Below are 66,178 nucleotides of genomic sequence, written 5' to 3' on the forward strand. Positions count from 1 at the left end.
AGGAGCATTTTCTCTAAAAGGGGTGCTGAGACGGGCTGAGAAGAAACCGTGTTTTTCTCTACCAAATACTTCCGTTTTCCGAGGAGCCGAGGGGTGGGGTGAGATCCGAGGGGGCGAGAGCGAGCTGGGCGCGCAGGGCCACGTCGTGGACCCGAGCAGCCAAATCCTGGCTCCGGGGCAGCCGCGGGGCTCCGCCTGGGCCCGGAGGCCGCCGCCGGCCGGGCCTCGCCCCGCGCCTCGGCGACGCTCCGCTCGGCCCGGCGCCGCCCGCAGCCCGAGGCCAGGACCCCGCGCGCGCAAAGTTGGCACGACCCGGGGGGCCGGTTGGCACCCGCAGTAGTCCCTGGCGCTGGCTGAGGGCGGGTGGGGTCCAGCGAGAGAAGAGGGCGCTGGGGAGGGCCTTGGACTGCTTGGCTTTTACTAGGAGCCTTTTGGCCTCGGGAGTTGGGGACCGGAGCTCGAAAAGGAGGTGGTGAGAGCCCTGCTGGGGGCTTTGTTCAGGCTGAGGGTCTGCGGACCTGGCACAAAATGGAGGGGGGGGGGGATGGGGGTGAGCGGTGCTGCAGGGGAGGATTGTCCAGGCTGCTATTGGGTGGGAGAAGCTGGAAACAGACGAACCCCCCTCCCTTCAGCTCAGAGAGCGACCTCCCTGTCAGCCGCAGAGGTCAAGTCCTCCGCGCCATCGCCGCCTCCACGGTCAGGGCCGGTGGCGGCGGCGGCGGCCCCCATGAAGGCGCGGGATGCACAATTGGCCGGCGGCAAGCAGGTTCTGATGGCCTGGGCTCCAGGACTGGGGGCAGGGGTTCTTTCTCTCCATCCCCCCAGCCCTATTGAAAAGTCCCCGCCGCCAGCGGTGGCCCGGGCTATGCCACATGGAGTCCTGGAAGAGCAGGGTCCAGGAGGCTGAGACCGTGAGGCCTCACCCTGGTGAGAGGCAGCAGCGCCTGCAAGGTGGAGAGGCTGAACATGGCTGGATCCCGGGTCCGAGTCCTTATCTTCCGTAGAAACAAGGGACCAGTAAGGCCATCCTGGCCCAGCACAGGATGAGGGAGCAAGGACCCTGCTGGGAGCCTTTTTTGAGGTCCCTGAGTCCAGGCTGGCAACCTCAATGCGTGGCAGGCCTTTGGTGAGACCTCTGATGCCCTTCCTCTTCTGCCTAAAATCTGGGCCAAGAAGTGAGGTGCATTTTGCCAAAGGTAAAAACCCCTGATCTCGGGCCCCAAGACCCCCTCACTGTGTTCTTGAGGGGTGCGAGCCCCTTCCTTCTGTCATGGTCTGCCTGAAGCAGGTCCCCACATCAGGCCCAGCGGTCAGCGGTCAGCACACCATGTAAGTTTGGTCTGCCGCTGAGCTTGTTGCTCCAGGCGAATCAAAGACTTGTCTTTTTTGTCCCCACAGAAAACAGAAAAGCTGGGTTTTCTCTCTAGGGCTGCTTGGTGGAGCAGGGCCTTGAGGGGACACTAGCCACTGGAGAGATGGCCTGTGGACGGGTACCATCGCAGAACGGCCTTGCAGGCCACGTGGTGGAGACTCTTAGGGCAGGGTTGGCCTGGACTGGGGCTCGCCCTTCTCAAGTCTGGAATATGAACCATGAATTGTGGCTGAGTTGAAACAGAGGAGCTGGAGGAGCTGTCTCCTGTGGGCTACGACTGTGGGGACCAAGACTCCAGGGCCTGAGCTGACCTGCTGGTTGGGCCGCCCTCATTTGTCCCCTTTATTGCAGACACAATCGGCTGGGGAAACCCGTTTGAGCCGAAGCTCCAGGGAGAATGGAAGGCACACGCTGAGAACATGGACTTTGCCCTTCAAAACCCCCCCCCCATCCCATTTGTTCCCACTTGGTAGGGGCATATCTCTAATGAGTACACAACAGTAAAAATAATAGTTCTTCTCAAAGAAAGTAGCCCTCTTCCTCCCATCAGTTTGGATCCACTAAACTAAATAATAACCAGATTGTTTGGGTGACTGAGGCTTTTAGTTGAGCCCTATGCCCCACCCCTTAGAGGCCAGGAGAAGGACGTGGACTTCAGATATTTAGGCATCTCTGATGATTGAACCTGTAGGTCAGAACCAACCAAAAGGCCAAGTTCAAGGCATTACCTGTCTCTGTTCTTTTGGGAAGGGGTGAGGAGCTTGTGGACAGGTGAGGTGCCTTGCCAAGCCAAAGGGATAAATTAACCCCAGCCTCCACCTAGCAATGACAGAAAGGAGTCTCCTGATAGTTCATCTCAGCCTCAGGGCCCACCTCAGCGCCGCCTCCGGACAGCACCTGGAAATGATAGATTGGCTCCGATCTGCCAATTAACCAACGGCCCATTTCCCAGGCTCACCAAGGAGGATGAACACACCTCCAGCCAGGATACCTCCCACTGGGAAGGAGAGAGTTCTTGGTAGAGGATTGGCCTCCTCGAACCCCTCCCCCTCCCCCAAAGAATACCATGGCCATTTCCACCCTGGGTCCTCCAGCTGGCTCTTGCCCCTGAGTGCAGTATGGTCACCGGGGTTGAAATAGTCTTCTGTGTAGCTTTCTAGAAAAAGGTGTGACATTTAAGTATAGAGGAAGGCAGAGGCTCAGACCAGCAAGAAGAAGAAAAAAATTGGTGCCGCCCATAAGTGATCCACAGATAAATGACTGCAGGTCTTTGGGAGAGAGTCTCTGTCTGTCAAGTGGGCCTGACTCCTCCCAGGCCGGCTGTCATCCAGGACTGCTGGGTCTAGAAAAGCAGTAGCTGGGTCCTAAGAAGAGAAGGCAGAAGAGCGGGTGAGAAAGGGAGGGAGAGTAAGAGGACGAGGTCGGGCCTTGGAATGGAGTGTTCAGAAGAAGGTGAGAAATCCAGTTCGGATAGATCTCTCTGGAGGAGGCCTGAAATGAGGAAGAATCTGGAACCCAACAATCCCCTTCTCTGTGCTTGAGTATTGGGTGCCCTCCAGTGGCACCTCAGCTCTGCTCAGCCTATGAGAGGCATCAGAAGAGGCAGGAAACTGAAGAAGGCGAAACGGGGCTGGAAAGAGGCAGGGCGGGAGACCGTCGAGCAGTAGGTGCAAAGAGACTGGACTGGCTAGGGTGGGGATGGGGTGAGCGCATCCTGGTATTGGCATTCACACTACGGACTAGGCACAGAGCAGTCAAAGGGTTGCAAGTGCAGGCACTAGGGACTTTGGAGTCTCAGATTTGGGGGACAATGAGTCACTGCTGGTGCCCAAGCCAGTCCCAAGAAAGAAGAAGGCAGCCTAGCAGCAGGGCCGATTGGGGTTGGGAACACCGGAGTGTGGAGGTGTTCCCTGCCCCCAGCTCCGTCCTCCCTGGGAGTGAGCGGGTGTTAAGCCACCTATCAAGTGACAGTCATTTGGGCTCCCGTCCCTAGAATGATTGCTGGAAATACCCCCAGCCCAACAGTCCCAGCGAAAAGGCCTCACATTGTCCCCGTGCGCGCTGACCGCGCCAAGGCTGCCCCATCCCAGGCACCGCCAACAACCGCCCTCCAGCTGCTGCCCAGACGCACCGGCTGCAAGAAGAAGCGGAGGCGGCAGTGCTGGGCAGAGGCACCTGGACACACTTTATTCCGACATCCCGCCTAGGAAGGCGCGCGGAGCGCGGGCGCACGAATTACCCCATCACCGCCAGGGCCAGGGCGCACTCAGCCCGCCCTAGGAGGATCCGGAGGCGCTGCAGAACCCCCAACGACCCCCTCCAACATTAGGCCCAAATCAAACGAGCCTTGGAAAGGCTTGGTCTGCTTTGCTGCGCAAATCTCCTCGTTAGCCATTTCCGCCTGACGAGGTTGGCGCGGGCGCCAGCCTTCTCCTCTCCGGGTGGCCATCTCCAAACGTTGCGCGCGGGGAGCGAACGGGGCCGGCCCTGCGAGGGCTGCCTAGACCTTGAAGTTTGGAAAAACAACAAGAAGAGAAGTTTGGAAAAACAAGAGATTGAAACGGCTCCCTCCCTTCTCCGCAGACACACACGCACCGTCAGTCCGCCGCCACTTCCTGCCTTTGTTTTTCTTCCTCCAAAACATTTTTGGCCTCTTGCATTAGCTGCCGTGGGGCTCCGGGTTGACGATAAAAGGAAATACACGCTGAGGACTGTTTTCTGGAGATGGCTCCGCGCTGTGGAGCTCTTGAAAAAGAACAGCTCATGGGAAACCAGTCTCCAGGGCCAAGGTTACAGCTTTGCCTGGCTCAGCCTCTTCAAGAAATGCAACTCGGACTTGGACTTCCAGGGCGGCCTTAGCCCCTGCTAGGTCTTCCCCGGAGTCGGGTGGGCTCAGCTCTGCTGTGGGGCCTCCTACAAAGCGGAAGAGTCAATTAGGCTTAGAGCAAAGTCCAAACCCCGCAGCTCTGCCTCCCCTGCTTCCCCGAGGTTTGGCCTGATCCTCAGAGCTGCGCCCACCCTCACCCCCCACCCACCCACCACCAAACAGTCACACAGTCATTATGTTCTGGGTAAGAGGGCCAGGAGCTGGGAACAGTGCACAGCATTGGGGATCTGAGAACCCCATCCTGTCCCTGCTGGGGAGCTAAAGCATTCACCACTCCACGCATTTTTCCCTTCTCCTGGCACCAAAGCCTTTGCCCTCATCATCTTCCAGGCAGCGCCCCTACATGCCCCCTTCCAGGCGACAAGTCCCACCCGGCACCCCGCTTCTGTCCAGCCCTTCCAATAGCCCCGCCGGCCACTCGCGGAGCACGTCCCCTGCTCCAGCCTTTCCTGGGAATTCGCCTTTGTCTCCTGCAGGCACCCATGGGCTCCAGACCTGCGGCACCCTCTCGGCTTGGCTCTCAAGGACGCAGGAGGCATTGGTTATGTGGAACAGAGCACAGCCCCACACCGACCTTCCTGTGGGGACCCCTACTCCCTGGTACCAAGGGAAACCGAGCTAATTAGAAGAGGGGCTGCAAGGCAGCTGGGGGCGGCAGCCTGGCGTCCCCGCTGGCGGGCCACCGCAGCCGGTCTGCTCAGGCACAAGCTGAAGTTGACTGCCAAAACTGCTATAAAACCCCCGGTCTGTCTAGCACTGTTTTTGGCTCCCCTAGTCGCCCCCAGGTTCAATTATAGTCTTAAAAGCCCTAATACAAGTGCAAGAATTTGTTTGCCTTCACCCAGGGGCGGGGCAAGCCCCTCAATGGTGGCGCCTTTGTTATGGCACCGTCACTGAAACCCCTCATGCATTCCTTTTGTTCCAGGGTGGGGGTGGGGGTGGCGGGGACTGGGTGGGCTGTTGGGAGAGAGTTTGGGAGAGCCAACATCAAGCCGGAGAATGGCTCTCATACTGCTATTCGAAAACCTCTCCTTCCCCCTCTTCTATGACGCCTCCAAGAAAGAGATACTGTAGAGAAATAAATATTTTTGCCTCGTTGGTCGCGCTGGAAATCAAAGTTTTTTGGTGTGTTTCTTTTTTCTTTCTTTCTTTTTTTCTTCTGCTGTAGGGCAATCCCATTATTGTGATTCCCAGCTTGAAGAGGTCTCAAGCTGCCTCTCCCCAATAACCTTTCTTCCCACCAGACCTTCTCGCTCACCCTGTTACCGCCCTCTGCACAAGCCACCGTGCACAGATATGTCAAGCTCGAGACGAACAAATAATTTTGAGTTCAGTTCTCAGAGATTCAAGGAGCATGAAAGTTCTTGCAGCAAACCCGGAATAAAGAGTCCATTAAACCCATGTGCCTGCGAAGTATGATTTGTGATAAGCTACCCTTGTAAAAGAGGGGAGTAGGAGCCACATAAACATTAAAGCTAATAAATTAGTTTACTCCACTACAGAGTAATTACTCGATATTATTGATATTTACAGCGGACATTCAAATGCAATGTTGAGCCATCATTTGGAGAAAATACATAATGAGAATATTCCTTTTCCAGGGCAATACATGATTAGATTTGTTATTGAGTCAGTTACAGTGAGCTCAGCAATAAATAAATAAATCGATGTTGACACTTAAATACCAAAGATCTTAGAGTTTATACGCTACATCTCCCCAAGATATATAAATACCTTCAGCTATTTCCTGGATGGGGAAAGGGAAAAGGTTATTCTTTTTAATTTTCGACTTTGCTACAGCGACATCCAGCTTCTTCCAAGAACATAGGTGTGGGGAGGCCTCGGGGCGGGCCCCTCCCAGCTCCGGCCATGCCTGGCGAATCTACTTCTTCTTTCGATTCTCCCGAGCATTATTCATTCAACCCTGCAGGATGGTGATCATTTTCCACCATCAATGTTTTTTCTTTCCTCTTCCCAAGAAAACTAGACTCACACTAGCCCCTATGGCCTCGGTCTCCTATCTTTACCTTGAACCTAGCCTTTTCCAGGCGGCCTGTCACCCCAGGTGCTGCGAGTGTGGGGAGCACATCTCTTTCCTTTGCATTGTGTTTCTTCCGTGGGATGAGGAGCCGGAAAGCGCAGAACCTTCTGAGTTTCTGCCCCGCACATCCCCGGCTTTCACGCTTTGCGCGGAAGGAGAGGAGGCATGTTAGTCCTTTCTCAGCCGCTCCCTGGCCCTCGCTCCCTCGTCACTGACCCCACTGTCCCCACAGCCCTGGAGTTCACTCGCAGCCGGGCGGGCCCCCCAAGGTGCAGCCTGCCTAGGAGGAGACCCCTCGGATGTCACCGCCTCTGAAGCAGCTCAGGCTCGCCTCCGCCGCGCGGCTCCCCAGTCCTCAGCTTTAGAAGACCAGGCGGCGGGCAGACCCGAGCGCGGCTGCGCAGCCCCCGCGCCTCGGGCGCTGCCGAGCGACTCGGAACCCCGGCAGGCAGCGAGGAGGAGGGGGCTTCTCCAAGGACAGGGGGTGGGGTGAGGAGGCCGGCCGGGAGGGTGGAGGGGAGGTGGATCCCGGGTAAGACGAAGGCCCTCCGGGACCTGCGGATCCCTGACAAACCGCGAGGGAAGCCGCCCTGGTTGTTGGCGGTTTAGGGACGGAAGGCACTAAAGCGGTTCGGAAGTGACCATGAATGCGAGCGTGTAATCAAGTCACCGTGCAAATCGGGCAAGCCACGAGGCAGGCACATCCACGGCTGCCTCCTGCCCTGGCCCCGAAGGGGGTCCGGCCAGGGTCGGAGGCAGCCGTGGCTCCCAGAGCAAGCCTGTGGGAGGAGGGGGGGGGGGGGACAGCGGAGAAGACGGCGCGAACGGGATCCTCCCCGCGGACTGCTTCCACGAGCACGCACGGGACACGCAGCGACGAGCTCCCGCCCGGCCGCCCCCAGCCCGGGGCACCCCTCACCCGGGGAGAGGCGGCTGGCAGGAGTGGAGCTCTCTCACCGCCCTCGGCGCGCCGGAGGGCCGGGACCGTGCCGCTGAGCGCACTGGGGCGCACCCCAGCCTCGCCGCGCGCGCCGGGAGGCCCCCCAGCCAACATGAGTTACACCGGCGATTACGTGCTTTCGGTGAGAACACCGAGTGACGATCTGTTGCTTCCCCTGAGGTAGCTACAAAGAAAGGAAACCGGGGAGGGAGGGCAGAGGGGTGGGGGGGAAGAAAAAGGAAAGAGAGAGAGAGAGAAAAAAAAAAAAAAAAAAGGCCCGGACTAGCTCGCAGCTTGTCAATTTCAACATCGGGTCACATGACCAGCACCTCCCTGCTAAGGATGGGGATAGATTTCCACGTCAGCTTACGTCTCCAAATTTCTACTTCACGGATCCGCTTCAAAGAGGCAGCTGCAGTGGAGAATCATGTTAAGCTCGGCTACCGCGGAGAGCCCAAGGTAGCCAATGATGGATTTTGATGAGCGTGGTCCCTGCTCCTCTAACATGTATTTGCCAAGTTGTACTTACTACGTCTCCGGTCCAGATTTCTCCAGCCTCCCTTCTTTTCTGCCCCAGACCCCGTCTTCGCGCCCAATGACATACTCCTACTCTTCCAACCTGCCCCAGGTCCAACCCGTGCGCGAGGTGACCTTCCGCGAGTACGCCATTGAGCCCGCCACTAAATGGCACCCCCGCGGCAACCTGGCGCACTGCTACGCCGCCGAGGAGCTCGCGCACAGAGACTGCCTGCAGGCGCCCAGCGCGGCCGGCGTGCCTGGCGACGTGCTGGCCAAGAGCTCGGCCAACGTCTACCACCACCCCACCCCCGCCGTCTCGTCCAATTTCTATAGCACCGTGGGCAGGAACGGCGTCCTGCCGCAGGCTTTCGACCAGTTTTTCGAGACGGCCTACGGCACCACGGAAAACCTCGCCTCCTCCGACTACCCCGGGGACAAGAGCGCCGAGAAGGGGCCCCCGGCGGCCGCGGCGACCTCCGCGGCGGCGGCGGCCGCGGCCACGGGCGCGCCGGCAACTTCAAGTTCGGACGGCGGCGGCGGCGCCGGCGGCGGCTGCCGGGAGGCGGCGGCGGCGGCGGCGGCGGCGGCGGAGGAGAAGGAGCGGCGGCGGCGCCCCGAGAGCAGCAGCAGCCCCGAGTCGTCTTCCGGCCACACTGAGGACAAGGCCGGCGGCCCCAGTACGTATAAAGGCAGGGCCGTGCGCCGTAGGAAAGGGGAGTTGGAAACCTAGCGCAGCGCCGCTGTTAAATTTTTATATGCTGTTTTATAAGCATATAAGGTTTATGAAGGGCCTTTAGGTTTCCCCCAACAAAACTTCGTTATAAAAGGCGGGATCACGTGGCGAGTGCTGAAATTGGCCGTGAAATACCCACCGGCCAGGGCCTGCCTGCGAACAAACACCCTCCCTTTTCCCCCCGCTTCCCCTGCTCCGCGCCCAAGCCCGGCAGCGCGACCCCGCGCGGGGCCAGCGGGGGCTGCGGAGCCGGAGGTGGGCGCCTGTAAATTCCCCCTGCGAGGGCTCCGGGAGCCTTTGATAGCGAGGTAATCCGGAGATTTTTATAAAAACCATGTGTTGCGCCGGCTCTCCAAGGCCGGGCCGGGATTCAAAGGCATCGCTGTTTAACGATGGCGCTGGAAGCGTGTTTCACAGATAAAATAGCCCGCTTAGCTCGAGCAATATATTAACAGAAACAAATTAACCCAAAGTTGGCCTTTTTGTCCAAAGGAAGCCATTTTCCTCCTGCGCGGTGGCAATTACGTGCCGCCTTCTGTCCAACCGCTTGTTACTCACAATGGCTGTTGGGTCTGTCAAAAGCGGGTTTTTCTTTAGGTCTCAGGGAGGTTTACCCAAAAGGGGGTGGGGGGAGCCAGTGGAGCCTGCCCTCCCAAAGCTTGGGGAACCCCTCTTCCCTGCACCCCATCTAAACAAGCAGCCCTGCCCTGGGGGGGGACCAGGATGGCTGTGTGGCCTTGGGCTCTGAGAAGCCCAGGGCAGGGGCTCCCACCGCCTTCTCCTGACCTCGGAAGCCAGGAGGCTGGCCCAGGAGCCAGGAGCCGAGGGCCCGGACTCGGGCTGACAAAGAGCCGGCAGCCGCCCCAGATGTTAATGAGGGGGAGACTGGGGCTGGGGCTGCCTTCAGAGCCTCCTCCCAACCGGCCCCCAGGTGCTGGAAGGTGCAATGTCCTCGGGTGGCTGTTTGTTTAGTCTGGCCCGGCTGGAGGGAGCCGGCAACCCCCACTCGGTTGCTTTGAAAGCGGCCTCCCGGCTCAAACTTGCCTGTTGCTGCGAGGAGCCCTCCGCTCTGCTCTGGAGGCAGCCTCAGCAGCCTCCCTGGGGGCCTATCTAGGGAGCTGGCTTTTATCTGGGGCTGAGCCTCCGCCTGCATCCAGTCCCCAGACCACAGGAGAAGCCTGAGGTAGGGGCCTGGGGAGCCCCTGAAGGGGCTTGGGCAGGGCTTCCAGTCCCTGGGGCCAGCCCCTTTCCTCCTCTCGGGGGGCTCTGGGGTAGGTTGCAGCCCCCACACCTGGCTCACTCCTGCCTCTTCCTCCCTCCACAGGTGGCCAGCGCACCCGAAAAAAGCGCTGCCCCTACACCAAGTACCAGATCCGGGAGCTGGAGCGCGAGTTCTTCTTCAGCGTGTACATCAACAAAGAGAAGCGCCTGCAGCTCTCCCGCATGCTCAACCTCACCGACCGGCAGGTCAAAATCTGGTTTCAGAACAGAAGGATGAAGGAGAAAAAAATTAACAGAGACCGGTTACAGTATTACTCGGCCAACCCACTCCTCTAAGGTTCCCGCCAGCTGGAATCGGGTTGGGGGGCTTCATACACGGGAGATTATATGCAGATTTTGCCCTTGACAAGGTCAAGGCACACCACGCGGTGACTTTGGAAGAGAGGAGGTGTGCAAGAGAGGGGCCACTACAGGGAGATAGCCTCAAAGGAGGCGGCCCGGGACTCTCTTGGGCATCCGTGGTTAAGATCCCTGACAATAATTGGATTCAGAGAATTGTGCATCAACTAGGATGAATGGTTTGGGACCCCTGGTGGTTCATTCTTGGAGACTGCGGGAGCTTCAGGCTGGGTGTGGTCTCCACCAGGGACTGGGCCCCGTGCCAGGCCCCCTGGGGATCGACCCCCACCCCCACCCAGGACCCTCCACTTGGAGCCTGCCCCCCCCCCCCCGCCCCAGAGCCCCTGCCTCAAGAAGCTAGTCCATCTCCAAAACCAGTTCAGCTTGGGGACAGGAGCAGGAGGAAAGGGGAGGGTTCCTAGATGTCCAGAATGGGGCTGCTCTCCAGAGCCAACGTGAAAGGTGACTGGACTAAGATGACTATGAGGTGGGAGAGGGCTGCTGGTCCTTGAGGGGAAACCAAAAAACCTACAATTCCAGGTGGCATCCGTGGCCCTCCACTCCTCCTCGCCGCTCACCGCACTGTCTCAATCCTGAGCTTCTTAGCAGTTGCCTCCTGCAGCCCACCTAGTGTTTCCTGGCCAAGAGGGTCTTGGCCCTGGCCTCTGCCCTGGCAGGCCTAAAGCCTGCTTGCAGAGTATCCTATTCCCCAAGGTGGAAGACATCAGAAAGCAGAGAGGCTGTGCCCAGGCGCTGGCCCCTACATCTCTGCAGGAAATGCCTGTGGAGCGCAGCAGCTTGGCAGAGCTTCTGCCACACTTAACGGAAGCTTGGATTTGCTCAGCAGAGGAGCCCGCCCTGGCCAGCAGTCCTCAGCTATGAGGGGCGCAAGTCCCCCAAAACACCCGGTTCCAGCGCCACACTCTACCCTTCAAGGCCCCGGACCTGAGCTTGGAAGCTTCCAGCAACCTTCCAAGAGCTGAAGAGTGATTTGGGATTATTTTAAAAGATAAATATTATATTATATATATATATTTCCCTGCAGGAACCAAAGCGAATTTTAAAAGATGCAATGTAGAGAGAGAGAAAAGATGATGAAAATATTTAAAGGCTCTATCTGTTTACAGTGTTCCACGGTTAAACTCACTCACTGCTAAGAATATTTGAATGTACGCTTCATACAGGGATGGTGTTCAAAAGACTTGTAAATAAAGAAACCATAACCTATCTTGTTTGAATACTTTTTTTTTTTTTTGCCATTACTTGATTTCCTCCGGGGTGTAAGAGGGGGCAGGAAGGGTGTTGGGAATGGTCTTTTTAATTTCTTGCAATATTTTGAAAGCGTTGGGGGTTTTCTCTGAGGTATTTCTGCCCCACAGTGCCGGGGGACCTCAGCTGAGAAAGCCCGGCCCCAGCCCATTGGGCCTGCCTCCCTGTGCTAGGAAGATGCGTCTGGTGGCTCTGCTTGTACAGGAGTGTTGGCCTGTCCTCTGTTCTCGCCCATCGTGGATGTCGCAGCATGTATACAAGCGACAGGGCACAAGGAAAATAAAGTCTGTGGAAACTTGAGCATCGGGTCCTGGTGTGACATTTCTCTCCTTGCTCACCTTTTACTGCCAAATGTCTACCCTATCACCCGCCCCCCCCCCACACACACACACCAGGAAAGGGGCAAGTTACCAGGCCCCTGAGGGGGTTGGGGGGGGCGACTTAGGATTTAATTCCACTAGAAGCCAGGCTCAGGAAGCCAAGGTGACTGGTCAGGTCCTTTGAGGAAATGGGGTCCCAGGAATAGGGTATCTCAGGACTTGGAATATGGGGTTTCATCCTCTGACTGCCCCAGCCCTGGAGAAAACCTTGGGCCTTACGTGGTCAGTGGATCTGATCCCAGGCTGGGCTCCCTCACCTCGGGACCAGCAGGACTGAAGTGGAACCACTGTAGGGTGCCCTGGGGAACCCTTCAGCAAGAGGGAGAAGGGTCCGGGTACAAAGACAGAGCAGACTCTCGGAGTCTCTAAGGGTGCTTTCTCCCCAGCTCCCAGCTGACATGGCCTTTTCCCTTTGGGGAAAGAAAGATGCCGCTTCTTCTTTGTTTCCTGCCTTTGAACTTCTGCCTTAAAATTGGACATCACCATCACCATAACCTTGAGGGGCAGGGCAGAGAGGCCAGAGCCTTTTGTTGCCACCCCACCCCCACCCCACCCTCTCCTAGCCACCCAGGCAGGGCCAGAGCAGCAGACAGGATCCAATTTGGAGAGGGGCCCCAGGCCCCAGGCCCCAGGCCCCGCTTTGTTTATCTGTTTGTGTGTTTGTCTAACTGGCGCGACTGGGAACCTGGAGCTCAAAGGGGAGTGGGACAGACCCCGGAGATGAATGTCTAGGTTGATAGACAGACACAGAGGTGAACAAGGACTCTCCAGAGGGGCAGGGAGGGGGTGGGCAGGGAAGCCCAAGGTTTAAGGAAAGACTTCCTTTGGGATGGTTAAAGATTAACCAAAGTCTCCCAAGTTGCTAGAGAGAGTCTAGCCAGAAAGACTGTTCGCGGGCGGGTGGCGAGCGGGCGAGGGTTTGATTTCTGAGCCCTATAAAAGCCCATCCTCCGATGGCTGTGACAATGTGGTCGTAAACCCGTCCGGGGCCGGCCAATTTGCATATTTGGAATGCGCCGCTATAAACCCGGCTGGGGTTTTGCAGCAATTTCTGAGATGTAAAAGTGAGATCTCTTTAGCAGCGGGGCTGGGCACATTCTCTCGCTGCTGTCTCTGCCTGGAGCCTGCTTCCCTCTCCCGGCTCGGGTCGGAGTTCGGGCCCGGCGTAGGCGCGCAGCCGCCACGAGATGGCGCACTTCCGATCAATGTCAAAGCCGCCGGGGAGCCGGGAACCCCAGCGCGGTTCTTGGCCTTTGTTCGCTTCTGATACTAAGAGCTGCACGTTACCTTATTTCACTTGTCCCGCTCCCTTTCATCTCCAAAAAGGGGTGCTCACCTGCAAGATGTGGTTGGTGCTGTCACTTGAAGCAACGCGCCTTCTCTAGGCCTCGTGGGCGTTCTTGGCGCGGGGAAGCCAGCTGTCCCTGGGCAGGGATTTCTTCGGAAATGTGTCAAGGTAAGAGGCCACAGGTTTAGCGATTTCTAACGGGCTGGGGCGGGAGTAGGGAGGTGGCCGATGTGTGAGCCGGGCAGGGGAGAGTGGCTGGGTTTGTGCGCCCCGGGGTGACGCGATAGGTGGTCAGCCCACCTACCTCCGCGTAGCTCCCTAAGGTTGGAAAGGGGAGGCCTAAGTGGAAAAGTGGACGATTTCAGCTCCTTGTGCCGCTAAAAACCCAAGGCAATCCTTCCAGTTTGTAAAAGTATTCAGACTGGATCGGCTAGGGAGGGGGCGCATCTAAGAGAAAGAGTCTGGGCTGTGCTGGAATAAGGGGTTTGTGTTGGGGAAAAAGAGATGGCGGGACTGGGAAAAACAGAAAGTTTCTCCTCCAAACAATGAGGTGGTCAGCAACCGTGGTCGCTGGGGCGGGCTTATTCCCTGGGGCAGACGGCGGTGGTCGCTGGTTTCCAACTAGGTGCGGTCTCTAGGTCTGCCTAAGCAGCCAGGGGGGAATCTTTGTTCCCAAAAAGGCCAAGTCAGAAAAGTGGCATTTGATTTTCCAGGCTTCCAGAGAAGTCTATGTCACTTATTTGGACGGTACCGCTATAAACCTGGCTGGGATTCTGCAGCAATTCCTTAGATGTAAAATGGAGATCTTTTGCAAGGATGCGACCATTGTACTGCCAAATGCCTATCTATTTTTAAAAAAGCTGGCGCTGAGGACAAACTAGGGTCAACCATCCCTCCATCAGGGTTGTCATAAAACAATTTCAAAATAATCATTTCACTTACATTTTGGAGGACAGATTCAAATTCCCCCTTTTCCTATGTTTACATCTGTATTCCAATGTGTTTTCATATGGTTTCTTGAGATGGTTATTTTTTTCACAAGCATGCAGTGCATGAGTGAGCGGGTGAATCTTAGAGAAAGTAAGTGCTGCGTGTGTGTGTGTGTGTGTGTGTGTGTGTGTGTGCCTGTGTGTACATATGTATAAATTTTCACCTTCAAAGTCACTAGTCTTTGTTGAGCACAGACTCCCAAAGTCTGCCAGAATAAGGCAGCCAAGCAGTGGGCGCCCACACGGCGCTCGCTGCAGCCTGAGCCATCCCTAAAATCCCAGAGCCGCCTCGAGTTTCAAAGACAGAGGCAGTTCATTGGGGACAAAACTAAGAATATTGCAGTTTAGGATGTGCGTGAAGAGGCCCCAACACTTCCCCTGTCAGGAGAACAGGGCCAGTTCAGTGGTGGGATTTAGAAAGAAAAAAAAAAAGTAAAATGGGTTGTTTTGCACCTGATGGATTCAAAGCAAATACATCAAATACCTCTGGAAATATTACTATTACTAAAGATGATGGGGAAAAGAATGGCACTGCTTATAAAAAATGTCTTCTAATTCTGCAGTAAATGCAGGAATCAGAGCAGTCCCGGAGTTTTTGTTAAAGCGGATATGTGAACGCAGCGTTGATTTTTTCCTCTGCGGGCCAAAGCCCAGCTCTATGGCCGGTCTGAGTCTCAGAAACATTCCGATAAAAACTGTTTACTGCCTACCTGAACCTCAGGAACTAGTACTTTTTAAGGAACTTTTTGTAATGACAGTTTGATTTTCGTGGTGGTTTGCAAGGGCTTTCTGGGGAGGAGGAACCCGCTGTCCGTGAACTGCATCGCCAAAGGGTTTATCCCACCGTCCTGGCTGGCCTTTACTCTGGCCCCACAGCCATGGGGGAGGGGTATGATTACCCAGGTAGAAATAGGCGATGTTTACTCCTAAATAAAACCTGGGCTTTGGCGGGGTTCACATAACTGCACAGGCCTGGTTGAAGCTAGCAGTCGCCAGAGTTTTAGGTCAAAGGCGTCCAGAAGGCGAGGGAGAAATTCAACAGCTGGGAAGGAGGGGGAAAGGAAGAGAGGCAACCGGGCCATGGGAGAGAGGGAGAGAGCGTGTCTTGCAGCCAGCCTTGCTGCAATTGAATCGCTTTTCTTAATCTCTGGAAGGGGGAGAGGGGCACCTGAGGGAAGCCGAGGCGTTCGATAAATGGAATATTCTACTGAGCAAGCTCACACCTCGGTGTTCCAGTCTGGGGAGTAGTCTGGGGAGTGTGGAGGCTTGCGGGCGGTCAGGGATGCTGAGAGCTCCAAACCGACTGAGACGGCTTCACTTGAGCTTCTGCTACGGTGATACTTTCTTGCTCCAACCAGCAGGCCGGTGTGCTCCCAAGCCTACCAGCAGCCACTCCTTGGGCTTTCGGCACTGCAGGCCCAGCGTGGGGTTGGGCAGTGGTCCTAGGTCAGAGAGGGGCTCTCACACGGGTTTACACGCTTAAAAAAAATAAAGCAAGAAACAGCACAAAGGAAACATCCCAATTGGTTTATTACAAGGGGTGGCGTGGAGGAACGATGCTGGAGAAAAACATCCAGCTCTCCCCAAAGATCAGTGAAGGCCCAAGGACCAATGCCATGGTCTGGGAGCCAGGAAGCAGATGCAGCATCAATCTGGCGTCTGTAGCTTGGATCGGCACGTGCACGCTCTTGGATCCCATCCAGCCTAGAAGCCCATTTGGCCACCCTACCGGGCCCTGATCAGACCAGGCCGGAGCTGCTTACAGCAGGCACTGGGCTTGTCTTACCCGTTAGATCATCAGGGGCGCAGAATTCCGGGAGAGTCCTGAAACATTCTGGAGGGCCTTGGCTTTGAGGGGTCTCCGAACCCCTTAAAAATGATGGGTCCAATTGTGGGAATGCACAGACTACCATTTTCCGTAGGTCAAGAGGCAGGGCTTGGCCTTAGTTTTTGCAAAGGGGCCTTAACTTCCAAAAAGGTTAAGAAAGACGGGTTTAGACCATAGTCTTTCACTTTATTTTCTTAGCCGCCCACCTCAAGCATCCTCTCCTACGGCCACGGGCCCTTCCCAACCTGTGGCCTGGGGAATTGCTCTCCGCATCTAGTCTGAAGAGGCACTAAGTCCTGGCCCGCTGGCCTGATGGGGCTCATGTTTTCCCCAAGAAACCCTCTCTCGTTCTTGTGACCTACTTTCCACTTGGCAGAGCTTCCCTGAGAGGCATGAACAGCACTGAGGGGCCAGCGCAAGCGCAGGTAGCCCTCGGCTTTGCGGCGTTTCTCCGCAGCACTGCGGGGCACAGCGTCCTGTCAGCTCCACCCTCCTGGCAAGGCAAGTGGGGCCAGGCCCAGGCCCATGGGAGAAGGGCCTGAGGCGCTCTGACACCATTCCGTGCTCAAGTTCGTTGGCCTGGGGGCTTAGCCAGGTTAGAATTTGCCCTGGTGCGCGCGGGAGAGCGACGTGGAGCGTGAAGGGTAGTTCCTAACCTTCCGCACTTGCTTCTGCCGCAGGGATGCCGCAGCCTCAGGACCCTGTCAGAGGGGGAAGAACCGGCTTTCTCTATCACCTTCTCGCTTTCCTCTCCCTCCGTTCTTCTCGCCTCCTGTCCCTCTCGATTTTTCTTCCTCCATTTCCCTTTCCTCCGTCCCAGATGCCCGGTCCGCAGAGTCAGTAACCTCGGGTAGCAGAGGTGGAAGTGGTTGGAGCGCAGCGCGAGCGCTGGCGCGGCCTCCGGGGCTCTGCGCTCCCAGTAGCTGCTGCCCACAGAGACCGCAAGTGCTTGCATCTCGGGAGCCAGCTCCTGGGCTCTGTCGCCTGCTCTCCCGAGAGCTCTCCCTGGGTCCTCTCCCGCGTCGCTTCCTCCTTGGACTTGGTTTATACTTGGAAGAACAAGGCCACATGCCCGACCAATCACCCGGGATGCAAGGGTCTCCCCGCGGCGCAGAGGCTGCGCGGTTGGCTGCCTGGGCTCTCGGCGAGCAGCAGCCCCCGCCAAGGCCTCTGCAGGGGCTGGAGCTGGTGGGGCGGGCAGGCCTGAGGCATCCTGGAGAGCTGTGGCCCGCAGGCCAGGGGCAAGGCCGCGACCTCCCGGGCTCCACTGGATCCGGCCGGAAAAGGTCGAGTTTCCTGAGACAAGTCTGAGGCCCACACTTGGGGGCTAGCGCCAAGGGCCCGCCGTTTCCAGTTGACTTAGCGCAGGTCCTCGCAGCCAAGGAAGAAGGAGACCTGGGGGTCCGCTGAGCAAAGGGCCCCTCCCCTAAAGGCTCCCATCACTGGGCCAGGAGCCCAGCCCTGCCTCGCAGGGAACAGATCTCCTCACCGTGGGCCTCGTTAAAATGCATATTCTGCGGGAGTGAGGGCTGCTCCAGCCGGGTTTGGAGGGGAGGAGGAAGGAGGGAGGGGACGGAGAGGCAGGAGTGCGGTGACACTGGTTCCCCTTGTACCTAACCTCCGGGAGCAGGCGAATGCCAAGGCTGAAGGGAGAAGGTGAGAATACGGTGTCAGAGGTGTCTGCCGGCCGCCCCTCCTCCAGGCTTCCCCTCCAGGTCCTCACCTCAGGGCAAGCCCGAGACCCTGCCCGAAGCCCAGTGTTCCTTTCACGTCCCTGCAAGGGCTGGGAGCTTGGAGCCTGGCAGGGTGATGGGGCTGGGGGCGCCTGGACCTGGACTCAGAGGAGGGGTGGAGGAGTCCTTCAGGTCGCCAGTTCCTTCCACAACCCCCACTCATGCCAGCCCACCAAGGTCCACCCGGGAGCAAGCTGGGTGTGGGCACCAGAGGCCAGGAGCCCAACTAGATCCACAGACCGGCAGCGGGGAGGACAGGGCCCAGGGCCTTCCCTTTGGGGGGAAATTCTGTGTGGCATGCAAAAATTAAGTGGCAATTGCCAGCTTCCAGTCCGCTCTGGACTTCAGGCACCCTGAGGGTCCTGGCGGCCTAGGACCGGGTCTGCCACTTTGGGGAGACAACTCCAGACCTGAATGGGGAGAGCCTGAGGCCCCGAGAGGACCCCTGAGTGTTCAGAGTGGACGGAGAGCTGGTGGCGAATTCCGAAATAAGGAAGGGGAGCAGCACCCAAGGCGGGCCAGGGTGCACACCACAAACACCCCGCTGGTTAACAGCGCGGGGCGAAGGACCCTTCCAACTCAGCTCCAAAGAGGGTTCACGTCAGGGCAGGGGCTGGGCGAGCCCAAGGGCCAGGTTCCTTCCCCGACCCCGGCCACCTGGGGGCGGCCCCCGCCGCGGCCGGCCTCGGGGCGGAGGTATTGGGAGTGCGTCTCGCGGCCCGTCAATACAGATTACATATTTATATCAATCGCGGGCTCGGAGGGCGCCCTCGGAGAGCGGCCCCAAGCCTACGAAATCAAACTGGGAGTGGTCGCGCGGCAGCTCTGGCTCGGGATTGGCTGCGGGCGCCCGCCGCGGTGCGGGGGGATTGCTAATCGTATTCAGCATGTTTTGCACAAGAAATGTCAGCCAGAAAGGGCTATCTGCTCCCTTCGCCAAATTATCCCACAACAATGTCATGCTCGGAGAGCCCCGCCGCGAACTCTTTTTTGGTCGACTCGCTCATCAGCTCCGGCAGAGTCGAGGCCGGCGGCGGCGGCGGCGGCGGCGGCGGCACGGGGGGCGGCGGCTACTTCGCCCACGGCGGGGTCTACCTGCCGCCGGCCGCCGACCTGCCCTACGGGCTGCAGAGCTGCGGGCTCTTCCCGGCCCTGGGAGGCAAGCGCAATGAGGCGGCGTCGCCGGGCGGCGGCGGCGGCGGCGGGGGCCTGGGTCCCGGCTCGCACGGCTACCCGCCCGCGCCCCTAGACCTGTGGCTGGATGCGCCCCGCTCCTGCCGGATGGAGCCGCCGGAGGGGCCGCCGCCGCCGCCGCAGCCCCAGCCGCCGCCGCCGCCGCCCCCGCCGCCGCAGCCCCAGCCCCCGCCGCAGGCCACGTCGTGCTCCTTCGCGCAGAACATCAAAGAGGAGAGCTCCTACTGCCTCTACGACTCGGCGGACAAATGCCCCAAAGGCTCGGCCGCCGCGGCCGAGCTGGCCCCCTTCCCGCGGGGCCCGCCGCCCGACGGCTGCGCCCTGGGCGCCTCCGGCGGGGTGCCCGTGCCCGGCTACTTCCGCCTCTCCCAGGCCTACGGCACGGCCAAGGGCTACGGCGGCGGCGGCGGCGGCGGCGCGCAGCATCTGGGCGCCGGCCCGTTCCCCGCGCAGCCCCCCGGGCGCGGCTTCGACCCGCCACCTGTGCTGGCCCCCGGCTCGGCGGACGCGGCCCGGAAGGAGCGAGCCCTCGATTCGCCGCCGCCCCCCACGCTGACATGCGGCGGCGGCGGTGGCGGGGGCTCGCAGGGCGACGAGGAGGCGCACGCGTCGTCCTCGGCCGCCGAGGAGCTCTCCCCGGCCCCTTCCGAGAGCAGCAAAGCCTCGCCCGAGAAGGACGCCCTGGGTAAGCAGGGGGCGTCCAGGGCCGCAGCCCGGCGGGCAGACGGGCAGGCCTGCCCCGCGACGGGAAGGAGTGCGCGCAGCAGCCGCCCGGCCTTGGCCTGAGCTGCAGGCGGCCTGACCTTGTGAACTTGCTTTTTAATATTTGGGCGTGGGGACGCAGTAAAAATTCATGTCCAGCTTAGTGCCCCACACCGAGACGTCCTCTGCGCCGGCCTCAGCTCACCCCGACTGGGGGCGAGGATCCCGGCGAGCAGCACCCCTCTGGTGCGTGTCCTCCGTGGGCCGGAGCACCCTCACCCGTGGTCTGGGCCCAGGCCGCGAGGCGCGGCCCACGCGGGGGAGGGGAGGGAGGGAAAGTGGCTCGCCCGCAGATAGCACGGATGTTTGTAAGGCATCCAAAATAAGCAGCCGCCAGCACCAATAAATAAGCCCATTAACCGGCGAAGTTCGAGTTTACGATCCCCCATGCTTTTTTCAAAGTTGCTGCAGGGGCGGGAGTCCTTGTTGCGGGTAGAAGAAAGGCAAACCCGGCCCGAACGCCCGGGGCCCTGAGCTGAGAGGCAGAGAGGGACCTTTTCGCTTTCCCTGGAACTCAGAGTCGCCCAGACTGCACGTCCCTGGCTCCTGGAGAGACGTGAGGGCAGCAGGCCCTTGACCCCAATCCGTTTTTTTTTTTTTTTTTTTTGTGCCTTCCCCAAGTCCCAACTATGTCCGTCTTCCTCTCCTCGCCAGGCCTTGGGCAAGGAGGGGGCTGCAGTTGAGACACAGCTATGCTGCCCACCCCCCTTCCAAGTAAGCACCCTGGACCCCAGGCTAAGGGGCTACAGCAAATGCCTGTATGCCTTGGGGCAAGACGCAAAGAAAAAAATAAGGCATTAAGTTCAAGGTATCCAGGCCTGTCCTCCCAGGTCCTTCGTTCTGCGAGCACCTGGCAGCTTTGTGCTAAAAACAGGTGTTTGGAAAGTAGTGGATGAAAATGTGAATTGGGGGGGGGGTAGGTGTAGATTGGGGGCCCACTGGATTCTGCACGTTCCTTTTGGAGGAACTGCTCTTCCTGGGCAAGCAAGCTAACGGGGAGCGGAGAGGGTACCTCTCTGTGTGTGGCTTAGGGCATCTCTCTTGTGGCAGAGGCGGCCCCAATTCACCCCGGTAGCCAGCCCACCGTGCCTCGATTTAACCTTCTCCTCTTTATTCCCTTTCAATGCCAGGCAACACCAAAGGCGAAAACGCGGCCAACTGGCTGACGGCGAAGAGCGGCCGGAAGAAGCGCTGCCCCTACACCAAGCACCAGACGCTGGAGCTGGAGAAGGAGTTTCTGTTCAACATGTACCTTACGCGAGAGCGGCGCCTGGAGATCAGCCGCAGCGTCCACCTCACGGACAGACAAGTTAAAATCTGGTTTCAGAACCGCAGGATGAAACTGAAGAAAATGAACCGAGAAAACCGGATCCGGGAGCTGACAGCCAACTTTAATTTTTCCTGATGAAGCTCCAGGCAATGCCGTTTCGTTTTTTTGTTTGTTTCCCCCCCTGCTTCCAGAGAGCCATTCTCCTCCCTCCGTCTCCGGCCTCTTCCCAGGAACTCGCACCTGTGCGGGCGCCCCTTCCTCCCTCCCACACGCGCCATCTCGCTGGCCATTACATCAGTGCAGGGCTGGTCGGTTCTGACGTTTTGTTTCTTTGTCTGTTTGCTAGGTGCTGATTTTTTGTTGTTGTTGTTGTTGTGTTCTGGGGGAAAAGCCATATCGCTCTAAAATTCTATGTAGATAAAGATTGTCCTTAAGTGTCAAGTGCGAACTGGGATGGTTTGTCGGCCGGATTACTCCACTGCTCAAAATGGCCCCTGTGCTCCCGGTGGAGCTGGTTTCCTGCGGGGGGCCGGGCCAGCCCAGCCGGAAGGCCCAGGTCCCATTGTAGGCGCTGAGGTGTCTGGCCTGAGGTCAACGGTGCAAGGAGCCACCAGCGGGCTCCCTGGCCTGAAGCACTGGGCTGTGTTTAATCAGGGGATACAGGCCCTAGGTTTCTTTTTTCTTTCTTCCTTTCTTCCTTGGCAAAGAGAAGGGCTTATGGGCATGGGCATACAGGTTGACAAAAGGGCTTGACTTTGGCTGATTGGAACATTGAGGGAGTCAGAAAGATGAAATGTTCCTTCCTCTGTAAGATATCCCAGCTTAAAAAGAAAGAAAGAAAAAAGAAAAAAAAATAAAAGACCAGGATAAGGAAACTCCTCTTCCAGTTTGTGCAAGGTCTTGCATTGTGGGACTAAATTATTTCCCTTTCCTCTGAATTTCCATATCCTCTGGCTGTAGATAAATAATCTGATGTAGTTCTGTTTATACATGTGGATTTAGTGGATTTTTGTCATAAAGTAATCGTTACCACTGGTAACACACGACAAGCACACCACAACTCTCCCTATCTTGTGGAGGTTTGTCCCCCCCCCCCTTTTTTTTTCCTTCCTTTTTTTTTTTTTCTTTCCAAAATTCATGGAAGCCAGGAGGGCTGGGGCAAGCGGAATAGACTAGAGAAGGGAGACATTGTTTGGTTTCCTTAATACTGTGAAGTTACATGCATAAAAGGGTCAAACCTGTAGGTGCAGAAAAAGAAAAAAAAAACTATAAATGCAAATCTGTATAAATGTCTATTATTATGAAAAATTGCCAATCTTGTTTTATGCAAATGCATTCTATCGTTATTATAAATGTTAGTTCTAGCTCTATTTACTTCTAATCTTAAATCAGAATAAATTAATATTGTAATGCTGCTGTGCGTGGAAAAAAAAAGATGATGTTTATGTTCTTATAGAAGAATAAAAGCTGTGGAATGAAGCTTTTTAATTTTACCTCTTTTTTTTTTTACTTCTTATCTTCACCTTCCACTTTATCCCGTCCACCACTTTACAACAGGAGGGCTAGCCCGCGCCCCCTGCAATTACTTTAGGCATCTATTTAAATATTACCTAGACAGTCGTAATTTGTCTGGGCCCTATAGCCCTGGTGCCGTAAGGTTTGTCGGCTTTTGTTCAGTTTTATGACTTGCTAGTATATCTGGATTGTGGCTGTCTTGGACCGGTGGTTTCAGTTGAGAGGGGAGCTTCCTAGACAGAGGAAGCCAGACAGGATTTCTTTCGGGAGCCCCAGGGAGGCTCGCCAAGGCTGGCTGTTTTGTGGGTCCCCTGGTCCTAGATGACCCCCAGTCTAGGAATCCCGGGAGCAGGCTGGGCCCACAGCGCCTCACTAGCGTCCGAGGCAGCGATTAGGTAGACCGCGGCCGGGCTGGGCTGCCTGGACGCCCCCCCTCCCTCTCTCCCCCAGCACAGCCTCCCCCACCTGGTCGCCCTCCGCGGGGCCACGCGTTTCCTGCTCGCGGGAGGTGGGGGGAGGCGACGGCAGGGGGGAGGGGGCGCGGGAGCGCGCGCCCCGGCTGGCTGCCTGGTGGGGAGGGAGAGAGGGGGAGAGCGAGCGGTGGGGAGCGAGCGCGGGAGGCCGAGGCCAGACAGGGAGCCGGGCTCGGGGCTGCCCCTGGCGCTCGGGCGTCTCCCAGGGCTGCCGCCGCTCGGCGCCCGCTTGCTGAGCGGCAAGATTTGGGAAACAGGCGCGCACGCTGCTCGTTCTCTCTTCTCGCTTCCTCCCCTCCTTCTCTTTTCCTCCCTCTCCTTTAACTTACCTCCCTCCCTCTCCAAGGTTTACCTTACAGTGGCCGGTGGCTTCCCCCTCCGTAATGCCTTAGCGGCAGCCCCGGACGCTGGCAGCGGCGGGCGCAGGTTGGCGAGGGGCCGGGCCGGGTGCGATCGCAGGGTTCTCCCTCGGCGGCGGCGGCGGCGGCGGCTGCGGCGGCGGCGGCTGCGGTGGCGGCGGCGGCGGTGGCGGCGGCGGCGGCGGGCGAGCACCAGAACTGGTCGGTGATTTAGGTAGTTTCCTGTTGTTGGGATCCACCTTTCTCTCGACAGCACGACACTGCCTTCATTACTTCAGTTGAAATCGTCTCCAGGTACCTGTGCGCGCGGAGGCCGGGCCGGGCGGGGCATCCAGGCTCCGGGCGTGCCAGGCCCGTGGTGGCAACCTCGGCTTTTCCCGCGCAAGAACCTCGTCCCGGCTTCCCTCTCAGAGCTCTGCCAGGCTGCTGGCCTCACCCCCATCTCCACCTGGCCCCTGCAGGTATGGTCAGGTTAGCGGTGCCTTAGCGGACGCCGGGGGCGTGGTAGGAATTCTGGGCCCGGGGCCATTCAAGGTCAGGGGCGCACACTTCCCTCCCGAGCCTCTCCTGCTCCTGGCCCGCGCCTAGCCAGGGACCCCGCCATTCTCCTGCAAAGCCAGGACAGCATCAGCCCCGATCCAGGGCAGGACATAAGAAAAGATCCCTTTGCCAGTGAAGACTCCGGACAAGCTAGAAGGAACGAGGCAGACAGGGGCTGGGATCCTGGCCTTGTCACTTACCCTTCTCTCTTGTAAGCCGCTTTCCGCTCCCAGGAGTCGCCTTTGACTCTTTTCTTCCTTCTTTCCTTCCTTCCCTCGCTGCTCTTTCTTCTCTGTCTTCTTTTCTTTCCTTCTTCCCTTCTTTCCGTCAATTTGTTTATTTCCTTTGATCTCTCTGTGTCCATTTCCCTCCCTATCTCCATTTCCTCTACTCCCCAGCTCTTCCTTCTGGAGGGACCTAGGGCTGGCTTGGGAAGAGCCAGGGTGGAGGCTGTCTTATTATTATTTTTCCCTCTGTGCACTCAAGTAGAGATCGTGTTCTGACAAAGAAGGGTGCGCTGGGGCGTCTGTCGCGGGCAGTGGATCTGAGCGCAGACACGGCCTCGGTTACGATCACGACCGGATGGCGGCGGCCTTGCGTTCCTCCTCCATCGGTCAGCAACAGCAGCCTGGGAGAGCCGACTGGGGAGCGTTCCCGAGGTTTTTGCAAGGACGCCTTCCGCCAGCTTCACTGGAGGCCTGAGGCTGGGGCCTGGGCTGAGGCTCAGCCAGCCTCTTGGAGGGCACTTTCCCGAAGCTTCCGAGGCTCCGGGGCCGGAACCGCGATAAGGGAGCCCCGCCAGGGCAAAGATAGGCGCCAGTCGCTTCTATCAGGTTCAGAGTCAGGGCAGGTTGGACATGGCATCCTTGTGCAGAAGACTGCTGGGGAAAGGGACCCCAACCGTGTTCCCAATAATAGGGGAAAGGAATTCTAAATTCCTGAACCATTGGAATACAAAGTTGAGTCCGTATTCCAAGTGGTACTGGAAGCCAGTCGGAGGAGTCTCATGTTTACTGGGAGCTAAAAACAACCTCCATCCCTCTCCAGCCCCCCACTGGCACCGCACAGGGGGCCCTCAGGCTGTTTCCGTCCAGCAGGACTGCTCAGCTTAGGGCCCAGGAACGGTTCTCACTGCTTAGCCCTGGGTCCCGGGTCCTGTTATCGGAAAGGCCCACACGGTGTTACCCTCCACCCCTCTCTGTCATTTTCAGGACCTGAGTATTGGATTTGTTTTGGAGGCCAAGGTTTTAGAACTCTGGGCAAAAAGAGACAGTTTGTAACCACTCCCATTTATTCTTTCTTTTTGCACACACAATCCCTTTTCCTTCCAAAATAAAAGCAGACACAAAAACCTGAAGGGTCTCTCCCCAAACCTCTGGGCTGAAGAGGGATACTTTTGGTTTTGGGGTTTCCTCCCACCCCATTTTAGGCACCAGTGAGGATTAGTTAACACTCAAGCCCTGCTAATCACTTAGTAGCTGTCCTATTTGGGGGGCTAAGGCTATTTATAGGACGGCCTTTCTATTTCAAAAATACTATAAATAATTCATCTCTTCTTTGGGTACAAAAAAGTGGAAAAGGCAGCCCGTTTGCAGACAATTACAATTAGGAGCGAAGGTTTCCTCTGGGTTAATTTTCTTAATGAAAATCTCAGAGGTTCCCCAACCTGCGGGACATTTGGGGCACCTTGGGCTGTGGAGGGGATGGGAATAGCGTGGAGGACTTTATAAGGAAAGGACAAATATTAGTGGGGGAGGGAACTGAGGTGGCCAGGACCGCCTGGCCAACGGTAGGATTTTATTGTGTCGGTCACTTCCCTCTTCCTTCCTTCTTCCGGTGGCCAGGGACCCGGTTGGTCTCCCTGTGGCTTTTCAGCTGGGGGAGAGCCTGGCATTTGAGGGTGCCCGCTGCGGGATAGGGTGTATCAGGGTTTGGGGAGGGGTTACTGGGACTGTTGGGGAGGATGAAGGCAAAAAAACAAGAGATGGGAGCAGCCCAGTCCGCCGCCCTCGCGCCAGGGAAGTGGGCTAATGAGAAACACACTCTTGCAGGCACAGTGTTCACACGTGAATTTAATTACCCCGTTTTTAGGAGTCGCTGCTTTCCGTTTGTATTTGGTGGGGTTTTTTTTTTTCTTCCTTCCAATTAACAAAGAGGCTGAGCCGTTTAATGTACCCCTGAAAGGCTCTGAGGGGTGAGAAGCACCCTCCTCAATTGGGTCAAGCTGAGGGATGGGATTAAAGTCAATGCCCCATGCCCCTCCCCGGTTTAATTTCTGGCCCTGGACTTGAGCTGTGGCCGCCTCACGTTGGGTCTTGTAACTCCGATGAGCCGCCTGGCCCGCCGTGGTGTGGGTTAGCCAGGCGGGCCACTAGGGACAGAAGGAAGGAAGGAAAGGATGGAGGGAGGGAGGACGGGAGGGAGGAAGGAAGGAAGGAAGGAAGGATGGAGGGAGGGAGGACGGGAGGGAGGAAGGAAGGAAGGAAGGAAGGAAGGAAGGAAGGAAGGAAGGAAGGAAGGAAGGAAGAAGGAGGAAGGAGGGAAGGGGACCTGAAGGCTTCATACTGGGCCCGGAGGCCAGCCTCTCCAGAGCGGGCCTCCTGGCTTCTGAGCCGCCTGGTCGCTTAGGCCAAATTCGCCTGTTATTGATGGTGCCTCGTAGGGTTTTTATTTTTATTTTTATTTTTTGCAGCTCGGGTTAGGGGAGTGCGACTAGCAGAACTCAGCTTCAGGGCCTCGGAGGTCGGAGCACGGGGCTGGGGCGCCAGCCGTGTCCAAGGGGGAGGGGGGAGATCGTGGAACGCGCGGCCCAACCAGGCCCCCAAACCCTGGGCTCGGCGCTGGCCGGCCGCTCCGTGGCAGGACGCTCGCTGGAGGCTCCGCGGTACATGTGGGAGCTGCCCGGACACCCTGCGATCCGGTCAGGCGGATCCCAGGGCCCTGGAGAGGCTGTGTCCTCGGGGCGGCCCGTCCCTGCCCAGCGCGCCGGGCAGGGGCCGCGGCGGCTCCGTTTGGGAAGGCCACTGCGTTGAATTTGACTTTCTGAAGCCGGCGCCCGGGTAAACTCGCATCTCGGGGGACCGCGGGGGATTATTTACAGGGAGCCCGCCAACCAAACACAACAGTCTAATTTAACCTTTCCAAGTCCTCGTAAATTTTTACAACTGGGAGCCACGGCGAGGTAAACGAATCTGTTGGTCGTTCCCAACTTCCCACCAGCCTGTGTGGCTTCTGAAACAATAACTCCTTATGAAATATAAATATAGATTTAAATACAGTAGAGCGAGAATGCGATTTGGCTGCTTCTTTATGGCTTCAATTATTGTCTAATTTTATGTTAGGGGGCTCTGCCGGCCGCACTCGCGCGCGCGGGACCCGCGTCTTGCTGATGGCGTGATTAATTGTGATATAAAATAGTCCGCTGGAGAAGTGTGTGTGTGTGTGTCTGGCGGTGGCGGTGCGAAGGGGAGGGAGTCCAGAGGCAAGGCCAGATTTGATCTTTTAATCTTCGTTGGCCACAATTAAAACAAACCCGATCGTTGAGCGCCGCGATCCCTTTGCATAAAAACATATGGCTTTTGCTATAAAAATTATGACTGCAAAACACCGGGCCATTAATAGCGTGCGGAGTGATTTACGCGTTATTGTTCTGCCGGGCGGGCACGTGACGCGCGTGGCCAATGGGGGCGCGGGCGCCGGCAACTTATTAGGTGACTGTACTTCCCTCCCCGGTGCCACCAAGTTGTTACATGAAATCTGCAGTTTCATAATTTCCACGGGTCAGGCCGGCCGGCAGGGCGCGGGGCGCGGCGATGGCCACCACGGGGGCCCTGGGCAACTACTATGTGGACTCCTTCCTGCTGGGCGCCGACGCCTCCTCGGACGAGCTGGGCGCGGGACGCTACGCTCCGGGGGCCCTGGGTCAGCCCGCCCGGCAGGCGGCGGCACTGGCCGAGCACCCCGACTTCAGCCCCTGCAGCTTCCAGTCCAAGGCGGCGGTGTTCGGCGCCTCGTGGAACCCGGTGCACGCGGCGGGCGCCAACGCGGTGCCCGCGGTCTATCACCACCACCACCACCACCACCCCTATGTGCACCCCCAGGCGCCCGTGGCGGCGGCGGCGCCGGATGGCAGGTACATGCGCTCCTGGCTGGAGCCCACGCCTGGTGCGCTCTCCTTCGCGGGCTTGCCCTCCAGCCGGCCTTACGGCATTAAACCTGAACCGCTGGCGGCCAGAAGGGGTGACTGCCCCACGCTTGACACTCACACTTTGTCCCTGACTGACTATGCTTGTGGTTCTCCTCCAGTTGATAGAGAAAAACAGCCCAGCGAAGGCGCCTTCTCCGAAAGCAATGCTGAGAATGAGAGCAGCGGAGACAAGCCCCCCATCGATCCCAGTAAGTGTCTCCTCCCTCCAAACGGGCTGCCGCCTCCACGCTGGCCACCCGGATCTGCCAGCCCGCCAGCTTGCTCTGGAGCCCGCCTTTGCACGCCTGGGAGCCTCCTGAGCAGAGGCCCGGAGCCAGAAGTTGCTGTCTGGGATGCCTCGGATGGAGGCCCCAAGTCCACAAGCGCTTTGACAAGCGGCCCGCTGGGCTTGGGGGGGAGGAGGCGGCTGCTGCCGAGAGAGGGGGCGGGGCGGGGGCTGCGGGCAGAGCCCAGACCGGCTCCCCGCTCGCTGCTGCCCCGGACCGGGACCGAGAGACTTCGGGCCGTTCTTCGAAAGCAGCGTCGCAGAGTCTGTTGTGACTAAATGATCCCGGAGCGGGCGGTGGCTGCCTGCCGCGGGGACGCGGGGGACGACGGCCGATTCCCTCCACTTCTGGGCTTCAGCCGGTGGCGGTGTAAATCCTGCCCGAGATGAGGCTGCGTGAGGGTCCCAGGCCAGATTATTCTGAAAAACTGGAGAAGTGATCGACGGCCTTAGGGCGTCTAGGGGCCAAATGCTGTGTAGGCCTGGCCGCCCCCACGGCCCTCCAGGAAGGTCGGACAAGGAGCGGGGAGAGTGGAAGGAAAGGCGGGGAAGGGAGGACACACAGAGTTATTTCGAGGGAGCAAAGAATATTAATCTTGCTACACGAATACAGGGCGGCGTGGTTTCCCCCTGCCTGGCAAGAAGGAGATCCATTTTCAAATCTCACTCATCACACGATGTTGGGAAAGTGGGTGGGGAGAGGAAAGAGCAGGAGCACTGAGGGGGAGAAAGGCCGGCCTCGGAGGGGAGGGGAGCGGAGATTTTACTGCGCGCAATTGTAAGTGACCGTCCCCGCGGCTGTCTGCCAGGGGTCCATTGTGTCCCAGGCTCCGCCGCCTTCCCCAACCAATTCAGCAGCATCCTGCCCGGTGGCCCGAGGCCCCAGGAGATTCCCCAGCCCCCAGCCGAGGTGGGGGGGGGTGTGCTTCTCCTCCTTCTAAATCCCATTTCTCTCCCCCCCCCTCCCCACCCTCCGCAGGCAACCCGGCTGCCAACTGGCTCCACGCTCGCTCCACGCGGAAGAAGCGCTGCCCCTACACGAAACACCAGACGCTGGAGCTGGAGAAGGAGTTTCTGTTCAACATGTACCTCACCCGGGACCGCCGGTACGAGGTGGCCCGACTGCTCAACTTGACGGAAAGGCAGGTCAAGATCTGGTTCCAGAACCGCAGGATGAAAATGAAGAAAATCAACAAGGACCGCGCCAAGGACGAGTGATGCCACTGGAGTTCGTTCGGAAAACAGATGGAGCGAGAGGGCAAGAGAGAGGCCTGCCTTCCCCCTTCTCCCACCCCCGTCCCACCCGAGCCTCCAGCACCCCGCACAAAGCGGCCCAACTCCAGCCCTCAGCCCTCCCCCTGGCAAACCTTTCTCAGGCTGGCTCCTTGGCCTGCCGCTTTCCTGGAGGAGGTATCGTAAGCTTTCCGTTTTCTGTTAAGACGAATAAATACATAAAAAGAAGAGGAAGAAGAAGGGGGCATTAGCGCTGGTGGCTGTGTGTACGCGAGCTTGTATATATTTTATAAAATCTACCTGTTCCTGACTTCAAACAAACAAACAAACAAACAAAAAAAAACTACTACCTTTTTATAATGCACAACTGTTGGCTGCGGGCTGTATAGACGTTAGTCTGTGTAGTTAATTTAATTTTCTCTTTGTTCGGCAGAGCGATCTGCCCAGATACTTGAACACTGTGTTTTATTGTGGTGATTATGTTTTTTTGTGACTCAAACTTCTGTGCTGGGTGAGGAACCCGTTGTGTTTGTGAAAGCTAGAATTCAATTTGAACTCAGGTTGTTTATGAGCGGGAGACATTGCATAGAGTATAGCTCTGTAGTGGAATGTGTCTTCTGTATAACTAGGCTGTTAACCTTTGATTGTAAATTAGCTGTAAGGATTTCTCAGTGAAATAATTTTTTTTTTCTTTAAAGAAAGGGTTCTCTGGGATGCATAGATTCATGGTTTTTCTCCACTTTTGAAATTCAGGCATTTTAGTTTTACATGCTCTGTAGACGTGTCTGGTCCATTGTTTATAATCCACATATGAAAGAAAAAGCACTCAGACCAGCTTGAATATTGTGTTTGCACCAGACAAGCAGGGAGGAAATTCGGAGCTATACGTATGCGCAGAAGGTTACTACCTATGGTTTATGTTTAATTTTAACTGGGGGGAAATGATACTGTAATGGAGCTAATTTTATTGATAATAAATTATGCATTGTGAAACTGCCACTGGGCTACGGTAAATTTGTATTCTTGATGAATCTGGGGTTTCCGTTGGGCTGAACATACACTGTATATTTTGCAATAGTTACCTCGAGGCCTACTGACCAAATTGTTGTGTTGAGATATTTAACTTTTTGCCAAATAAAATATATTGATTATTTTTATTTTATTTTATTTTCGCGGGTCAGCTCTTTACATCTTCTCCTGGGGCAGGAGGGGGGGGGCTTGTTAGTCTCTGGGTGGGGCCCTGCGGGGTGGAAGAGAACAGAACCTCAATTTTGCTCTGCGGGGCTTTGGGGAGCTGGAACCTAAGGCAGGAGCCAGCGGCCGGCCTCAGGGCTCGCACAGGCCGGCTGCTCAGCGGCACCAACATCTGAGTAAAGGAGGAAGGCGGAGGAAAGCTGGGGAGCACGGGGCAGCGAGGGGCCGGGTCCCCCACTTTGTGTCCATTTGCCAGAAGGCCAGGAGGTCTCTGAGGAGCTGGGCTGGCATCTGGGGTATCGCTGGCCAGCACCACTCTTTTGGCGCCCCAAGAATTGCCCAAACCGAGACTGCTGGGCCTTCCCTGGGGGGGGGGGCGGTAAGGCAAGGGGGGGGGGCAGTGGGATCATGAGCTGAGGGCCTGCTTTCTAGAGTCTCCGAGGAGGAAACCGGGAGCCCGATCGCCCCAACAACGTGGCTTCGGGAACAGATGTTTGGGAGCTCACAAGCTCTCGGGGACTGAAGGCCTGCGCCCCGGGCACCCCCACGCCCCGTCGGGCTGGCCCGGGGGATGCTGGGCCTGTTCCGCGCGCCCCTCCCCGAGCACAAGTCCTGGCAGAGGCAGGGCCCAGGCAAGCGAGGAGCCGGAGCGCCATAAAAGAAAATGAGGGCTGTTACTGTTTATGGGGTGTAAAGGGCTGCGGGGGAACCACACGGCCTCGGAGCCCGAGCGCCTTCTAGATGTGACCGGAGAGCGTTCGGCCTCATCTCCCCCTTTTCTTGCCGCCCCCCCCCCCCCCACACACACCCCCTGCGACTTCTGCAAAGGTATCTGGATTCGGACGCGTACAAGGGGAACCAGGGCGCCGGGGATGGGGCGCCCCTCACACCCCCACCCCCACCCCGCCGCCAGGTTGGACGCCCTGTGTTGTTGCAGACAGAAGGGACTTCAAAGAACGGGCACGCAGGGTGCGCCATAAAGGCCGGGTCTGCGGACCGTCTGGAATTCGGCCCTTAATGAGTTTACAACTGTCCAGCCCCAATTAAGATTTTCCACCAAAGCCCTTTCAGTTGTTTGCTCTGTCTGCCGCCGATAAAGCGGTTGCGGAAACAGCTCTCTTTTATGGGCACTGCCCTCTCGGCAGCGCAGATTCCGGACCCACGCAGACCCCCCCAACCCCCCTTCCCCCGGGACCCGGCCTCGCGGGCTCCGGGAGTGGGGCGCCCGGCCCGCGGCGGAGCCGACGAAGTTCAGGCGCGGCGGCGAGGGCTGCAGTGCTCCGCGGCGGCCAGCAGATGGCAGTGTGACTCCACGCAAGAGGCGCCCACGCCGCCATCTCCCGCCGCCGCCGCCCTGGGAAGTTCCTAAGATGTCGACTTGACGCGAGCCTTTCTGGAACGGGAGCCCCAGATCTGAGTGCACAGTGGCGGTGGATTTCCCCGTCCTGCTCCCACCAGGATGGATGCCTCACGGGGAAACAGGCGAGCGCCGCGGCGGGGGCCCAGCCCTGCAGGGCTGCGGCTCCCGGGGGCGCGGGGACCGTCCTGGGGTCACGGTCCCCAGCCCCGGACACGCCTGGGTGCAGCGCGCGCTCGGAGAACCCGGCTGACCGGCGGACAGACACCGGGACTAACGGCCTACAGCCCCCCTGGACCTGGTGACCGCCCCCCCCCCCGCCCGGAGGGTGTGCAGAGGGTGCAACCGTGCCAAAGGTCCTGGGGCCCGGAGACCCCCAGAGGCTGCGCCCTGGTAAAGGCCCCGAGGAGTCAGCACCCGCGGGTGAGCCAGAACCCGGGGACTCGGCTGCCTCGAATACGTGACAATAAAATTAAGCGGCTGGAAATGGGGGGTACAGACATTCTGGGTGAGGTCTCGTGTAGGTCGGGCGGCCGAGTTGCCTGGGAATGGGCATCCTTGGGGACAGGCCAGGCACTGCTTTGGTTATTCCAAAATAAAGGTGATGTTTAAAATAATTCAAATAACATCCTAGCTCCAGAATAAGGCGCTCACGTCGCGAAAGCCGCTCCTGCTTCCTCTCGCCGCTGACTTTCCTGGGCAGTGGAGATACTGAGGCTTCTCTGGCATCCTCTGCTCAGGAGCCAGGAGGAGGGAGGGGACCCCACCAGGCCCATCCTGTCCCCCACCCTGCGGGGAGAACCTGCCCGTCAGGAGCCTTCCAGGAGGCACCCCGAGAGCGAGGATCAGCCCCGGGGGGTGCAAAATGGTTTCCCAGAGAAAACGCAAAAGCAAACAGGACTCTCCGGAGAAGCACCCCAGCCTGTGAACACGGCGCCCGGCGCATTTATTTGGATTGTAATAGTCTCTGCCAAGCCCACAAAACCTTTACAGCCTGCATCTCCGGCTGCACACGCTGTAAAACCAACCGGGGACTGGATTTTGGCTGACATCTCTCGCGGGTGTTTCTCCCTCTCCCGCGTGTGCTCTCTCTCCTTCCTTTTCCTCTGTCTCTGCACACACGTTGGCATTACAGACACACGCCTTCCTTACATTTCATTACATAACTCGGTGTTTCCCGGCAGCTGATTGCGAGGAGGGTTTTATAACTTCCCAAGCGGCAGATGGAAAGGCCGGTTTATGTCGCTACAAATAAATGGCAAAGGAGCAGGTCGGTGGCCACTGCTTCTCCCCCCAGGTCCCGGAGCCCAGGTAGGTGCAGGCCGGGGTATCTCAGGGGCCTCCCAGATGGCCAGGCGGAAGGGACCTCTCTTGCCCTTGGCCTGCCGGTGGCGGCTGGGAAGTGGCTCTCCCAGCTCGGCTGCCCTGCCCAGGACCGGCTTCCCCCGAAGCCGCCCGGAGCAGATCCCCTGGCAGCCCCAGCTCCGGGGCGCTCCTCGGGGATGGACCTGTCCCCCTGCCACGACTGGGGGGCTGCTTACTGGACGGAGAGCCGATGCCCAGGTCGCTCGAGGGGCGCGGATAGAAACCGCGGCCGCAGTTTCTGTAGAGAAGCCGCAGAGTTCTGGCTGGCTCCCTTCGCTGCCCGAGAGCTGGGCTCACATTCTTGGCTGGATCTCAATGTTGAGGACAATCTGCTAACGAGAAGGAGGGGAAACGCAGGTTGCTTGGCACACAGGGACCCAGCCCCCAAGGCGGCCCCGAGGCCCGCGTCTTTATCTCGGGACAGCGGGGCGACGAGAACCCCGCCTCCACGTGCCCACTTGGGCCACCTCGGGGAGCGTTTCTGTGACTGTGGTCACGAATAACCCAGGGCAATGGTGTCTTTTCAGCCAAATATGTAGGAAACCAATGGCTCCAGAACACGCCGGTCCAGAGGCCTCATGGAAAGCCCGGCTCTGCCTGGCCTTTTCGTTTGAAAAGGCTGCCACTGAAGGCCGGAGGGGGAGAGAGAAGCCAGAAACGAAAGGGAGGTCCCAGCACCCGCGGGACTCGGCCCGGTTGGCTGACATGGGTCCAGAGAGGCCGGGGCCTTGCGGGGAAGTATCCGGATCCTCCCTGGCCCAGGCGGAGGGGCAGCGTGTCCTGCCAGGACCGTTTGGACTCGCCCCAGACAAACGCGGGCGGAGATGAGCCTGTGGCGGGGACTTTCCGCGCTCTTGGCCAGGGCTGCGATCCTGCCTGCACCCCCGGATGGCTCCCCGCTCTGTCGGTCGGGTCAGCTCCCTCTGGGCAGGTTCTCCTCGAAACGCCATTGCTGCTTTAGCCAACCCGCGTCTAGACAGACAGCCGGCCGCGGCCGGCCGGGGTCTTTCTCCTTGCATCTTGCTGTGTCACTCGAGGAACAATTTATTGGTCTAACGCAGTCTAATTCCTCCTCTTTGATCTCCTAGCCCCCTTCTTGTTTGTTTCAGCTTCCTTTAACTTTCTGAGGTTTTATTTCCTGCCAGAAATGGATGCTATTTGGAATATTTGTGTGTGTTTTCTTCCCTTCCTGACTTATCCCCAAGCAAGACAGCCAGCATCCTATTCTGCCATAAAGGGTATCCCGGATATTGCCCCCCATGGTCCCTGTACCTCCAGGGAACACCACCCTGACCCCACCTGCACCTACAGCCCCCACCTCCCCACCGGCACCCTGGGTCATCCACTAGGCCAGAGCTGGGGCTCCTTCGCATCAGGGTCTGAACCCTCCGCCGCCTTTTGTGCTCCCAGGACCCCCTGAGAGGGTGTGGTGAACAGGGGCGGCCTGGACCCTCAGAAAGTGATGGGAAGCGCTTTGTACAAGAAGAACCAAACTCTATAATTTAGAGGAGAATTTCCGGGGCAATTCCATTGTGAGGTCGGGTTTATGGTGTGCAATAGAGCTGAGCAGTAAAAGGCGTCCTGACCTGGCGGCCAGGCTCCCAGCTCGGCTTGGGCAGTTTACGAGGCGTTTAGGGGGAAGGCTTCGCCCCATCACCCTCAAAGGAGCGGTGAACGGCAGGGACTTTGGCTGTTCCAACCCTGCCCAGGGGTTGGAGGCTTGGGAAGGTAAGCTCCGAGCGTCCGGGCCTGGATGGGAGGGAGTGACTACTGTGCGCTCCGCTCTCGGTGAGCTGATCTTTGGAAAGGTGAAGCAGGCAGAGCTGGGCGGCCTTTGGGAGGGGTCTCCAAAAGAAAAGGAGACCCAGCGAGGGCTGCAGTCCCCAGGTGCCTGGGCCTCCCTCTCTCCTCCCCAAGCTGGCTCTACAGCATCTATTGCTCCCAGGCACTCAGGCCCATGAGGAGCGGTAGAAGCCCAGGGGTGGCCGCAGGGAAGGGACCCAGAAACCTCAGGGTACAAGTGGTACCCAGAAAGCTGCAGGGCCTGGGGTTCCTCCAAGCTGGGGGAGACTTGGTTCCCCTGCAGCCAGGGAGAATCCAGGGTTGCTGGGGGAGACAAAAGAATGTCCAACCGTTTCTGGGGCTGCCAGAGGTCAGGCAGGTGCCCAAGAGCGAAAGCACAGAGCCTGAGGGGCCAGCAGTGTCCAGGAGGAGGGAAGGGAATCCCACGTTAGTAAATCTGTTGGCAAATGAGGCTCATTAATAGATAAATACTTCACCGCTTCCTTTAGGGCGGATACACAGTGCGCCCTGATTAAGGAAAGGAAGCCGGGAGACCTTGACTTTATTCGAACCACATGGTTCCAGTTTGCAATGGCCTTCTCGCTGCCGCCGTTGGAAACGCCGCTGCGCCGGCCCCGTCTGAATCGGAGGCTAAGCCAGCCCCACTGCCCGCGGGACCTGGGCGGGAGGAGACGCGGGCAAAGAGTCGATTTACCCAACGCAGAGGCTTGCCCCCAGGGCCACTTTGGGGTGCGCGGGGTGCAGAGACCCTCCCTGGGCGGGGTCAGCGGGCAGAGAGGACCCGCAGGCTTGGTCCAGGGTTCGGTCGCGCCCTGTCGGCCCCGCGCAGCCTCTGCAGGCCCGGCGTCCAGGGTGGCGGCGGTCTGAAGGGCCCCGCGGAGCCTGGGGTCCTGTCCCCGCAGGACGCGCCGGGCCGGCCACGCGCGGGCAGACCCGTGGGCGGCTCGCTTGAGCCCTTTCCCCTTCCATTCTAGGCGGCCGCGGGCCCCGCGGAGCAGGACCACCTGTGAGGGCTGCGGAGATTGGCGGAGGCGGTCATGTGGGCGGTCACGTGCTGCGGCGAGCTCCGTCCAAAAGAAAATGGGGTTTGGTGTAAATCTGGGGGTGTAATGTTATCATATATCACGCTACCTCGTAAAACCGACACTGAAAGCTGCCGGACAACAAATCACAGGTCAAAATTATGAGTTCTTCGTATTATGTGAACGCGCTTTTTAGCAAATATACGGCGGGGGCTTCTCTGTTCCAAAATGCCGAGCCTACTTCGTGCTCCTTTGCGCCCAACTCGCAGAGGAGCGGCTACGGGGCGGGCGCCGGCGCCTTCGCGTCCACCGTGCCGGGCTTGTACAATGTCAACAGCCCCCTGTACCAGAGCCCCTTCGCGTCCGGCTACGGCCTGGGCGCCGACGCCTACGGCAACCTGCCCTGCGCCTCCTACGACCAAAACATCCCCGGGCTCTGCGGTGACCTCGCCAAAGGCGCCTGCGACAAGGTGGACGAAGGCGCGCTGCACGGCGCGGCCGAGGCCAATTTCCGCATCTACCCCTGGATGCGGTCTTCAGGTAGGCGCAGCCGCGGGGCGGGCCGCCGGCCGGGCGGCGGGGAGCCGGGAGCGCGGGGCTGGAGCGAGCGGGGCTGGGAGCCTGGCGGCTGCGGGCGGGCGGGCGGGAGGCCCCCTGACTTCTGGCGGCGCTGCCTTTCTGGTTTTAATTAGAGTCGAGGCGCCATAGCGTGGAGAGCCCGTAGCATTGTATGTAAATGAGGCTCATAAAACTTTTTATGGCCCAATTAATGGGTTCAATCCTCGTAAATTTATTTAACTCCATTTGCCTTGGAATTTTAACGTTAAGTTTGTTTGTTCGCCGTTCTCTCTCTTTCTCCCTCCCTCGCCCTTCTCTCCCTCCCTCCTCCTTTTCCTTTCCGCCTGGTTTTTCTTTCTCCAAACCTGGGAGAGCCTAACCCTTCAGGGCCCCTCACCAGCCCCCGTGCCAGGGGCCGTTCAGAGGCTGGGCTGGAGGGCTGGAGCGGGGACAGAGGGTCGGGGTGACCTAGGAAGGTGCCGGAATGGGGGCGCGGGCTGCTAGGGGCGAAGGGGGCCCCTGGAGGGTGGGCTGCCTAGGGTCGCCTACTGGCCTAGCCAGCCAGTCAGGGAAGCGGCCCCACTGGTCTTTGAATGGCCAAAGCGGGGCGTCTCCCACTTGCCCACACTCTATATTTACAATTTCCCTTTGTCAGGGGGAAGCGGGACATTGTGGAAGCCTAGCCGGCTGGAAAGCGCGGTTGTAAAGTTGGGATTCTGCGCCTTCCCTCCTCAGGGAGCTGCCTGCGCGTCTGGCACGGCGATTGGGGTCTTCCCCTCTCCGTCTCGCTCCTCCCCCAGCTCAGAGCGGGGCGCGGGGCAGAGGGGAGCACGCCCTGGGTCCGGGCCCGGGAGGAAGGGCCGAGCTCTGCGCCGGTGGCCTGATGAATGCACTGTCCTGACTCTGGTCCCATCCGCTTGTCTGTCCATGTGTCCGTGTGTCCACACGTCTGCTTGCAGGGCCTGATAGGAAGCGGGGCCGCCAGACCTACACGCGCTACCAGACGCTGGAGCTGGAGAAGGAGTTCCACTTCAACCGCTACCTGACCCGGCGCCGCCGCATCGAGATCGCCCACGCGCTCTGCCTCACCGAGCGCCAGATCAAGATCTGGTTCCAGAACCGCCGCATGAAGTGGAAGAAAGAGCATAAGGACGAAGGGCCGGCGGCTGCTGCAGCCCCCGAGGGGCCCGTGCCCGAAGCAGCAGCCACGGCCACCGCAGCAGACAAGGCCGAAGAGGAGGAGGAGGAGGAAGATGAGGATGAAGAGGAGGAGGAGTGAGGGGCCCAGCAGGGCCCTGGGCTGCACCAGACAGTCCGGAAAGCGTCTTTAGAGACTCGTCGATTTTATTTACAAAAGTTGAAAAATAAAAAGAAAATGTAAAAAAAAAAACAACAAAAACCCAGTCCCCAACCTGTACCCCACCTACCCCATTATCTACTCCAATTCCCAACTTTTTTGGACAGCAGCTGCCTAGACTGGGTCCCTTTGGGGGGGTCCCCTCTGCCTCAGAGGCCCCCCAGCAGACACCCCCCTCATCCCTAGGCCGGCTGGCTCTGCGCTGGCATGGCTGAAATACTACCTAGCACAGGCCTCAGAGAGAGGCACCCCAAACTACCTATGGGCCCAGCCCAGTGGAGCTCCACTCCCAGGAAGCCCAGAGTGTCCCAACACTGGCAGACACCCAGCACCTCCCTGTAGGCCAAGGACCTGACTCTCAATACTACCTACTTGTCCCAAACTACCTATTTTGTGCTCGCTGGCTCGCCTGCTACCTAGTGCCGGCCCCTCCCAGGCCAGGCCCCTGCTGCTTGTGGCTGGCAGCCTTTGGGGTCCCTGAGGCTGTGCTGAGAAGGTGCTGGGGTCCGGGGACCAGGGCATTGGCTTCTATTTAAATTGAAAAAATAATATATTTATTCCAAAGCATTCTAAGTGCTGCAACCTAGAATCCCTCTTTTTCTGGCCTGGATATTCCAAGTTCAGGCCCGTCACCCCCCCCCCCCACTTCTGGAGGGGAGCATTCCCGAGCTAGCTGCTGCTTAGTAGGACTGCAGAGATGCTCCCCGCCTCCCCGCCCCTGTGTCCTACTGCCCAGCCGTGTGGAATATGTACACCCTGACTTTTCCTACAATAGCAAATATTGTATATTTGAACAAGATTTTTTTTTTGTCATTTATATGGTCTTGGAGCTCATTTGTAAGGCAATGTCTTGACTTGGGAAGGATGTGTTAATGGGGTGACCTTGTAGCATGGTGTGTTGTCTTGAGCTAACTCTGTAGCAGGTGGGGAGAGCCGGTGCCCTCCCCAGTGCCCTTCATCTCCGTGTTGTCCTGCGTCCCCCTCATCCCTCTCAGCTCTCGCCTCGGGTTCCAGGAACAGGAAGGTATGCTTTCCGTCTTGCCCAGCTAACCGTGTTTTATGTAACAGAAAAATAAAGATGCTCGATGACAAAGAAATGTGGACTGCTTCATCTGGGGAGGGAGGCTGGGGAAGAGGGTCATTATGGCCAGAGAGCAAGCCCTGGCTCTGTGCGTGTCCAAAGGGGCTTTAGGGAAGCAAAAGTGGAAGGACAAACAGGGTCCAAGTGTTGGGTGTCCGTGAATTGGTGTGTACGCGCGTCGAGTTCCTTTTTGTGTGGGTTTGTGTAGGTATGTGTGTAGCTCTTTTTGTATATGAATTTCTGCGTATGTCTGTGTGTATTTTTATGTCCACAATTGTATGTATTTCTGTGTCTGTAATGGAGTGAACGTGTTTCTGTGTGTGAATAATTGCGTGTATTTCTGTGTCCATCACTGAGTGTATGCGTTTCTGTGTGCCCCCGGTTGTATATGTGAATTTCTCTGGGAGAAGATTTTTGTCTGGTTTGTGTGTGTGCCCATAAACATCTTCCAGATACCTTGAAAACGGAATCTTCTACAGGTACATTCTAGTCTATGAGCCTTCCTAAAAACCCTCATAAATTCCAAGAGCGAATCCAAAATCCAAAATCCGCTCTTTCCTCTAAGGCTGTGGGGCGGGTTTGCAAAGGGGTATCACCCTGCGACTGATCCCGAGAATTTTCCATGAGCCCTGAACGTGGCGCTAGGAGGTGAAATTCAGGGTCCCCGACCCGCATTCAGGCTAAGCGAGGGTTGCTCAGAGCCCAGCAGTGCGGCTGAGAAGGGGCAGGGGCAGGGGCAGGGGCAGGGGCAGGGGCAGGGGCCCGCACCCGCTGCAAGCCTGGGCGGGGGCGCCTGGGTGCGGGGAAGGATGAGGAGCTGGGGAAGGGGCGAGGGGCGGTGGGGACGGCAGAGAAGAGCCTGAGCTGGGGGGTGGGCGAGGACCTCGACTCCAGGCTCCTGCCTGGGCTGGGCCCCCCTTCTTGCTGCTCTTTGAATAAAACCTGGCTCAACTGGGTCTGTAAAACCTGCGGCCCCAAGTCGGGGCGGCTTCGGTGGTAAGATGGCGCCGGTGTAAGAGCTGCCTCCTCTTAGAGATGGGGAAAGGGTCATAAATCCGTTGTTGTTTATGAAAATTTACAACTTTGCAATACAACTTTATGAGTTGTTCGGCCCTTCCATTGGCCGTTGTCGGTCATGTGGATGGGAACCGTGAACATGAACTTTTTTATAATTTCCCTTGCGAGAATAGAGCTGCATTCTTGTGCTCCGCTCCGTCCTGCCTGCTTCGGAGCTCTGCCTTCCAGCCGGCTCGGCTGCGCTTTGTCCGGCGATGGCGAGCCAGGCGAGGCCCCGGGCCGGCCGGGCCCGGCCCTCCCCGCTGGAGGTGGGGTGCGCCCTGCTCCCGGCGCCGCGGCGGCCTCTGCAACTCGCAACCTGGCTAATTTCCTGCGTCCTCTGGCACCAGGAAGGAGGGCGATTCGTCTCCCCGGGCTGCCCCAGCGACAGCTGTCAGAGGGGCAGGAGCTTCTGGGAGCCGCCATCTGAAGGTGAGACATGTGGGGAGACAGGAGCAAAGGTGGTGAGATGGCAGCCAGCGCCGGCGGCGAGGGCGAGGGCACCCAGGCTGGCTTTGGAGAGGGGCATACTACCCGTCACCCACCCTCATCCGTTCACATTCGGCCCCTCACACACGACACACACACACACACACACACACACACACACACACGCTCGCGCTCCCTTCCTCCTCTCTCTGGCTCCCGGTGGCAGGGGATGCCCGCCTTTCGCCCGTGGCACCGCGCCCTGGCACGGGCGCACCAGCCCCAGCTCCCTCCTCTGCCCCAGCGACCTGGCCTAGCCCCAGAGGATGTGGCCCTGCACCCTGCGCTCCCCCCGCCCCCCGCCCCGCCTCTCGGGTTTGTTTTTTTTTTGTGTGTGTGTGTGTGTTTTTCCCCCTTTTTTTTTTCATTCATGACCCAATTGGTTCGGTTGATTCCCCAACGACTGGGGACAGTTCCCGACCTGGAAAGGTGGGAGGAGATGAGGGCCCAGTGCCCTTGAGGACTGGCGTCTTAGATCAGCACAGCACCTTCTGCTCCCGGGGGTTTGGTTTGTGGAGAGAAAGGTGGAATGAGGGGGGTGGAGGATAAGCAAACTACTTACTAATGCGGCCAGAGTCCTCGGCTGATGGACTGCTCCCCTCCACGCGGTTTTCCGATGAGAGAGGTGTCAGGAGCGCAGGGAGAGGGGAGAGGTGCGCGGATGGGATTCTGTGTTGGAGGAGAGGACGGGGTTAATGTCTGGGTGCTGCTTGGCGGGAAGTTTCGGTGGAGTGATGTTACTGCGAGGGGCAGGGGCCCCTCCGCTAAGGTTGAAAGGAGGACGCAAACCGAGTCTGGGCGATAGGGGGACCCCCACCCACCGACCTCGGCGCCGCCGGGCCGGCGACCACGGGCCCACCTTCGGGAAGCGGGGAGGGGACTGTGGAGCCTCCGGGGTGGAGGCGCGGAGGGAGCCGCGGGGTTCGCTGTACGTTGCGCGGCTGCACAGACCCGATCACGGTTCGGTCGGGGTGCCTTTTGGCCGGATTTGCCCCGAGAGCTTCCCGGGGCAGCAACCAGAAACCGCCCTGAGGCTCTGGGATCCAGTTCTTTTTGTTTTTGGTGTAGGCTGTTGATGTTTTCCCATCTTAAGAGACTACCTCGGTGTGCGTTAGATAACGGAGAAGGGCCGTGGAGGTTCGGGGCGCCCGCGGGCACTGTGGGTGCACTCGGGGCGCACTCGGGGAGGATAAAGCGGCGCATTTGCATCGCAGGGCCGCGGGCGGCCTGACTGCGGCTGCCGCGGGCCCATTATTTATTGCGCCCGCGCCCGGGCGGCTCGCTGCTGCCACGCTGTGGCCGTCGCCGGGACCGACGCCGCCGCAGCCCCGCGTCGTGCAGCCCGGCGCGAGGAGCGCTCGGGCCCCTCAGAGATTCCCAAGCAGGCCGTGGAGAGGGGGGCGAGGGAGGACTTAAGGGGCGGTCTCCCAGGGCCTGACTGGCCGGGAACCTCCCCCGTCTTGGCCACCTGACAGGAGCCGGACGCCCGACTAGACTCGGGTCCCCCTCCCCCCAGCACCATGGAGACTGGTTGCACAGGCCGCCTGGCACGTCATGGCTGCTTCTGTCCAAACTGCGCGTCCTAAGGCGCCCTGGGGGGCGCACGCTGGTTTGGGGAGCTCAGCGCTTTGGGATTTTGAAATCACAGAGACCACTGGTAGCCTGAGGCCTGCGGGCCTGGCTGACCCCGAGGAGGACTGGCTATGGCAAGGAAGGCGGGCTCTGGGTGCAGGCGAGAGCCCCTGACAAGCACAGGCCGCACCTGTGTGCTGTGGGCTCTAGCCTGGGCTGGAGATCGGGGTGGAGGAGGTGGCCTTCAAGGTCCCCCCACACCGGCAGGCCGTCCTCCAGGCTGGCCGAGGTCAAGGAGCTCAGTGGGCAGCCCAGGGAAAGGGCGGATTGTGGGGCCCTGCTCGCCATCCTGTCCCCCTTGAAGAGCAGCTGAAAGGTAAGTGGACTTTCTGTGTGGCTTTGACCGAGAAGAGAGCCCTGGTGGCCATTCTCACCATCCCAGTAAAGGCTCCCTCCACCGTCTGGAGCTCCTATTCTTGCCTGAGTGTCTCTCTCTCTCTCTCTCTCTCTCTCTCTCTCTCTCTCTCTCTCTCTCTATATATATATATATATATATACAGTCACTGGTTGGAGAAATATATTTGGGCGGCTGCCAACATGATTTGTACCAGCCTTGGCTAACATGTGGAGATTTTAGTTTAATATATTTTTTCATCTTAGTGCCTATAGAAACTAGAAATATAATGTTTTGTTTTGTTTTTTTGGCTCTTAGCTGAGAAATCAAATTCTCTTGTTGGCTGGGAGCATTATTAGATTGAGAATCCAGGTCAAACCATAACAAATAATAATAAGAGTAGTAAACTGCCACCAGCCCCAACATTGTGTGGGACCTGGAGGAATGAAGCAGAATTATAAATGTAATCATTTATCAACATCTCCAAACGGTGTTGTTGTTTTTTTTAATCTTACATAATACCTTGCTTGAAATCACTGTCCTCTGGTGGTCTTGTTTAAGAAACAATAATTCAAACATGATTTTCTTGGAACATAGCTTTAAAAAAGAATTCCCTTAAAAATTCTGGACTCTTGAGTTTTTATTTTCGCCAATCTAATCCTTTCCCTGAAGAAATGCAAGGGAAATGTAAATTTCTATCCTGTACTGCCAGGCCCTTATTTGTATATGCAAAGGAGAAACTTTCCCAGCGTGGATTGACTGGGGCGCACACAACCAGAAGGCTTCTGGGCACAGCCCCCCGAGGTGGGCAACAGCCGCTTTCAGGGGTGCACGCTAGGCTCTGTGCACCTAACTAACCTGAGCCTAGTATTTTTTTTCCCCATTTTTTCCCTTTGGGGGAAGTAAGGCCAGGGGGAAAAAAATTAAAAAGCAAGGAAGAGATTAAGAAAATCGTTTCCAGATTCCTAAGGGGCATCACCACCCCCAAGTACTGAACCCCCTTCTCTGCATTTGCCAGAGTTTTACAGAGCTTATAATCACCCTCTGGGAATTCAACCAAATCATATAAATAGTCTTTCTTCAATCTCCACAGAATTGAGGATTTAAAGCTAATTCAAGGGGGTTTTACAAGCCCCCAAAATACAGTCGTAAAAATGCCATTGGAAAAAAATCACATTTTACAAAATGAGATTGATCCGTGCGTTGTAAAAGTCAACTTTCTCCCGGGCACACCTCTCAGGCAGCGAGCGCAGCTCGGACAGGCTTTTCTTGTCCTGTGTGGGGAAGGCCAGGCCTGGGGCTGCCGTGAAAGCAATTCAGACGATTTCCTTGAGCTCCCCAGACAGCTTGTCCCCATTCTGGAGCGACTGTCCCGGGCAGGCCCCAGACCAGTCCCAGGAAAGAGGACACACCCCAGGACAGTGTGGGCACCCCAGACACCAAGCACATCCATTATCCCGCCGCCTTGGGCCTAGGCGAGCTGCCCTCCAAGAGCGACCGGGCCAGGCACCCTGGGTCACCCGAACCTCTGGAATGAGGACGGAGGTTCCACAGCTGGATCTGTCTCAGGTCTGAGCAGTCCAGGGGGCCGAGGGCGATTCCCTGGGCTCTGGCGAGGGGAGCAGGTCCCGCGGGCCGGCGGCTGCAGAGCTCAGTCTCAAGGCCACTGCTCCGTGGGTCCCTTTCTGGTAGTAACCAGTGGTTTCTGGCCTCGCGGTTCCCGGGTTCAAAGGCGGAACGGGGCCGCCCAGGTTGTGGGGGTGCTTTGAGGCTAGGCAGTCGCTGGCCTTTAGAGGGGAGGGAGTCGGGGACTCCAAGAAGACGTGTTGTATGCGGGAGGAGGGGCCGGCGGGTAAGAGACCACCTTTGGCGGCGTCCTGGTCGGCTCCAGGTGAGCCTCCCGCCCTCCGCGGCTGCAGGCCCGAGCCCTGGCCTGGAGTGGGAAGGGGAGGAGGAGGGGGTGCAGTGATTCCTCGGGCGCAGGGGTGCGGAGCTCGGAGCTCGGGCCTGGTTTCTCAGAGCCCGTCTCCAGCTCGGGACCCGCACCCTAGGGCAGGGGAGTGCAGGGGGAGGGGCAAGCTCCACCCCGGCCGGGAGGGCAGGCCGCGGAGAGCTGAGCCACCCTCGTCACCGCCCCTCCGGGCGCGGGGCTGTCAGGTTTCCTGTTTGGAGAGAAAAACCAGCAAAATCCAACAAGGCAAAAGGGGAGGAGGAGAGAGCGGGCCTGGCGGGGCCTGGGCGCCCCGACCCCGGCCCGAGGGCCGTGCCCGCCGCTGGCGCTGGGGCCGGGAGCCGGGCCGGCCGGCTGTGCGCGCCCATCAATCTGCCGGCGGGCGGCGGGCGGGCGGGCTGGGGGCTGTTTGTAACTTTGCTGCCTCGGTCGCCGCGGTCCCCGGGGAGCGGGCTCCGGCGCTCGCTCCCATTGGCCGCCGCCGCGTCAGCTGGTGCGATTTGCTGCTGTCGCTTTTGGCGTTCGGCCATCCAGAAACAAACCAGTTCGATGACTACTAATAGTTATAGCCAGATGTACTAATACACAACAAATCACAGTCCTGCGGAGGGGCGCGCAAATGAGTTCCTATTTTGTGAATCCCACTTTCCCCGGGAGCCTGCCCAGCGGCCAGGACTCCTTCCTGGGCCAGCTGCCCCTCTACCCGGCCGGCTATGACGCGCTGAGGCCCTTCCCGGCCTCGTACGGGGCGTCGAGCCTCCCGGACAAGACGTACACCTCACCTTGTTTCTACCAACAGTCCAACTCGGTCCTGGCCTGCAACCGGGCGTCCTATGAGTACGGGGCCTCGTGTTTCTATTCTGATAAGGACCTCAGTGGCGCCTCGCCCTCGGGCAGTGGCAAGCAGAGGGGCCCCGGGGACTACCTGCACTTTTCTCCCGAGCAGCAGTACAAATCCGACAGCAGCAGCGTGCCGGGCAAAGCCCTCCATGATGAAGGCACCGACCGGAAGTACACGAGTCCTGTTTACCCCTGGATGCAGCGGATGAACTCCTGTGCGGGTAAGACATTCCCCTGCAGCACCCTCCCCCCTAGAGAGTGGAGGGAGAGGGGGAAGGAGGCAGGGACGGAAGGAAGGAAGGAAGGAAGGAAGGAAGGAAGGAAGGAAGGAAGGAAGGAAGGAAGGAAGGAAGGAAGGAAAGAATGAACAAAGTTTCTTTAGCTTTAAGAAAAAGAGATTAAAAAAAAAATACCAACCCATTCCCAATGGAGCAATCAAGCTGAGGCAGAGTGAAGGCAGGGCACTAGTGTCCATGTAAAGTGACACCTTAGAGGAGTGTGTGTGTGTGGGGGGGGGGGTAAGTGCTATGTGAACCCCAAGACAGGGGCAAACTAAAGAGAGAGCCAGGCTGGGTGGGAGGGAGCTCCTGCCTACACTGCACCCTGGTAGCACCCTGCTCAGATTCCCAAGCCCAGGTGGCCTTCTGCACCCATCACTGGCCAACCCCCTCTCCTTTCTGCCCTTCATACCCTCATATAGAAAGAGGCCCTTATTTAGCCTCTTCCAGGGTTACCCCAAAGCCTTGGAGGGCCACATCCCCAGCTGCAGTATTTCCTCTCTCTCTCTCCTCCCTCTCCTCCTCCCACTTCCACTCAACTGCTCACTTACAGCCAACTTCTGCCTCCTTCTAAGACCCTGCCCGCATCTCAGTCACCCAGCTTGGAGGGGGCCCCCACCCACGGGCCCCTTTGGCACCAGAACAAATAGCCCATCACAGTCCTACATTTCCAGGAACCCCAGATGGCCCATCGCTCCATCTCCTTGCCCCTCGTTTCCAAAAACTCCACAGGGAATCCTCGGAGCAGGACAGTGCCTAATGCGGATTTTAAAACTTACAGTGTTTTGCTTTAATATCCACTGGTTGTTTTTTTTTTTTTCAAGGAAGCTTTGCATTTCTCAGATGGGGCCATACAATTTGGGGGAATTTGCAAAGATCTGAGAAGGCTGACCATTCTTAATTTCCCAGAAAGCACGTTGAGTGCTTCACCAGCCACCCTGGGCTGCCTGGCCACAGTAACATCTTCACAGGCATCCATATGTGGATGCAGTGTGTCTACCCTGCTCATAGGGTTCCACACCCCCACTCCCAGACACACACACACACTGCACTCCCACAAAACAGGACTTAGGTACCCCAAATTAAGAATGCCCGTTATATTCTTTTGCTTGTAATTTTTTTTTGTATTGAGCACGTTTTTTTAAAAAAAACAATAACTTCCCACCCCAAGACATTTTAGGTGGCAAACATCTCGCTTGGTATGAAATAATCTTCTCCCATCAGAAGGCTTTTGGCCCAAGACAGTGGCAGAGGTTAGAGTGCAGGCGGGTGGGTTCCAGCCCAGAGGCTTGGGGTGCGGGGTTGACTGGCTCAGCTGCCCAGATCCGGGCTCACGGGCGCCTGGTCCTTCCTGCCCGCAGGTGCTGTGTACGGGAGTCACGGGCGCCGAGGCCGCCAGACCTACACGCGCTACCAGACGCTGGAGCTGGAGAAGGAGTTCCACTTCAACCGCTACCTGACCCGGCGCCGCCGCATCGAGATCGCCAACGCGCTCTGCCTCACCGAGCGCCAGATCAAGATCTGGTTCCAGAACCGCCGCATGAAGTGGAAAAAGGAGAATAAGCTCATCAATTCCACACAGCCCAGCGGGGAGGAAGCGGAGGCAAAAGCGGGCGAGTAGGCGCCTGGGCAGGGACCAGGCCAGCGGCGCAACCTCCCTCGGCTTTGCTCCCTTGCCTTCGCCCGCTCCCCAACCTTTCTCCCTGCCTGCTACCATCTGGGGGGCTTACGCAGCTTCAGGGGAGCCCGGAGCTTTGCAAACGCCTGAGCATTTATTTCTTACAAAAAAAAAAAAAAAAAAGGCAACAACATAAAAAAACCAACAACACACACACACAGCCAATCCCAGCGGCGGAGCGGGGCGCCCTGCACACACAACCCCGCTCTCCAAGGCTGCCCCAGCCCGCTCCGGATCCCAGCGCGCGCCCCAAATTCGTCCCCGGCTCTTGTGTAGCGCCTCTGCACGCCTCTGGCACGGGGACTCGGGGTTGCTGGAGAGGAAAGAACCCCGGGACCCACCCTCTTTTGGTATCTGGGCATTTTGGCCCCGGTCCCTCGCCACCAAGTCCCGGAGGGCACCACCAAATCGACTCTGGCCACTGCAAAGAGGGGACCTAAAGGTTGGGGCCCCGGCACTGCGGTGGCCTCCCAGGCTGCCCCCAGACAGGAAGGAGCTGCAGGAACAAAGGCCCCCCTCCCCCCAGAGAGTCTAGCCTCTCTGCCCCGCACAACCGTCCGTGGAAGAGAAGCCGCCTCCGCCGAGCCCAGCCAACCTGAGCGCGGGTGGAACTACCGCCCGGGAGCGGCCGGGCTCCCGAAGGCTCCGGACTCGGGAATGCAGCTCCTCGCCTCCGACAGTGCCCACCGCGCTTTCGGGACCCGAGGAGGGGGCCCAGGGCCGTGGCAGCGGCGAGAATCATGGTTTCCAGCCTGCCAGGGGCGTCTGCGACGCAGGGCCTCCAGCGGGGAGACCCTCCCTTGCCTTTCAGCTGTGTTGGTGGTTTACTTTCATCTTTCAGAACCAGGAAAATAACTACCGGGGATACTAGCATGTCTCGAAATGCTTCCATTAGCGCCCTCACTTTACTCCTGGAGGTCTAAGCAAAACCCTAATCACGCGGCCCACAAATTGCCAGCCCCCAAGCAGCTCCTGTAGCTGCGGGGAGCCTCGGCCCACTCACTGGGTTCACCTAGAACCCCTCCGACTTGGGGCCCGACTGGCTCCGGGAGGAAGACCCAGTGGTGAAGATTCTCCAGGCTGGATCCTTACAGCAAAGCAAATAGCAAGCTAATGACACGAAAAGCCAAATTTACATGAAAGGAAAATCGAATCTGGTTATAAAAGTGTGTGGAATGTGACCTCGCCTCGGAGAAGCACTGCACAAAAGCTATCTTTAATAGACGCCTGTCATTTAAGAGCGGCTGGGATACTGTCCCTCCTGCACTCGCAAAAACAGAGCCGTAATTGTAGCTACTGCCGAGGGCAGGATTTATTTCTCCAATTGGCTAAATGGCTTCCCCCCCACTCCCCCGAAGGTGATATCTGTATTTTCAAATTTCAGAGCTGCCGGCATGACGGGCAGAACCGACCCCAACCTCGGCATAAAAATAAGAGGGGCTGCACAGCGGGGAAATAAAGTTGTTGTAAATAAAATCCAAGTCACCATCTCCCCCCAGTCCTCTGCATCCTCGCCGGGCACGCGATCGGCAGCTGACGGCCTCACAATTGGTACATCCTAATGGAACTGCGAGGGAAATGCAATAATTTTGCCATAATGGGCTGTAACCTCAATTCGACCCCGGCCCTTGCAGCCCCGGGTCGGAAGCGGAGCGATGAGCCCTGCCTCCAGCGGGTGGCGCTCGAGTCCGACTGAACGGCGGCGGCGGGCGGCGGGCACGCGCCTGGGGCGCGCGCTCCACCCCTCTCGCCTCCACCCAACTCCCCCATTAGTGCACGAGTTTACCTCTAGAGGTCATCAGGCAGGATTTACGACTGGACAACAAAAGCACGTGATTCGAAGTCGTACCCCATATTTGGGTGCCTACGTAGGAGGGAACCAAGTACATGTCCCAGTCATTTCCATAATTCATCATAAATTGTGCAAGGGTGCTATAGACGCACAAACGACCGCGAGCCACAAATCAAGCACACATATCAAAAAACAAATGAGCTCTTATTTTGTAAACTCATTTTGCGGTCGCTATCCAAATGGCCCGGACTACCAGTTGCATAATTATGGAGATCATAGTTCCGTGAGCGAGCAATTCAGGGACTCGGCGAGCATGCACTCCGGCAGGTACGGCTACGGCTACAATGGCATGGATCTCAGCGTCGGCCGCTCGGGCTCCGGCCACTTTGGCTCCGGGGAACGCGCCCGCAGCTACGCGGCCGGCGCCAGCGCGGCGCCCGCCGAGCCCAGGTACAGCCAGCCGGCCACGTCCACGCACTCGCCTCCGCCCGACCCGCTGCCCTGCTCCGCCGTGGCCCCTTCGCCCGGCAGCGACAGCCACCACGGCGGGAAAAACTCCCTGGGCAACTCCAGCGGCGCCTCGGCCAACGCCGGCAGCACCCACATCAGCAGCAGAGAGGGGGTTGGCACGGCGTCCGGAGCCGAGGAGGACGCCCCCGCCAGCAGCGAGCAGGCGAGCGCGCAGAGCGAGCCGAGCCCGGCGCCGCCTGCCCAACCCCAGATCTACCCTTGGATGCGCAAGCTACACATAAGTCATGGTAAAGCCAGCCTTTTTCTAAACCCACGCGGCCGCGGGGGCGCGGCTCCCGTCTCCCTCTCTCCTTTACCGCCCTCTCTCCCCGCTCTCTCTCCTGGTCTCGCCTCTCCCAGCCCCGCGGAGCCTCTCCCCGCCGGTCTCCTTCCCTGCCTTCCTCCATCCTCCTCCTCTTCTTCGCAGCGCCCTGCGTTCTCAGGGTGGGGGTGGGGGTAGGGGGAGCCGCTGGATAGGCAAGTTTAGACGTTGAAAGAGGGGGGAAAAGGAGAAAACCCATGTCGAACCCCAGCGCCCCGGAACGCGCTCCCGGGTCAGGCCAGCCAAGCAGGGCGCAGAGGTGGAGGATGGCAGTCGGGGCTGTGAATCGGGCTTGTCAGGGCGGATAATTTATGAGGAGGGCTACGCTGGGGGAAACGGCGTTACTAATTAGAGTCCCCGAAAAGGGGCTTGGGGGGAATAACCCCTGCGAGAGCCGGCGGGACTCTGAAGTTTGGGGGCCGGAGGAAGAGCAGGAAAGGAAAGGGAAGAAAAAGAAAGCAGGCGCCCCAAGCGTGCAGGCTGGAACAGGCGGCGGCTCTCGGGGCTGGAACTTGCAGGGAGAGTGATCTAGAGGCCACTTGGGCGCTCAGAAAAGGGCCCTGCTTGGGTGGGTGGCTGGGCGGCAGCCTGGAAGGACTGTGCCCTCGCCTCGGGGCACCAGGGCAAGGCCAGAGGGTAGGAGAGGGCTGGGGGGAGAGCGAGGGATCCTCAGGGGCGCAGCTCCAGCCTCAGATGGCCTGATTGTTCCCAGAGTCCAAATCGTATTGTTTTCTCTCTAGAAAGGAAGAGGGAAGGAAATTGGGGGGGGGGGGGGGGCGAAGAGGGAGGACTTGTTGAGCTTTTTCTCTCCTGTTCCCTGCTCAGGACCCTGGCTCGTCCAGCTGGCGGGCTTTGGGGGCCAGGGGCTGAGGAGTTGGTGGCTAAACCGCTGACTTTTCTGTTGCAGACAACATAGGCGGCCCGGAAGGCAAAAGGGCCCGGACGGCCTACACGCGCTACCAGACCCTGGAGCTGGAGAAGGAGTTCCACTTCAATCGCTACCTGACCCGCCGAAGGAGGATTGAGATAGCACATGCTCTTTGCCTCTCCGAGAGACAAATTAAAATCTGGTTCCAAAACCGGAGAATGAAGTGGAAAAAAGATAATAAGCTGAAAAGCATGAGCATGGCGGCGGCGGGAGGGGCCTTCCGCCCCTGAGTATTTGAGCGTTTAAGTACTGAGCAGTATTAGCGGAGCCCGCGTAGTGTCAGTACTAAGGTGACTTTCTGAAACTCCCTTGTGTTCCTTCTGTGAAGAAGCCCTGTTCTCGTTGCCCTAATTCATCTTTTAATCATGAGCCTGTTTATTGCCATTAGAGCGCCTGTATAAGTAGATCTGCTTTCTGTTCATCTCTTTGTCCTGAATGGCTTTGTCTTGAAAAAAAAAAAATAGATGTTTTAACTTATTTATATGAAGCAAGCTGTGTTACTTGAAGTAACTATAACAAAAAAGAAAAGAGAAAAAAAACACACAAAAAAGTCCCCCTTCGACCTCGTTTAGTGCCAATGTTGTGTGTTGCACTCCAGTTGTTTAACTGTGCATGTGAGTGGAAGTGTTCCTGTCTCAATAGCTCCAAGCTGTTAAAGATATTTTTATTCAAACTACCTATATTCCTTGTGTAATTAATGCTGTTGTAGAGGTGACTTGATGAGACACAACTTAACTTGTTTGACGTGTAGTGACTAGTGACTCTGTGACGAAAACTGTGACTCCGAGCGGTGTGTCCCTGCGTGCCTTTGTAGGACCCTTTGCACGAACTCTGGAAGTGGCTCTTATAAGCGCAGCTTCAGTGATGTATGTTTTTGTGAACAAAGTTACAAATATTGTCCAAGTCTGGCTGTTTAAGCAAACTGTGATCAGCTTTTTTTTTTTTTTTGTATTTGTTTTTAAGGAAAAAATACTGACTGGAAACAAAAAATAAACTTTCTATTGTAAGTTCTCTTGGTCTGGTTTGTGCCAAATAGTGAGCGGCTCTTTCTGCTCTTCTGTCTGTCTGTCCAGTCCTGGAGGCGGGTGAGTCTGAGGCTACCTGAGCAGCCTGCCTGTGCCAGGAGACCTCAGACCGACACCCTAACCCACAGCCTTCCTAACTCTGACCTTTCAGAAAGTTCAGGACAGAAGGTGGAAAGCTGTAGGTGTTCCCAGAGCGTGAGTCCAACCTGCCCATCTCTGAGGAAACCAAGTAAACTTGCTGGGTGCAAAACAGAGGAAGAGAGAGAAAGGAGGGAAAGCCCAGGGCTTTGTTAGCGGCCCACGGGCCCACACAGATGCTGCCTGTTTCTAAGGCCATCCTGGGCCTCCACCTGAAGAGACTGCTATGCCAAGCTGTGGCCCCCAAACCCGCTGCCTCTAACCCACCCAGGCACCCCTTCCCACACCTCACCCTGAACCCAGTTGGCTTCTTTCGCTACAATTAATTTGCTACAAATGGAAGGTACTTACCCCATCCTAGCTCGATTGGGAAACTCCTCAGGGCAGCTAAAGCGCAACTAGAGATTTGCACATTTACCGACTGCTTACACTGATGCCGTCTTTCCTTTTAAAAGTTATAAAACAGTAAACTTTATAAGCCCCAGTTCCGGCTATATGACATTTGGGTGCCAAATGAATAGGGTTTTGTCTATGAATTAGATCGTAAAATCATCCATAGCACAGACAGATCGGCTCACTGGCTATAAAACGTCACGTGGGGCCATTAAAGTAAGTTTTATGGTTTTGGGGAGTTGACATCCAACATTATATACCACATAACATATAATCTCACTGACGCTGGACTCCATTTGACTCTTTTGCAGGCTACGTGTGCCGCCTGGTCATTCAAATTGTCAATTTTAGGTCCAGAAGTGTCCAAACCACAAGTTCTCAAAACTCTCTGAAAAAATGGCTCCCTCCGAATTAAGGTAAGCTGGCCTCCTGAGCACTTGCGAGTTTATTTGTACTCTGAAAACTTTCTTCCTGGATTTCTCTCTCTCGCTTTCTCTGTCTCTGGGTCAGTAACTCTGAGATTGCCCCCGAATTCAAAAGTGAGGGGGGGGGGGGGCGCAAACTTGCCCTCTGCGCCCCAGCAGCGCCAGGAGCCTGCTCTGCGGGCCACACGGTGCGCGGCCTGGGCCGGCCTCCGGCTGCTGCGCCGCGGCGGCTGCTGACTTCCGCCGCTCGCCCTGCAGAAAAAGCTGATTTTTGTGCGCGGATGGGCCTGGGTGTGGGTTCTCGGCTGGGCCGCCCCCATCCCGGGCTGGCGGGTCCTGGTGCTTTGGGGGATCGCGGAGCCCCGGGGTGGGGGCTGGGAGGCAGTGGGGCGCGCTCGGGCGCCAGGGCCGCGCCGAGCTGGGGAGTTTGAAAGAAAGGCCCAGGCCGGGCCCTGCCGAGGCGGACTCTGGCGGGATTCCTGGTGGGGCTGTGGCAATATGTCTTCGCGGGGCCTGGGTCATTTGGCAGCACTGAATGGAGGCGGCCGCCTTCGGGCCGGGTTTCAGGCTGGCTCCAGAGAGCCAGAGGGTGGCAGAGGGCGGCGGGGCGCGGGCCGCACCTCCAGGCTGGGCCCCTGGGTTGCCAGGCCCGAGCCCAGGACGCTGGGGACCCCCGGGTCCCCACCTGGGGGGAGGCTCCCCACCCCCTCCCCCGCCCCCGGGCCCAGGCCCTGAACCTTGCTGGCCTGCACGTTCTTTTTATTTCGGTGGGACTGTTCTCACCCGCCTGTGAGTCTGAAGCAATAAACTTTATGGCCGGATTTAACTTTAGTCTTTGAATCCCCAGGCTAAATGAAAGGAGTTACGGCGCTTTCTTTTCTCCCGCCTTGCCTTTCTTTTCACTCTCTTTCCTTTTTCTCTCCTCTTTTGTAGAATTTAAAACATCCATGCGCAGGGCCCTCAAAAGGCAACGTAGGCATCCCCGCCACCCTTTAGAGAACCCTAAAGATAGAGAAATGTACTCCCCCTCAACATACAGGGGGAATTCTCCCAAACTGTGCCCTAAAGTTTGGGGGGAAATCGAGGTGTCTTCAACGCCCAACTTAAAAGTCCCCCGAGCCATTAGGTTGTTTTCCCTGACACGTCATAAAGGGTAGTTGAGGGAAGAAATTGGTCGTTTGTCAGTAGGAGATTTCCGCCTTTCTTTTGTTAGCTGCTCTTTCTGTTTGATCCCAGGAAATTTACATAATCTATGATTTCCAAAACAGTCCCCAATATTGCACCAACGGGTGAAGTAAGGTGAAATAAATGTTTCCTGGGTACAATTCCAGCTTGGCCTCAGCCACCCCTCTGGCCCCCACCCCCCACATTCTCCAGTGGCAGAGCGGCGACTGGGGGTGCTGGGGCCTGTTCTGAGGTATTCCTCTGGATGGGTACCCACATGGGACCTTGCGGATTTCCCCCTATCCCGGCTGAGGAGTGAAGCCAAATTCTCCAACTTAGAAATGAAACAAACAAACAAAACATGGGATCTTCTGTCTCCAAGTGCTTTTCTCCCTGTGAACTGGGTAGCTTTCTGCAAGTGCTCATTGGCAAAGATGTTTCCTAAATGCTCAAAGTGAAAAATCTTAAAGTACAGATTTGGAATTTCAACATACTTTATTGTGCACAGGCCACTCCTCCCCAACCTTAGTCCAACAGTTGTTCCCAAAGACAGAGGTCCAAAGCGCGAAACCTGGGAAGTTTTCTGAAAGATCGAAACCCTCCTCCAAGTCCCACCTCTCTGAACAGTGAGTGGCAAGGAAGCCCCCTGAGGTCCCTTTCTGTGCCCTGTGAACGTGTGAACGTGTCAGTGCTCAGGAAAACGTGTCCACGCCTTGGTGGGGACCAGGATAGAAACTCTCCTTGGGTTCTCTTCTTCATTTTAAGCGTCTGTAAGAATCCTGGAGTCTTTGTTTCGCTGCTCCGAGTTTTGGGTTCTTTATTGGGAAATACTGGGTGAAGGTTTTATTTTGGTTGCTCATTTGGTGATCTTGCTTGAGTGGTTTCTTGATGACTAAAATTAGTAGCAGAAAAAAAGAGTGATAGGGCTGCTGGCAGATTCACGTAACTTGCGTGGAGGAAGTGGCCACACCACCTCCGCGGCCACATCCCACCCTGGGGTGTGGGAATGGGCAGAAAGGCTGTTGGACCCATAGCCAGCATCACACGAGAGAGAGAAACTTTCCCATGATTTACAAGACTCAGAGGCTATAAATTGTCAGCTTGCTTATTTCTGTCTGCTGTAATCTTCATAAAACTTCAGAGTTTAAGGAGCAGGCCAACTCACATGGAGTTAAGTGACTTTAAAAACAACACACACACACACACAGCATCCAGTCAGACCTAGGAGAGCGTTCCTGGAGGAATTTTTTTCTTTCTTGCTATTTTCACAGGGAGCATAGTAAAGAGGATGGCTGCTTATCTGCTCATTTTTGTTATTTCTCCTGCATTCTTTTGGGTTGTTTTTGCAGAAAAACTTCTGTAGAAAATACCTGTCATTGAGAGCTTTCTGGAGACATGCAGCCTCAGCCGGTGGCAGAGTGTCTGTCTGTGTGCCTTGTCTTGTAAAAGGAGAAGGTGTCCGAAATGTGCAGGGCCCCGTTTGTTTCTACAAGCCGCAGAGACAATGTTTCCTGAACTATAAATATAATAGGAAGCTTCTGGTCACACTCACTTAGGGGTTTGTGAGGGTTTCCATGGTCTCATTCCACAACATGATGCCAAGACGCCTTTTCTCCTGCTCTTTCCCTGCTTCATTGTTGGCGGCTCTGGGAGAGCAAGACAGAATTTTCTACCAGAAACGGAGTCATGTTCATTTGTTGAGATGTGAAGAGTATTACAGCCAAACAATTAGTGAGGGGAGAGCAAATTACATCCTTGAAGACGGGCTATTAGAGAGGAAAACAACCCTTTTAGCTTAAAAGATGCCCTTCGAAGCCTCTCCCTGCCTTAGCTTGGGAGTCTGCCTGAGGTTTGCCCACCATGGAGAGTGCAGAACAGAACGGGGTGGCTCTGTCCCTTTGGCTTCTAGGGCAGAATTTCTTTCTAGTCAATGACAAAACTATAAATGGGGCTTCCAGACAGGGCTCAGGGGGTCAGCGTAGGCTCCCGCCCACACAGGAGTGGGGCGCCTCAGTCCTGGCCATTCAAAGCCCCAGAACTGGAAGATTTGCCTAGGTTTGTTTTGTTTGTTTTTCACAAAGAAAGGTTCCTTCCCCACCACGTCCCCTCCCCACAAACTGGCCTTTTCAATAATAATATTTGTTATGAAGGTTATTGGGTAATTATTGCGATTTTGTGAAGCAGCCCTCGCTAGAGGTGAAGTCTGTCATCACCTAACAAATGACGCCCGCGCAGTTCACTGCCGGGTTAAGTAAATGCAGAGAAGATAAATCTGCACACCCTAGGAATCGCCAGCAGAGCACGCTTTAGTACAAGTTCACAGTCAACTCGCCTGCCTGGGCCAGCTCGCCCAACAATTAGGGCTGCGTCTTTATTTTTAAATAAAGGGGGAAAATGTCTCCAACTTCCATTACCTGCTTTCCCCATCTTCTTTTTTCCTTTTGCTCTTTGTGAGGTGCCCCTGCCCTGCTCCCAATTTTCCTTGTAAATGTAATGATGAGTGATTTCAAAATAATCTCTTTCCTATTTTAAGTGCTAACAAAAAGAGGTAGGAGGCTGGCTTGACAGGAAATACAGTCACACACACACACACACACACACACACACACACACATCCAGTGCACCCTCTTATTCTAAAGGCTGAGGCAGAAGTAGGGCTTCCCTGAGATCCTGGGAGGGGGCCTTTCCCTGAAAGAAAAGGCACAGCTTTGTATATCTTTGTGGTTAGTGCGTTGCAACTGCAGGTCAAAAAGTTGAGGGTCAAAAGTTTACGTTGTGCAGCACTCTTAGTCATCTGCCCAGACAGAGTTTGATGTCAATGTTAGAGCTGCGATCTTGACTATCAGCACAAAAGATAAAATGGCTTGGAGTGACGCGTGTATCACGGTATGGACTCCAGGTGAACCCTAGTGGTTGAATGACCTCAATTACGGAGAAAAGGATAGAAAATTCCTCTTTTCAAGAGTAATACATGCTGTATTTCATCTTGAATTATCGCTCCCATTCTGAGGGAATAGCAGCAGGTAAATAGGCTTAGATTACTGAAAAACCAACACCTTAGATTGCTGGAGAACCAGGAGTCTTCGGGTGTGTCACAAAATAAAAAAGCTCAGAAGTCATCAGTGGACCTTTAAGAAATAACGTAGCAAGTTTCCAATGCTCCGTGGTACCTTTCAAAGGCAAGAGAACCGGCAGGAAACTTCCTTTATTTGAAAACAGTGATTTTGATTTGCCATTTCTCTCTTTTTAGTACCCATAATGATCCCTAAAGTGAGAAGAAGGGCAAACACAGGCGTTTCTTGCAAAATGTATTCTTGGCAATTTTCAAACACAGAATGCTTTTTCTGAAATTGCCACCCACTAAACGCCAAGAGTTCTTAGAGCTGGAAAGGGGAGGAAGGAAACGGAGACCCTCCCCCAAAGGGACAGGATTCTTCCCCCCTCCACCGGTGAGAAAATGCTCCTTGGTACCCAGAAAATGTTCCTGTGGTCGGAAATTTTTCATCACGCTTATTGTTAACCCCACATTGAACGTGAGAGAATCGCTGCCATCTATAAGTGAAAAGCCAAACTGTAAAGAATATGCCATTTGAGCAGGAAGGTGGAATCCAGAAATGTCAGAGCACCACGACAGGCTTCTGTTCTCCAGAAAATACTCCTTAAAAACACGTTTGGAATAAAGCTAAGGAGAGGAGAAGCGAGCTGAGGAGGAAGGGTGGGAGAGTGGGAAAGAAAGGAACAGTGTGTTAAGGAAGCCAACTGGAACCATGCCTCCTGTGTGAGTTGCATCTGGAGAGCTAAACACTATTTTATGTCTCCTGCACCCAGATTAGCTGTAAGTGTCGGTGCCGTTAGAATCTATTTTCTGGGGGACGTATTTTCCTTTTCCAGGTATCGATCTTTAAGTAATCATTGAAGGGAAGCAGAGAAGAGAAAGATGAAAAAAATTTTTCTGGGTTTTTCTTTTTTAACTATAAAGATGTTAATTCAACTACTCAGAATGGAGACTCTTGTTAGGCATGTGTAAGATCATCCCCATATATTCTGGTTGATTGGATTTGCTGGTGCCAGGGACCTTCAGTGGTAAATATTTCCCAAACAGTGCCGTAGTGGAAGTAATCACGTTGCTTCCACTGTTGGATGTGTAAAGTTTTCACTCTGGCCAAGAGCTTGAAGCCAAATGGGGGTGTGCCAGATGAAAACAAGAAAGGGAACAACTGTGGTGATTGCTGTTACAGCAGTGAACACTTCACCACATCTGGGCTAGCAAAATGGAGAAAACCGAAACCCCCGCTATTACTCACCAAGACAATTATGTGTCCCTTTGAGAAAAGCTTGTTATTGTATTATTGGTTAAGAGTGTCCCACGCCTTAGAAACATGTCAGATTCAATAATCATAGACACCTCGTAGCCAGTTTTTAAAGTAAAAGAAAAAGGTACCCGAAGAAGTTACTGCTTTTAGAGTGCGTACGTTTTTATTTGGAGGATTTTGATTGTTAGGCCTCTTACACAATCCTGGTGAAAATTTATATATAAGGCAAGGATACATTTCAAGCTTTATGCCTGGGTCATGCTCATTGCTGTAAACTACTGCAAGGAAATTACCCCCAAACAATTAATGGTTCAAATGGATGATAAAGTATTGCTTCTCTAAAATCTGTGCCTAGTGTAGATGGGGAGAGCCCTCAAATGCCACCATCAGGCATTCTGAAATGCAGCCGTTCCCGCGTGTGCGCCAGAGATGAGCAGTCAGTCTGGGGGACTCTCATTCTAAAGAACAAAGGACAAATACAGTCAATACATTCCATAACGTTTACATTTCCTTTGCTCTCCCCCTCCCCCTTTGGTTTTCCCTGAGAAGGAGTGACCTGGGCAAAGACCCTGCTCTCTAAAAGACACTGTATAGACCTTTTAGAAGCGCAAAGTCCAAGGCCGAGGTGAACTTCAGGTCAGCGCGTCTAACAAATATGAAAATGTCGGCTGGTGAAGGGCGCGCCTTGTGATTTAACAAAGACTGTCAATGTGTAAGATTAATAAGAAACAAAATGCACACGGTGTCACTGTTCGGTCACTTTGAATCTTGGGACAGGGTTGCATTCAAGAGGGCAGGCTATTCCAAAGATATTCAAAATGATTCAAATCAGATTCAAACTAGGCTGCAATCCCTGCCTGCCTCTCGCCCTCCCTCTCCCTTGGACTCCCTTCGCTCTCCTTCTCCATCTGGGATTCGAGGACATGATGAAAAGTTATTTCATTTAATGGGATTTTAAGAAAGCCTTTGTTGGGAATATATGTTATCCCTGCACGTGGAAATGAGCAAATGTGCTTACCAAGAGAAGGATAACGCGTCCACCCTGCTTGGAACTGGAGCCAGTTGGTGTGCGAAGATTAGCACACTCCCTCTGTGCTCCATTTCAGAGCACCCCATCTTTTTCTCGGGCGAGATGCTGCTGGTAAACTTCGGTTTATGTATTAATTGAGTTAGTTTCTTTCTGGCTTTACTTTGGTGTCTTGGATCTTATGTAAAGGCAAGAAGTGTTTTTTTAAAAAATGTTTTTCAAAAGATTATTTGATTCAGTGGAATGATGCTGTGGCTTGCACAGAGAGATTGTGGAAGGATCAGAAAAGGTACTGAGATTGTTTATTACAGCCATAAATCTTGCAGTAAAATGTCAAAATGTCGGTGTGTGAGATAACACTTGGTGGTCCTGGCTCCGTTTGTGTTTATGATAGGAACCACAAAGACAAGTTACAGGCCTTGGGGGATTCTGTGTAAGCCCATCTTCCTAGAGTAATATAACCGCATGAACACAGGCGCAGTTAACTCGTTTAGGCTAACCATATACAAAACAGTGCCCATGCCTTGTTAATACTTTAAAATAGAAACCCGGTAGAAGGTTCTGAGGCTAAACAACATGAATTTTGTGTTTTAGTGTCTGTAAATAACATTAAACAAACATGGTTAAGACCCTAGTACTCAAGGCTGATGCTGTGAGAATGAGGGCAAAATTTCATTGTCATGTTCCCTCCCCTCCTGCAAGCTTAGAGAGCCCCATTTTGAAAATTATATTATGTATATATTATTCAGGTTATATATTCAGTATATATATATATATATATGTATATATATATATATATATATATATATATATTCTTACTGTAGAGAGATATTGGTTTAGGCAGCTATATCACAGGCTAGATCTCCCCGGGAATCTAGAGAGAACATCTAAAGATTACCTTCCGCATTGATTTCTGTCTGTGGCTCAGATTTCATTAAAAAAAAAAAAAAAGTCAGGGTGCCCCATGTGATGGACAGCACTCTTCACAGACACACAGCCAATGTGGAAAACCTCTTTGTACCACTTCAGGGTGATTCCAGTTAAAAAGCTAACATGATCCCCCTTTAAACCTCTTTTCCTAAATTAGTTTAAAGATTAGTCCCATATAATAGGCTTTATGTGGCTAAGCATTAAATGACTATCCATCAAATGGATATTCCAGCATTTAGTAACTCATATGAGTAACCGATATAAATGAAGATAGAATTGACATTCCTTTTGAAGTGTCTCCAGGCTTAGGCTGTAACTTTCCTTGTCTGCCTTCCAGACTCAGTTGTGAGAAGGCTGTTTATACTGCTCTTTGAAAAATCAAGTAAGATGTACCAGCTGAAAAAAATCCTGGCTGTTCCATGCCAATGTGAAAGTATTTCAGAAGAGTGGCTATTCTAGCTTGTAGTGCTTTAATCTAGGCTGAAAAGTAGAGGATCTAGGTGTGTCTGTTACCCAGAAAAGGAAAGTACACAGCATGAGTAAGGCATCAGTATTTAATTCAAAGATCAACATTAGGTGGAATTAAATAAGTAATTTATTTGTTAATAATGGTGTAATTAGTTTACCCATCAAATTTCAATTACCAAATGGCAGGAACAGTCCTCTCTCCCCCTTTCCAGAGCTACTATTATCGTTAATATGCTAATTTTCAGCAATGCAGAAATTATAGGCTATCCTGCACATACAACTTTACCCTGAGATTCAGTCTGAGAGAGCAGCATCCAAAATACAAAACATAATCTTCTTAGCGGGAAAGGGCTCGTCGGCAATCAGACTGGGCAAAGGGCACTCTCTCCGTCGCTTGTTTCCGTTTAGGAATTGTTCTGAAATAGGACGTTGTTGGTTTCAAAGCTCAGTTTTGTGGAGGCGCCGCTTCTATCCACCCCCCCACCACCACCCTTGGACCACCTCCTCCCTCCCAATCGCGCCGAGAAAATGCGAGTGTTTAACTCTCACATCAACACCTCCATCAAATGAGATGCTATTAGGAGGTTCTGAGTTTTCTTAGGACCCCCCTCCCCCGCATCAGATTTTGTCCCTAAAAGAAAGACAGCAGGAAAAGCGCCCGTCCGGTTACACTGGGATGGCCTAGCTGGACATTTCCAGGCCGATTTCTCTCGGCTGCTCAGCCGCAGGCTCTCGCGGCTCCTGCCGGGCTTCTCAGCGCGGGGACCCCGGCGCGGGCGCGGCGAGCGGGCGGGCCAGGGGATCAGCGGGGGAGAAAAGAGGTCTATCGACCTCATTCGTTTTATTCCGGGGACAGGATCAAAATGAGCCTATTTCCTCGATCCCAACCCACTCCCTCCCCTAGCCGGCCTCGAACCCGGGAGGACGCCGGGCCGGGCGAGGCGGGGCCCGAGGTCAGCGCTGGGCCGCGGGCGCCTGGCTGCTCCGAGGCCTAGGCCAGGACTGGGGCGCTCCCGGGGCGTCCGGAGGGAACTGATGCCTGGAGGGACCCCAATTCCCAGCGGGACTCAAAGTTGGGGGGTTGTGGGGGGGACCAAAGCGCCAGCTCCCTCCCTCCGCCGGAGACCCGACCGCAGCATCCATCACCTCCCGCGCGCTTCCTGATCCGGGTCCGCGCGCGCCGCGCTCCCATTGGCGGGGGCGGATCACGTGGGGGGGGCGCGCGGGCGCGGGCGGGGGAGGAGCGGCGCGAACTTTGGTGGCATTGGCGGCGGCGGCGGGAGGGGGAGGGGTGGGCGCTTGACAGCGGGGGAGGGGACGGGAGCGGGGGGAGGGGATGGGAAGCGAGGCAGGAGGGGGAGGGGCCTCGGCGAGCCCAGAAAAACGACAACGCGAGAAAAATTAGTATTTTTGCACTTCACAAATTAATGACCATGAGCTCGTTTTTGATAAACTCCAACTACATCGAGCCCAAGTTCCCTCCCTTCGAGGAGTACGCGCAGCACAGCGGCCCGGGCGGCGGAGACGGCGGCCCGGGCGGGGGCTCCAGCTACCAGCAGCCCCCCGCGCCCGCGGCCCAGCACCTGCCGCCGCCGCCGCAGCCCCAGCTCCCCCACGCGGGCGGCGGCCGCGAGCCCCCCGCCTCCTACTACGCGCCGCGGGCCGCCCGCGAGCCCTCCTACCCCGCGGCCGCGCTCTACCCCGTGCCCGGGGCCGCCGACGCCGCCTACCCTTATGGCTACCGCGCCGGCGCCAGCCCCGGGCGGCCCCCGCAGCCCGAGCAGCCCCCCGCGCACGCCAAGGGTCCCGCGCACGGCCTGCACGCGAGCCACGTCCTGCCTCCCGGGCGGCAGCCCCCGCCGCCTCCCCCGCAGCATCGCGCGGCGCCCCCGGCGCCCCCGCGGCGCTGCGAGGCGGCTCCCGCCACCCCGGGCGTCCCGACAGGGGGCAGCGCCCCCGCGTGCCCGCTGCTCCTGGCCGACAAGAGCCCGCCGGGCCTGAAGGGCAAGGAGCCCGTGGTGTACCCCTGGATGAAGAAGATCCATGTCAGCGCCGGTACGTGGCGCCGCTGGGGAGGCGCGGGAGGGCGGGCTGGAGCCCGGCCGGCCGGAGCGTGAGGGTCTGGGCGGGGGGTCAGAAGGCGAGGACCTGGGGAAGGGGCCTGGGAGGGGAGCCCCCATGCGGCCCCAGCTACAGGGGGACGTGGGGGTGTGCGCGCCAGCCAGCCTGATCCCCACGTGAGAACCCTTTTGTACCCGGGGTCCCTTTATCGGGAGATTTACGAGACGCCAAACTGTTAGGGCAGTAATTATAGCCCCCATAAATTTAATTGCCCTGGCAGAGGCTTCAGGCCATGTGTCTTTGAAGCTTTTCTTCAGCCCCAAGGCCCAGCTCCATTCTTTATGGCTCTCGGGTGTTTCCCGTTGTCAATAGCCTGTGAAACATTTTCTTTGCCGTTTTATGTATCTTGCGTGAACTTGGTGTCAGGTTATTATATAATGATGATGTCCCATTGCTCTTCCCCACCCCACCTTATCTCTCCTCCTCCTTCCCCTCTCTGTCCACTCCCTCCGCCTCGGCTTTCTCCTCGGGGTTATGGGCTTTCAGTCAACCCCAGTTATAACGGAGGGGAGCCCAAGCGCTCTCGGACCGCCTACACCCGGCAGCAGGTCTTGGAGCTGGAGAAGGAGTTCCACTTTAACCGCTACCTGACCCGGCGGCGCCGCATCGAGATCGCCCACACGCTCTGCCTGTCTGAGCGGCAGGTCAAGATCTGGTTTCAGAACCGGAGGATGAAGTGGAAGAAAGATCACAAACTGCCCAACACTAAGATGCGCTCCTCCAACTCGGCCTCGGCCTCCTCCGCAGGCCCGCCAGGGAAAGCACAGACTCAGAGCCCCCACCCGAATCCGCACCCCCACCCCCACCAGGGGGCCTCCACACCCATTCCCTCCTCCATGTGATCTTCTAGAGATCTAGACCAGTTTCTTTCCCTCATCTGCTTTTCTCCTCTCTTCTGCCCCTTTCCCCATCCACCCCCTCCCCGTCTGTCCGTCGGGACCACAACAGACCCCAAAACAAAACCCAACTTGATGAAAAGTGTAATAAAAAGAAGAGGACATTATCCTGGTAAGAGTGTGTGCTGGTTGCCACCCAAGAGAGGACAGTGGCCAGGATGCTGGCTGGTGGAACAACCTGCTGGCCTAAGAAGGATGGCTGCCAAGGGCTGGGTACCTGAGAAGGACCACTTGGCCTCCCATACTTTGGAGATGGCTGAAGGACCTGTGTATGTATATTTGTTGCAAACAGAAGAAAACAGACCCTTTCCTACCTTCCTTGTCTCCCCTCCCTCATTCAGGCAGCTCATACAAGCTTGTCTTGAACTGAATAAATGAGTAGACATTGTGGACCTCACAGGATTATTTAATTCTCAAAATGTATAGACCTCAATGGTAGATGTGTCACAATAGTTTCCCTTCCTTGCACTTATTTAAAATATTGTTGTAGAGATAATGTTGTCTTATTCCGAGGCACAGTCTTTGGGGAGAGGGGAGTGCATTTAGACCCATGTGCAACTGTACAAATCGTGGTGTGGCTATATAGAAAGCCTTGCTAAGAATAAACTCTGTTTCAAAAAACATTAAAGTTCTAAAACACGTTTGTGTGTTTCCTACTTTTAATTTTTTTTAAAAAAAAGTGCTCTGGATTGAAGTGCTTGACCTTGCATATGAGAAAATCTTGTAGATGGCTTGGGTTGTGTTCACTTGGATTCTGACTGCGCATATAATTGGTGTGAGTGTGTTCAACTTGAGCTGAACTCTTGTCAAGTTTGACCCACTGTGGGAAAAGTTCCAAAGAGCATGAAGGCTCTTGAGCTCTGAGAGGGCTCCTCTTCTTCCCAAACTTGGCCAGGCTGTCAGGCTTCAAGTCTCTGTAAGGCATAGAAACGTGTCCTTCTCTGCAATGAAAGGTGAAACCGTGCAGTGCTGCGGCCCAGGAGTTTCTGCAGCTGCTCTGACTCGCTGAACTCTGAGCACACTTGGAAAGAAGTGGTCCCTTTGGTATTTATGGCACCTTCGCACTTAATCTGCCTGTTTCCCTGGAGATAAAAAATAGTTTGTGTAAAGGGTTGAGATTGCTTTTTGTTTCTTCGCTGTTTTGAAGGCTCTCTTCAGTAACTATAGCTTGGGAATTTTTATTTGTTTACTTCTTTCTTTTTTTTGAAGCAAGAAATTTTAAAGTAAACTGGATTTTCCCAGTACACCCTCCAGAGTTCCTTCTGAGGAAATAGAAGGCGTAATGACACCCCAAATTGCACCCCAAAGCAAGGTAGACCTGGGAGTATTCAACACTAGAAGAAAGCCAAACTCTGAACTAGGGTCACTTGCCTCAAATGCTCCCAGATTTTTCTGCCCAACCTAGAGATCTAGATTTAAAAGGTTGAAAATAAAAATCTACTTCACAATCTCCATCACCCTAGGATTTGTTTACTGATTTACTAATCAGTCAAGAGAATTTGGACTTGGTTATCACTGAAGGGACAAGATGCAAAAAAAAACCAACACACACTGGCCCCAGAATATTAGAATTGTCACCTGGCCTTGAGTGAGGGCAATGCTTAGTTCATGTAATAATGTTAGCAGAGATGGGAGGGGGTGCTCACCTACCTCTGCAATACCAGAGGAGTTTTAAACACATCTTCCCATCCGTGGTGAACCCTTCCCCAGTGGTCAGTGCTGTTACTCTACTGCCTGTGTGTCATACAGGCAGAGGCGAGCTGCTGTCTACCTATGAACAGACCAGATCTGAGAGGGAAGGGATGGATCCCAGCCTCAGAGGGGCCTCCACTTCTCCCCAAGAAAACCCAGGGGCAATCAAGTGCCCGCCTTGCCCAGTGAGGCCAAACCTGGCATAAAGTGCATTTTATAAGGTATGAGCGAGTGCCAGGCATCTCTGGAGTCCCTGCAACTGCTGCTGAGACTTCTTAACCCTTCCTCTACTACACGCACTTGTAAAACGGAATTAAATCACGCTGAAAATAGCAATTTTCCCAGGAATCATTAATCACCTCATACAATAAATACTTCTTTGTAATTCAACAGCAATTCTGAAAGGCATTCTCTGGGAAAAGTCTGTGGAGAAGCAAGGGATCTTCTTGCAAATAATGTGGTCTCGGGCAAAGACGCAGCATCTTGCCTGTCTGCTCAAAAAATGCCTAGACTCTTGGTGGAAATTGAGTGTCGAGCTGCACAACCTCACATGGCAGATTGTCATCAATTAAGGTAAATTCTTATATTTCTCCTTTGTAGCAGAGGAGGGGGATGAGGGCATGAA

The 66,178-nt window shown here is 56.2% G+C and overlaps 6 protein-coding genes and 3 long non-coding RNA genes across 13 annotated transcripts; 6 read left to right on the forward strand and 3 right to left on the reverse strand.

Annotated features, from left to right (window-relative positions):
- Positions 1-3,652: 3,652 nt before the first annotated feature.
- On the reverse strand, positions 3,653-7,825 carry LOC114233914 (uncharacterized). The gene is made up of 3 exons (XR_003620106.2): positions 7,770-7,825; positions 3,968-4,285; positions 3,653-3,878 (listed from the first exon to the last, which is right to left on the reverse strand). It is a non-coding gene; the product is annotated as an uncharacterized LOC114233914 (long non-coding RNA).
- On the forward strand, positions 7,670-10,413 carry HOXA11 (homeobox A11). Its single transcript, XM_028155270.2, has 2 exons — positions 7,670-8,436; positions 9,817-10,413. The coding sequence occupies exons 1-2, from the start codon at positions 7,707-7,709 to the stop codon at positions 10,047-10,049; spliced, it is 963 nt and encodes a 320-aa protein (XP_028011071.2). The 5' UTR covers positions 7,670-7,706; the 3' UTR covers positions 10,050-10,413.
- An 8,089-nt stretch (positions 10,414-18,502) lies between these two features.
- HOXA10 (homeobox A10) lies at positions 18,503-21,925 on the forward strand. Its single transcript, XM_054726502.1, has 2 exons — positions 18,503-19,478; positions 20,686-21,925. The coding sequence occupies exons 1-2, from the start codon at positions 18,503-18,505 to the stop codon at positions 20,958-20,960; spliced, it is 1,251 nt and encodes a 416-aa protein (XP_054582477.1). The 3' UTR covers positions 20,961-21,925.
- A 5,576-nt stretch (positions 21,926-27,501) lies between these two features.
- HOXA9 (homeobox A9) lies at positions 27,502-30,414 on the forward strand. Its single transcript, XM_008147824.3, has 2 exons — positions 27,502-28,107; positions 29,164-30,414. Exons 1-2 carry the CDS (start codon positions 27,525-27,527, stop codon positions 29,400-29,402), a joined length of 822 nt encoding a protein of 273 aa, XP_008146046.2. The 5' UTR covers positions 27,502-27,524; the 3' UTR covers positions 29,403-30,414.
- Positions 30,415-36,149: 5,735 nt separating this feature from the next.
- HOXA7 (homeobox A7) lies at positions 36,150-38,106 on the forward strand. Its single transcript, XM_008147837.3, has 2 exons — positions 36,150-36,698; positions 37,676-38,106. Exons 1-2 carry the CDS (start codon positions 36,320-36,322, stop codon positions 37,993-37,995), a joined length of 699 nt encoding a protein of 232 aa, XP_008146059.2. The 5' UTR covers positions 36,150-36,319; the 3' UTR covers positions 37,996-38,106.
- Positions 38,107-40,194: 2,088 nt separating this feature from the next.
- LOC114233932 (uncharacterized) lies at positions 40,195-45,599 on the reverse strand. The gene is made up of 3 exons (XR_003620133.2): positions 45,539-45,599; positions 41,259-41,365; positions 40,195-40,636 (listed from the first exon to the last, which is right to left on the reverse strand). It is a non-coding gene; the product is annotated as an uncharacterized LOC114233932 (long non-coding RNA).
- On the forward strand, positions 44,147-51,972 carry HOXA5 (homeobox A5). 4 transcript variants are annotated; one of them, XM_054726021.1, is made up of 4 exons: positions 44,147-44,231; positions 45,560-45,674; positions 47,093-47,344; positions 50,941-51,972. In XM_054726021.1, exons 1-4 carry the CDS (start codon positions 44,196-44,198, stop codon positions 51,189-51,191), a joined length of 654 nt encoding a protein of 217 aa, XP_054581996.1. In that variant the 5' UTR covers positions 44,147-44,195; the 3' UTR covers positions 51,192-51,972. The 4 variants fall into 4 exon arrangements, with proteins under 4 accessions (XP_054581996.1, XP_054581994.1, XP_008146070.1 ...); XM_054726019.1 differs by lacking the exon at positions 44,147-44,231 and having other exon boundaries at positions 45,157-45,674; XM_008147848.3 differs by lacking the exons at positions 44,147-44,231; positions 50,941-51,972 and having other exon boundaries at positions 45,157-45,674; positions 47,093-47,352.
- Positions 51,973-60,953: 8,981 nt separating this feature from the next.
- On the reverse strand, positions 60,954-62,041 carry LOC129151387 (uncharacterized). 2 transcript variants are annotated; one of them, XR_008558080.1, is made up of 2 exons: positions 61,991-62,041; positions 60,954-61,260 (listed from the first exon to the last, which is right to left on the reverse strand). It is a non-coding gene; the product is annotated as an uncharacterized LOC129151387 (long non-coding RNA). The 2 variants fall into 2 exon arrangements; XR_008558079.1 differs by lacking the exon at positions 61,991-62,041 and adding an exon at positions 61,515-61,984.
- A 190-nt stretch (positions 62,042-62,231) lies between these two features.
- Positions 62,232-64,492, forward strand: HOXA4 (homeobox A4). The gene is made up of 2 exons (XM_008147871.3): positions 62,232-62,899; positions 63,452-64,492. The coding sequence occupies exons 1-2, from the start codon at positions 62,272-62,274 to the stop codon at positions 63,805-63,807; spliced, it is 984 nt and encodes a 327-aa protein (XP_008146093.3). The 5' UTR covers positions 62,232-62,271; the 3' UTR covers positions 63,808-64,492.
- The last annotated feature ends 1,686 nt before the right edge of the window (positions 64,493-66,178 follow it).

Source organism: Eptesicus fuscus, chromosome 14, assembly GCF_027574615.1.
Source record: "Eptesicus fuscus isolate TK198812 chromosome 14, DD_ASM_mEF_20220401, whole genome shotgun sequence".
In the NCBI taxonomy this organism is placed as follows: Eukaryota; Metazoa; Chordata; class Mammalia; order Chiroptera; family Vespertilionidae; genus Eptesicus; species Eptesicus fuscus.

Bases quoted from the DNA above. Each gene is read 5' to 3' on its own strand.
- HOXA10 (XM_054726502.1), top strand. From the start codon at position 18,503: ATGTCAGCCAGAAAGGGCTATCTGCTCCCTTCGCCAAATTATCCCACA. The intron at 19,479-20,685 runs GTAAGCAGGGGG...TTTCAATGCCAG, and splicing joins GCCCGAGAAGGACGCCCTGG to GCAACACCAAAGGCGAAAAC.
- HOXA7 (XM_008147837.3), top strand. From the start codon at position 36,320: ATGAGTTCTTCGTATTATGTGAACGCGCTTTTTAGCAAATATACGGCG. The intron at 36,699-37,675 runs GTAGGCGCAGCC...GTCTGCTTGCAG, and splicing joins CCCCTGGATGCGGTCTTCAG to GGCCTGATAGGAAGCGGGGC.
- HOXA9 (XM_008147824.3), top strand. From the start codon at position 27,525: ATGGCCACCACGGGGGCCCTGGGCAACTACTATGTGGACTCCTTCCTG. The intron at 28,108-29,163 runs GTAAGTGTCTCC...CACCCTCCGCAG, and splicing joins CAAGCCCCCCATCGATCCCA to GCAACCCGGCTGCCAACTGG.
- HOXA4 (XM_008147871.3), top strand. From the start codon at position 62,272: ATGACCATGAGCTCGTTTTTGATAAACTCCAACTACATCGAGCCCAAG. The intron at 62,900-63,451 runs GTACGTGGCGCC...ATGGGCTTTCAG, and splicing joins GAAGATCCATGTCAGCGCCG to TCAACCCCAGTTATAACGGA.
- HOXA11 (XM_028155270.2), top strand. From the start codon at position 7,707: ATGATGGATTTTGATGAGCGTGGTCCCTGCTCCTCTAACATGTATTTG. The intron at 8,437-9,816 runs GTACGTATAAAG...CTCCCTCCACAG, and splicing joins GGACAAGGCCGGCGGCCCCA to GTGGCCAGCGCACCCGAAAA.
- HOXA5 (XM_054726019.1), top strand. From the start codon at position 45,233: ATGAGTTCCTATTTTGTGAATCCCACTTTCCCCGGGAGCCTGCCCAGC. The intron at 45,675-47,092 runs GTAAGACATTCC...TCCTGCCCGCAG, and splicing joins GCGGATGAACTCCTGTGCGG to GTGCTGTGTACGGGAGTCAC. The intron at 47,345-50,940 runs GCGAGTAGGCGC...TTTCTGTTGCAG, and splicing joins GGAAGCGGAGGCAAAAGCGG to ACAACATAGGCGGCCCGGAA.